This window comes from Monodon monoceros, unplaced genomic scaffold, assembly GCF_005190385.1.
Source record: "Monodon monoceros isolate NGI ecotype Baffin Bay Population unplaced genomic scaffold, NGI_Narwhal_1 Super_Scaffold_6, whole genome shotgun sequence".
NCBI classification, from domain to species: domain Eukaryota; kingdom Metazoa; phylum Chordata; class Mammalia; order Artiodactyla; family Monodontidae; genus Monodon; species Monodon monoceros.
This window is the reverse complement of record NW_021703783.1, coordinates 15,642,031-15,714,119: the sequence shown is the minus strand read 5'-3', so window position 1 is coordinate 15,714,119 and position 72,089 is coordinate 15,642,031. Positions and strand designations below refer to the sequence as shown.

At 38.5% G+C, this 72,089-nt stretch overlaps 1 non-coding gene across 1 annotated transcript; it reads left to right on the top strand.

The window, feature by feature from the left end:
- The first annotated feature begins 55,100 nt into the window (after positions 1–55,100).
- LOC114886238 lies at positions 55,101–55,203 on the top strand. The gene has a single exon (XR_003791252.1). It is a non-coding gene; the product is annotated as a U6 spliceosomal RNA (small nuclear RNA).
- Positions 55,204–72,089: the final 16,886 nt, after the last annotated feature.

Sequence of the window (72,089 nt, the reverse complement as noted above, 5' to 3'; positions counted from 1 at the left end):
AATCCTTTTTCAGGTAGATTGCCTATTTCCTCTTCATTTATTTGGTCTTGTAGGTTTTTACCTTGCTCCTTCATCTGTGACATACTTTTTTGCCATCTCATTTTTTTTTTTATGAGTGGGATTTTGTTCCTGTCTTACTGGTTGCTTGGCCTGAGGCTTCCAACACTGGAGTTTGTAGGCTATTGGGTAGAGCTGGGTCTTGGTGCTGAGATGAGGAACTGTGTGAGACCTCACTCCAATGAATATTCCCTGGGGTGTGAGGTTCTCTGTTATTCCAGTGGTTCGGACTCAGACCTCCCACTACAGGAGCTTTGCCCAACGCAAGCCACGTGGGGCAGCAAAAAAATTTAAAATAAAAAATAAAATTAGACTAGGACACTAACAGATATGTTAGAAAGAATATAAAAATAAAAATATATATGAATCAACAACCGGAAGGTACATCAGTACCAAAATAGTAAAAAAGAGGAGGAGGGAAAAGAAAAAAAAGGGGGGGGAAGACCTTGGCTGTGGAGGGCAGGGCCTAAGAAAGGGCGAGGTTTCGGCAGTGGGTGGGGCTATGCTTAGGACCCACAGGGCTGGAAAAAGCCCTGGGGTCTTTGGAAGGTGGGGCTTAGGCTCAAGAAACAGTAGGGACCCAGGTTCACCCCCATCTCTGGTCTCAGAGGGCAGGGGACCTCACCTGGGAGCCCAGCAGGCTTCCTGGGTTCAAGTGGGTGGGGCAAACACCCTCCTCTCCTCTCCCGCTCCTCCTGGACGGCCCCTCCTGCCCACCTCCCCTGATCTCCCCAGCCTCCCTCCTATGCCCCCAGGACCTATGCAGCCTGGACGGGGCTTTGGAAGGGGGGTACCTGCTTGGGAGCTCAGCAGGCTCCCTGGCCCAAGTGGGCCAGGCAATCACCCTCCGCTTCTCTCCAGCTCCTCCTGGAGAGTCCCTCCTGCCTGCCTCTCCTGATCTCTCTAGCCTCAGGGGTGCCAATCCTGTCTGGCCTCCACTTCTCCTCCCCACTCAGTCCCCCTACGTCTTACTGGTTCACTTTGGGGTTCCTCCACTCTCCTTGGGCATCAGAGTCCCCCACCAGCGGTGGCAGGCCCCCTAGTTTTGGGGAGACACTAACTCCATGTCTTCCCACACCGCCATCTTCCTGCATCTCCTAAACAAGTGGGTTTTGACAAAAAGGCAAAGGCAGTTCAATGCAGAAACGTTAGGCTTTTCAACAAATGTTGTTCAAACATTTAGAAATCCACATGCAAGAAGATGAACTTAGATCCTGTCTAGTGCCACATAAGAAAATTAATGCAAATGGATCATAGACTTAGATGTAAAACCTAACACTACAAAATTTATGGAAGAAAGCGTAAGAGAAAATATCTGTGACCTTGGGTTGTCAAAGGTTTCTTAGGACACCAAAAGGAAGATCCATTAAACTGGAGTTAAAATTAGGAACTTCTGTTCTTCAAAAGACACTTTTAGGATAAATAAAATGACAAGCCACATTGGTAGAAAATATTTTCAAAATTTTAAATAATGGGCCAAAGATTTGAACATACACTTCACTAATGAATGAATGGCACAGTAGGCTGAATAATGGCTTCCCCAAATTTATCCCTGTCCTAATCTCTGGAATCCGTGAGTGTTACCTTAGTTTGGAATAAAAGAAGACTTTGTAGATGAGCGTAAATTAACAATTTTGAGATGGGAGATTATCATGGATTATCTGGGTGGGCCCTAAATGCAATCACATGTTCCATATAAGAGGAAAGCAGATGAAGCTTTGACCATAGAAGAGAAGAAGGCCATGTGACAGAAGCAGGAGGAAGCAAAGTCAGAGAGAGAAGATGCTGTACCATGGCTTTGAAGATGGAGGAAGGGAACGTGAGCCTAGGAATTCAAGGAATGCAGCTCTAGACGCTGGAAAGGTCAAGGCAATGGATTCTCCCCTAGATTTCTGCTAACACCTTGATTTTGGCCTAGTAAGACTGATTTCAGACATCTAGCCTCCAGAACTGTGCGAGAATAACTTTGTTGTTTCAAGCCAACAAGTCTGTGATAATTTATTACAGCAGCCATAGAAATCTAATACAGATGGTGTAAAAGCCCATGAAAAGACACTCAACATCATTAGTCATGAGGGAAATAATTAATAAACCAACCATATCAAGTGTTGGTGAGAATATGAAGAGGCTAGAACTGACACACAGATGGTGGGAATATCAAGTGGTAAACCACTTTGGAAAACAGTTTAGTGGTTTTGTTAAAAGTTCGTAAATGCGCACCATATGATGCAGTCATCCAAATCCTAGGTTTTTACCCAAGATAAAATAAAGTAAACTACCATACATAGACTTGCATGTGAATGTTTATAGCAACTTTATTTGTAACATCCAAAAACCGGAAATGGCTCATAAAGAGATGAATGGATAAAAAATGGTGGTATATCCATACAGTGAATGAAACTAAGCAGTAAGTAGAAATGTATGAATTAAACATGCAAAAACATGTATGAATCTCAAAATCATTCTGAGTGAAAGAAGACCAAAAAAAAAAAGTACTTACTGCAAAATTCTATTTAAATAGAACTGTAGAAAATGAAAACTAATCAACAGTGACAGAAAGCAAAGAAGTATCTGCCTGGGAAGAAGGCATGGGAAGGACAGAAGGGATGGATTACCAAGGGGCAGGAAGGAACTTTGGGGGTGACAGATGGTTTCATAAGTATATATGTATGTCAAAACTCAACAAATTGTGCTTATATGAAGTTTACATTTATACTTCAATAAACCTGTTAAAATGAATAAATACAAGAATACTTTTGATTATCTATTTTCAATCTAGGAGGTGGATCTAAATTCCAAATCCATAGACTGTTAATGTTGAGGGCATTTGTTTTCACAGAGCATATAAGACCTCCAAAGGCTTTTAAATGCCTAAAACTTACTAATTTGATTTGTAGTCAAGTTGACAGTATTATATATTATGTCTTAGTGAACTTTTCTTCCATTATGAAACAATATCCTGTATAGAACATTTATTAATTAATATGTAATGTTTAGTTTTCCAAGTCATTATAACTACCTGAGGGAGGAATAAATGGCTCTGTTCAACAGGAAAAGAGGGTATGAGTTATATTATCTACAAGGTGCCTAGCATGTGAGTAATTGGTAGAACAATAGTAAAGGAAGAGGTAAAAGCCTAAGGAAAATTAACATAAAATACAATTCTGTAAAATATTTAAACATATAAAAACGAGTAACTTAGTTTCTATTTCACTCTAAATTCTAGTATTTCTATACCATCTTTATTTTTTAAGTTATTTATAAAAACCATTTAAATAGACTTCCAACATATGATTAAACACAGTATTTTGCTTCTAAGTCCTTAAAGATTAAAAAAAAAATTCCTAACTTAAATAAAGAAGCTGACAGATTAGGAAGTGAAATTGAAGATTTAAGAAAGAAGAAAAAGATAAACTAGACCATGGATAAATGCTATAACATCTACATGGAAGGACTTCCTGAGGATAAAGGAATCATGGAATTGGTATTAAAAATGGGAGTCATGATTAAAGCTCACTCTTTGGGTTAATTTAAACCAAACTGAATTTTCTTGCTTATTATGTTATATAATAATAATAATATGAAATATTAAAAGGATCACTTCTCAATTCCCTCCTTCTATCTTCCTTAGTGTTTTCTCCAATACGGGTAGAATCTGTCTAATCAATGTGGTCAGGGCATGGCTGCCCATTGTCATAAAAAGTTGCTGTGTTTCAAACCAAGTCCACACAGTACAAAAACATTCTTTTATAATGAATACTAAGCATGTACTTCAAACATTTAAACCATTTGTGCAGATCCACTTGTCAAACAGCAAACTCAATACCAACATTCATTACAGGGTTAAAACAAGAGAAAATAAAACCATCCTCCTTTTGCATTTCCTTTGTCAAAGTATTTCACCAAACACTACATTGTTAACTGAGAATGGAAATTTATAGAATAGCATACTATCTCTCTTTTAAAAGTATATGCATATGTACATATAATGTCTGATATCCTAAGAATTGAAAGAAGCAAGGAAAATACTTTTTCAGGCTATAAGCTGTGTGGCAAATATCCAAACGGTCTCAGTTTCTGCTCACAGTGCATGCTAACAGTTTTATTATCAACTTTTTTACTACAAAGAAAAGTGCAGCTGTTCATTCCTCTTAACTCTGATGAATTAGCTGCTGACCTCAAAGATGTTAAGCCCTGTGTTAAAATTAAGACTATAGAGAACTGGCATATTTTGTATGTGAGAATGCAAACTCTTTGTACATTATCCTATCAGCTCTGACAGGCTCTGTTAGGTCTCAGACTTAAGTCTTTCCGAGTCAGCTAAGAGCATTAAAATATGGACACAGAAATATTAGCACCTAGTCCTGAGTTTAAATATCATCACCAAGAATCATGGCTCATTTGCGGTTGCTTATTGCTGCCGTTTACTTTTTCAGATCAGGAGGAAACTGAAGGTGCCATTCTACGGACAACTGCCACACCTCCCTCTAAGGCAGCAGCTAAAATCAGCGAGGCCAGATGGCTTAAAGACTGTGGGTATAGACAATGCTCCTTATTTCTACTTTTTGCATCATCTTCCAAACTGTAAACCTCTCTGTTTAACTATCCTCTCTTCTACTCTAATACCCATCATGTTCTGACTGCATTTTTCCTGACTCAGATTTCTACTCCATTCCTTCTCCTAGACTCTTGCTTTTACCCTCTAGAACTTTGAATTTGTGAAAAAAAGAAAATCCTGTCTTCACGAGCTTCATCAAATATTCCCTTTCCTTCCTTCCTCGACAGAAACCTTTCTCTGCCCAGCACAGCTGCAGTAGAGGCAGATATGCACCATCAGAACGCTTCAAAGAAGAACTTACTGACCAGCTGTAGGCAGTGTGGTGAACAACCCCCTATAAGCTGCCAACTCTTGCCTGGTTGGCAACAGCTAAAGGGTCTCCTCATCTGAAGTCACCCCTTTCTTGAGGACAGGCTGCAGCTAGTAGCTGAGTGAGGTAGCTGAGTGCAGCTCTTTTGACCCAAATATAGGGCACTCTGATGGGCTATCTTCACCGAAGCACTACCTGCAGAGTTAATAAGATTTTATCAGCATTACCTTGCAATTTCTTCCTCTGCCAAATTCAGCCTCTTCCTTTTTCTCTTCACAGGGGTTATTCCTAATAAAAAACAAAACAAAACAAAAAACTTGCCCTTTGAAGTCCATCTCAGTGTCTACTTCCAGAGACCCCAGCCTGTGATCGTTGGTATTAGTAGTGGTCCAACAAGCAATCAATAAGATGGGATTTGGGGTCTGATCGTTCATCTGGCTGATGATGGTAAGTCTTGATGGCAGATGAAACACAGACAGCCCCTGGCACAATGTGGCCATCCAACTGTTAAAACTGTCACAGGTTGCAAAATGGGGGGCCGTGACAGTGGAAGGGGCAGTGAATCTGGGAATGAATGAATGAATGAATGAATGCTTGCTCATGGGCAATGAAGAATGTCCTGGCCAGTTGTTCACGGGCATAGAAACGAAAAGACTAGAAAATCAGGACAAGAAGGTGTGGGACTGAGGCATGAGGATGGAAATATGGGAGTCAGCATGAAGTGTAAAGATTTTTGTTAACGCCCAACAGGGAGCACCGACCAGGGAAGAAGCAATAAACAAGCAAGCAGACAAAATGACCTGGTCAGTTGACACCATGGCTGATGCCGTAAGTGCTGGCACGATGCACACACAAAGTGGGCACAGTGGCAGAGCTGAAGACTCTGTACAGGCCCAACTGTATGGATTCCGCCTTATCCAGGCTGATTTATTTGTTTATCATTTATCACGGCTGCATGTCCAATCTGCCAGATACAGAGACCAATGCTAAGTGCCTAATATGGATGCTTATTCTTCCTCAAGGAGAATAACTGGCCGCTTGGTGATGAGAACTACATTGGTTTGCTCCCATCCTAGAAGGGCCAGCTCTTTGTCCTCACAGGGATAGAGAATTATTCCAAGTATGCTTTTGCTTTTCCTCACTGTAGGGCCTCAACTTGTATTACTAGGTGTTTGATCCACTTGCATGAGATCTCTTATAACATCATTATCAGGCCAGAGAATTCACTTCATAGCAACACAGATGTGAGAGTGGGCACATGACATATCACACACTGGTAATATCATGCACTGTGTCACCCAGAAGGCATAGCCTGACAGTGCATTAAAAGCTCTACCAAAAGCACAGTTGAAGCACCAGCTCACAGATAATGCTCTGAAAAAATGGAGTACATCTACCAGGATGCAGTGTATATATATTGAATCAACGACTTTTATACAGAGCCGTGTTCTTGATAGGAAGGACACATGCATCTAAGAACCAAGGAGGTAGAAACAGAAGTGGACCTGCTGATCATCACTTCCAAAGACCCACTGAGGGACTCTGGGCTTCCTATCCCTGCAAATCTGGACTCTGCATATTCAAAGTTCCTCATTCTTAGGACCACTTTTGCCAAAAGACAAAGCAAGCATCCCACTGAATTATAAGTTTTGGCTGCTGCCTGAACACTCCAGACTCTGTTTATAGAGACTAGTAGGTAAGAAGGTGATCTCCAACTTGGCAAATGTAGTTGCTCATGATCATTAGGAGAAGAAAAGGCTGCTGCCATACAATGAAGGCAGGGAGGAATATGTGTGGTATCTAGATAATCCATGTCACGCCTCTCCATACTTCTTTGCCCAATTTTGAATGTCAATGGACAAATACAGTGAACCCAACCTGAGAAGAGCATGGTGACAAGAGGCTCAGGTTCCTGAGAGTAGGGTCTGGATCATGCCATCAGGTAAGCCAGCAAGGACAAGCTGAGGGGGGAGGAAAATGTAGAATAAGTAATGGAGGAGCGAGACAACGAGTATTAATTGCAGCCCTGAGATCAAACGTAGCAGCAGGGACTATAGTTTGTCTCACTAATCTCCCTCCTCTATATATCCCCTTGGAGGAGTTAACCATGGGAATTCTGGAGGAGCTGCTCTCTGAACTTATATAGAGAAGTAGGTTAAATTGGCACAAAGGACAGACGATGGTAGACCAGATATCTCTGTCCAGATTCTCCTTCGAAAAAGTTCTCATTGCTCTGCTGAAGGGAGCTTGAGCAGCAGTATCCAGCTTCAACTCCTTTGGTGTCAGCCTCTGCTGAAGGGCTGCCTTGCCTAGGCCAGGTCCTTCCCAGGATTTCCTACCTTTGGTGACTGAGTGAGGTTGAGTGAGACCTGCCCATTTCAGGGGATATGCCAATGGGCAATGCTCATTCCAGAATGTCTCACTGAGTTAGTTGGCAGAGGCTTTGCTGGGCCTGTATCTAAGTTCAACTTCTCTGCCCAATCCTGCTTCTTCCCCTTTCCCTTCACAGGTGTTGATCCCTAACTCCAGCTAATTGTATCTTGCACCCCAAACTCCATCTCAATGTCTGGTCCATCTCCAGACCTACAACATCATCAGTTCTACCTTTGGACATTCACGTGAAGGTTGTCTACTCTCTCTGAGTGCCACTGCACCTGTGCACAGATATCAGCATCTTGGTGGCTTCTACAAGGTAGAGAATGTCACTGGTCGTAATGCAGGAGAGTAGCCTATTAACATAATTGCACTCAGAATGAGAGAAAAACTACATTTTGCAAGGTCAGGGAGTGCTGTCAGGAGGATGATGAAACTTCAGGACAGTGGAAGCTTGAGTACATGCTGTGCTTATGCTCATGTGGAAAATGCAGAAATGAATGGGGACATCTGCCTGGTGGGTGGGGAGAAAGAGATCTTTTCCTTCTTTATTTAAGAGTGAAAATTAAAGATGGGGTGGGGTGGTATCTATAGAGAATGACTTTGTCTGGGTGATATGTTACTTACTCCCTTAAAAAAAAATCTGCCTAGAAGACTGACATTATTCTTCAAGGATTCTGGAAATAATTTGTGCTTCCTTTTAATGTGACATCTTTTGCAAACTGGACATTGAGAGTGCCTAGTTTTATTCAGGTTACCCCCTGAGGAATTATCATCCAAGATTTCAGACCTGCAGCTAAGTATTCAGCTATATCTCGGATTAAAATATTCATGCTAAACTGGATCCAGGAGTAAATTTTCAGCCTGATTATCAAACTGAATAAAAAAGGTGTAAATGACTATAGTCAGTAGATCCAAGCCATCATGGTTCCTGGAATACACAGAAAATCATTATGGAGTTCTTACCACAATCTGAGTTACAGTTTCATAATTCCTAGTTCTGAACTGGTTGGTACAGAGGAAAAGCTAGACATATAGCATTATAAGGATTGACTAAATTTAGGAAGTATTAAAAATTTCTTCCTTACATCATCATCTAGAAAGTACTTTACAGTCTAGCTGCAACAACCTCCCAAATTCATAAGAAATTATTTTTCCATCCATAAGGAGAGAAGAGATTGATGGCAGATGTGCTGAAAAATTTATCTTTCTCAATGGAGAGTCAAAATATGCTGGATTTTTTTTCTTTTTTACTGCTACTGTAGGTTTTTCAATTATGCAGGCATTGGAACATTCAAACATACTGTGTCTCTAACACTGGAGAAATAATATGGAGGGTACTGTGCCAGGATTGGTAGAACAATGACCATGATTAGAGCATACTGCTAAAATGGAATAGGGGTGCAAGTCCTCAGGCACAGCCGCCCTCTTGGTTAGTACCTACAGAGACAGCTATACAAGCTATCTTGATAACAAATCCCTGATTCTACAGAGAGGCAATGTACGAAGTCCCAGACAATGAATATTGCTCACTTAAAGCCAATCATGACAATCCCATTTACCTTTCCAAGTGCCCAATTTCCCAGCCTGCTTTGCAGCCGAGGTGGCCATGGGTCTCAGTTACCATCAATGATGTGTAAGGGGACATAAGGCAAGAGGGAAGCAGATGTAACCAGGTTTGTAGGTTTGATAGTACAAAACCGGAGTTCTTATATGATAAAGCTCCCATTTATCATACACTAAATTGTAAGTATGAATGGTGAGTACTTAGATATCTGAAAAATTGAAAAACAATTAACACATTTTCTCTGTGAAGTAGAAGGTAAAAATTTATCTGCTGCACATGATGGGGGTGAAAAGAGGGTCACGTATTTGAAGAAAGTGAAAAGCTTCAGTTTAATCCTTTAAAAATTTTCGCCCCATGTTGGTCTAAGTTCTATTCATTCCATGGAGCATTAACGCCTTTGCATTTGACACTTGTGTACCTGGTCACTCTGGGAAGACAGATCCATTAATGTGCTTCAGCTGAATTAGAAGTGGTGTGACAGACAAAGGCAGAGTCACGTGGGTCCAGTTAGATCAGATTCGGGTATCAAAGGCACTATGGCTCCCACTTTGGTGGGTATGATGGAGGCTGTGTCAAAGCCCAGAACTCATTCAGAGAGGCTGAAACAGGTGGCAGCATTAGTGGATGAGGCAAACAGGAAGGCAGCTGGAGCTCTCTCCAAGCAAGCAGCTAGGACTCAGAGGATAATGGGTCAAAGCAAATCTGAGGGGATGAAAAATCAGATCTAAAACATCCTCTTTTCATTAACCCAGGCATCAGCCAAGTCTGATATAACCATACAACTTCATCTAGATTTGTAAAGAGAAGTAGAAGGCAAGGCCATTAAAAGAAGGGAAGCTCGCCACATGATTACCCCTATTCCACAGATACCCTCATGCAGATAGCAGCTTAGAAATCATTGCAACTAGGAGCTCTGCTATTTGTTAATTTAGGACAAGACCAGGAGTAAAATTAACAGTGATCTGGTCCCCCAAGACTGGAGTGGGGTGGAGAGAACACGTAAGTCAGAGGAATAGTAGTCACGGGTGAATTTAGACAATGTCTCAACTTCTTCCCAAATGTTAAGTGAAGGAGGGGGATGATAACTGGGTTTATAATGAATAAGCAATAAGAATAACAGAATAAATAATCTCAATTATACTCATTTTCCAAAGCGACAGACAAGGTACCAATTTTTTAATCACCCTCTGGATTTCATGGGGAATCTCTCATTCATATGTCTGCACAGTTCTCCTAGTCCTAACTTATGTTTTTCTGTGAACTCTTCTGCTTCTCTGTAGCTGAGAGAGTCCTTTATAGGGGGAGAGGCAAAGTAAAAGAAAAAATCAGTTCTCCAGTTCATACTCCATTAGATAGTGTCATTTGAACATATCAGCTAAATTTATGGCACTTTTGTTCTCTCGAGTGGGCTGTCTGTCTCTAAAGATCATCCATTTCCCTGTCAGATTGGGAGCACAAGAAGCTGCTTCAGGTCAGGTAGGAACCAGCACATCAGTTAATACTCTGAATGTGGCCTCAGTATGAGATTTGATCCAGCCACTATCTTTCTTCACACAGATAGAACATCTCCATTTCCTGAATATTGTTTTGCAACTTAATCATATTTACAAGATCACTCAGCCTTATACCATCTGCAGGTCTTAGCCTAGACACAGACATTCTTTTCTAAAGGAAGATTTACAAGAAGCCTGCCTAGAGGAAGTGAGATGCTCCAGATGACCCCTGAAAGTCTCTGCCAGGCTGTGTTTTTAATTTTCCATAACACTTCATTATGTAAAACAGACCCATTAGCTGTGTTTACTCAGGCACATGGAAGAAGATTGAGACAATTACCTAAAAATCCACTGTGACTAAAGAAAAAGTGGGAAATGGGGCCTGAGTTATCCAGGGTGTTTATTTCCATTGATCAAAGTCACAAAATAATTATTTCATTTCACTCTGCCTGATTAGTCATAAGTTCATGACAGTTTTTATCTTAGGACAGACTGAAAGGGAAATATGATGAAACACTATAAAAACTGACATAGCAGAAAGCTGTCCATTAAGGGTTCCTTATTTAAAGTGAAAGAACACTTCCATAAAGTCAGAATTGTTTAAAGTGTAAGTTAGATTACTGAGGCTAAAAGAACTAATTCAGTGAATACTGATGAAGAAATGATGATCAAAAGAATACTAAATTTACACCATAAATAATAAAAAGGCTTTTGCTAGCTCTTAATCAGAATCATGGTCATAATGCTGAGCTTCACAGAAGATCACAAAATAAGAGGTAAATAATATATGAGATACTTTTTCTAGTAGCTGCTACATGATCTAAAGAAAGAGACATTTTGAAACACTGCTTAGAATTATTGAAAATTTACCCATGAATTTAAAATTCACCAAGGCAGTGGAAACACAAAAGACCCCAAATAGCCAAAGCAATCCTGAGAAAGAAAAATGGAGCTGGAGGAATCAGCCTCCCTGATTTCAGAGTATACTACAAGGCTAGAGTAATAAAAACAGTATGGTACTGGCACAAAAACAGAAATATAGATCAATGGAACAGGACAGAAAGTCCAGAAGTAAACTCACGCAACTATGGTCAACTAATCTACAACAAAGGAGGCAAGAATATACAATGGAGAAAAGACAGCCTCTTTGATAAGTGGTGCTGGGAAAACTGGACAGCTACATGTAAAAAAAAAGAAATTATAACACCCTCTAATACCATACACAAAAATAAACTCAGAATGGATCAAAGACATAAATGTAAGGCCAGAAGACTAGATACCAAAAAACTCTTAGAGGAAAACATAGGCAGAACACTCTTTGACATTAACTCCAGCAGTATCTTTTTTGATCCATCTCCTAAAGTAATGAAAATAAAAACAAAAATAAACAAATGGGACCTAATTAAACTTAAAAGCTTCTGCATAGCAAAGGAAACCATAAACAAGATGAAAAGACAACCCTCAGAATGGGAGAAAATATTTGCAAACTAAGCGACTGACAAGGGATTAGTCTCCAATACATACAAACAGCTCATGCAGCTCTATGTGAGAAAAAAAAAAACAACCCAATCAAAAAATGTGCAGAAGATTTAAAGACATTTCTCCAGAGAAGACATACAGATGGCTGAAAAGCACATGAAAAGATGTTCAACATCACTAATTATCAGAGAAATGCAAATCAAAACACACTGGTCAGAATGGCCATCATCAAAAAGTCTACAAACAATAAATACTGGAGAGGGTGTGGAGAGAAGGGAATCCTCTTACACTGCTGGTGGGAATGTAAATTGGTACAACTACTATGTAGAACAGTATGGAGATTCCTTAAAAAACTAAAAATAAAACTACCATATAATCCAGCAATCCCACTCCTGGGCATATATCCTGAGAAAACCATAATCCAAAAGGATACATGTACCCCAATGTTCACTGAAGCACTGTTTACAATAGCCAAGACATGGAAGCAACCTAAAGGTCCACAGATAGAGGAATGGGTAAAGAAGTTGTGGTACATATATGCAATGAAATATTACTCAGCCATAAAAAAGGTCATAGTAAGTGAAGTAAGTCAGACAGAGAAAGACAAATATATGATATTGCTTATATGTGGAATCTTAAAAATGGTACAAATGGACTGATTTACAAAACAGAAATAGAGTCATAGATGTAGCAAACAAACTTAGGGTTACCAGGGGGGAAGGGGAGGAGGGATAAATTGGGAGATTGGGGTTGACATATGCACACTACCATATATAAAATAGATAATTAATAAGGACCTACTATATAGCACAGGGAACTCTACTCAATACTCTGTAATGACCTATATGGGAAAAGAATCTAAAAAAGTGGATATATGTATAACTGGTCACTTTGCTGTACAGCAGAAACTAAAGCAACGTTGTAAATCAACTATACTCCACTAAAATTTTTGAAAAATAAAATAACATTCACCAAGGGAAACATAAGCTAATTCTCATAATGGGAATAATGAAAATAAATACCCCCAAATTGGACTACTGTGATTCAAGAAAGTGATTTAAAACAAAACCCAATTTTTCTTTTTCCATGGTTGATGAAACATCAAGTCACAAACCATGCTCATCATAATTTTCTATATATGGTACTGGCAAGGCTATTTACTTTCAGCCAAAGATCAGGAAACATTCCTTGGCAATGGGATCTCTTAATCTGAGAAACATTATCTGAGGGAAAATGGTAGAATCCCCTTCACTGGTCACTCACTGTTTACTTCAAAATTAGAGTGGACAAAATTTGATAAGACATATCATGGGAAGCAAACTCACTTTAAAGGGAGAAATGAGAGATAAAAAAGACAAAAAAGGGAAACAACTTCTCTTCAGTGCCCACTCTGTGAAAGAAAGGCATTTTAACACACTCATTTAATATTTGCAGCCACTCTGGGAAAGGATGTTATGAACATTTTGCAGATGAGAAAACTGAAGCCAAGAGCAGCTTGCTGAAGCCAAGAGTAGTGAATGACAGGACTGGGGACTTGACCCAGGTCTGCCATATACTGTGATGGCTAATTTTATGTGTTAACTTGACTAGGGCACGGGATGGCCACATAATTTGGTTAAACATTATTCTGGGTGGGTCTGTAAGGGTGCTTCTGGATGAGAAACACCAGAATAACACTTATTCTGGATGAATGTTATCCAGAATAACATTTTATTCGATAGGCTGAGTGAATAAGATTGCCCTCCCCAACGTGGGTAGGTCTCATCCAATCTGTTTGAGGCCTGAATAGAATAAAAGCTGGAATAAGAAAGAATTCATTCTCTGTTTTTCAGCTGGGATATTGGTTTTCTGCACTTGAACTGGAACTCACACCACCAGCTCTCCTGGGTCTTCAGCTTGCAGAAGAGGAATTTCTCAGCCTTCATAATCATATGATCCAGTTTCTCAAAAAAAATCATATATATATATATATATATATATATATATATATATATACATATTAGTTCTGTTTCCCTAGAGAACATACCCTTAGGCCCATAGCTTTTTCTGTTCTGAGAAAGAAGGTATGTTAAAGTGACTATCACAGAAAAGTCAAGTGCAGCAATATTTAAATCTCTACTTAATTAGGTAGTCACTCTTTTTCTATATTTGCCATGTGTAATTGCACACTGTGTCCAAGATACGAACCTGTAAGGGTAGGAAAAACAAGCATACAATAGCAAAATAAGACTATCTTCTCGTCACTGGGTTTGCAAATTAGGAGATTAATGAAAACTATCAAGAGTCCAGTTACAATAAAGTTATAGGAATGAAAGCCAGATTGCTGGGGACTTAATGATGGGTGACAGAAACTATTATCAACAATTCATCCAATGTGCACATTGTTGTCAGAATTCTCTTTCAGTGGCAGCAGGAAATGTAGATAACTCTTTCAAGAAGAGAAAAGAGAGAAAGTGTTATGAGGGGAAAGAAGGATTATGGAAAGAAGTAATCTTTTCAAACAAAATGATACTTCAGTATGTTCACAGGTTGAGAAGAATCAAGGAAAAAAGGAAATGAAACGGTTGAAGGTGAGATTAGATAATTAATAGTTAACAATAATAGGGACTTCCCTGGCAGTCCAGTGGTTAAGACTCTATGCTTCCATTGCAGGGGGCCTGGGTTCAATCCCTGGTTGGGGAACTAAGATCTCACATGCTGCACGGCACGGCCAAAAGAGGTTTTTTTTTAAATTTAAAAAGAATAGTTAACAATAATAATTACTATTTAATTAAAATTACTGAGACACTATTTGAAGGGATGTAAATCAGAGGAAGTAGAAGTGATACTTTCTGGAAAAAGATGGAAGAAGATGTGAGTAAACTCAGAGCCATATAAGGCATTGCTGTCACTAAGGCACTATCTCTAGGAAGTCAGGAAGACCTTGGATGTGCATAAAAGGGCCATGCTTAGGGACTTGAATAAAGTAGGAAAGACTAGAATATGTAATATGTGCATGGAAAAAGGGACAGGGATGGCAAGAAGGAATTGGATGGGATAAGAGGAAAAGGATTGTTGAGTAGCCCTAGGGCATTTGAGGTGGAACTAAGTTCCTGCTTAGGTGATGTTTGCCACCAACCATCAGCATCTTGGAAATAGAAAGGAGTTGGTTTGATTTTTCCTAGGTTGATGATTTAGAGGGTAAGAGATGTATCAAAATAGAAAGGGTACAAGTAAGAATAGAGTTGAAATGGAAAGTTAAGGATCCCAAGCTGGGAGTGAGAAAAGTGAATATAATTGGGACTATATACTTGGAAAAATATGAGAAGCCAAGGCCCTGGGAGTTGACTTGAAGAGAAGCTCAATGGAAGTAGAATAATGGCAAAGGCAGAAACATAAGAGTCCAGGAAGATTTTAAATGTTAAAACTTGTTTTAAATTACTTCTGGATGATAATGAGTTCTAAGGTGTAGCCAAATATGTGAATTACTAATATCCCCTGGAAACAATAAGCCAGTATAACAGGATGGAAGGTCAATATACAAAAGTCAATTGTTTTCTTATACACCAACAATGAAAAAATAATATTTGAAATAAAAAATACATTTACAATAGTCCTTAAAAAATGAAATGCTTAGGTATTAATCTAACAAAATATGTACAGGATCTGTATGCAGAAAACTACAAAAGTCTGATGAAAGAAATCAAATAAGCTATAAAGAAGTGAAGAGAGATTCTGTGTTGTTGGATTGGAAGACACAATATCATTAAGATGTAAATTCTTAAACTGTAGCTTCAACACAATTAAAATAAAAACCCCAGCAAACTAGTTTGTGGATATCAACAAGCTGATTCTAAAATTTATATGGAAAAGCAAAACACCTAGAATAGGCATACATTATGGAAGAACCAAGAGGGCTCACGCTACCTGATCACGATAGTCACACTCACACTACAATGATCAAGATTGCAAAGTACTGGTAAAAGAAAAGGCACGCAAATCAATAGGAGAGAACACAGGGCCTAGACATAGACTCATACAAGTACAGTCAACTGATCTTTGACAAAGGTGGAAAGATAATTCATCGGAAATAAGAAAGCCTTATCAACAGGTGTTGCTGGAACAACTGGATATCCGTAAGCAAAATAATGAACTTAGACACAGACTGTATGCCTGATATCAAAATTAACTCAAAATAATATGTAACTGTGAAATGCAAAACTATAAAACTTCTAGAAGAAAACAGAAGAAAATCTCCATTTGATCTTGGGTTAGGTGATGAGTTTTTAGATAAAACACTAAAAGCATGATTCATGGAATAAAAAATTACTAAATTGTATTTTATTAACATTAAAAACTTCCTTTCTGCAAAAGACACTGTTAAAGAATGAAAAGACAAGCTGTAAACCAGGAGAAAATATTTGTACAACACATTAGCCAGAATATACAATGCATTCTTAAAATTCAACAATAGGGAAGCAAACACCCCATTAAAATAGGCAAAAGCTCTGATCAGACACCTCACCAGGATATGCAGGTGGTAAATAAGCATATGAAAAGATGTTCAACATTTGTCATTAGAAAAATGCAAATTAAAACAACAATGAGGGCTTCCCTGGTGGTGCAGTGGTTAAGAATCCACCTGCCGATGCAGGGGACAAAGGTTTGAGCCCCGGTCTGGGAAGACCCCACATGCCGCAGAGCAACTAAGCCCATGCACCACAACTACTGAGCCTGCGCTCTAGAACCTGTGAGCCACAACTACTGAAGTCCGTGCACCTAGAACCCGTGCTCCTCAACAAAAGAAGAAACCACAATGAGAAGCCCACGCACCGCAATGAGAGTAGCCCCTGTTCGCTGCAACTAGAGAAAGCCCGTGCGCAGCAGTGAAGACCCAGTGCAGCCAAAAATAAATAAAAATAAAATAAATTTTTAAAGAGCCAATGAGATATGGCTATGTTAGACTTACATGAATGAATAAAGTAAAATTTTTAAAAACCTGACAATACCAATTGGTGGTGAGGATGTGGACCCACAGAATCTCCTACTCATTCCTGGTGGGAATGCAAGACGGTACAGGCACTTCAGAAAATAGTTTGGAAGATTCTTACAAATATAACATAGTCTTATCATACAACCAAACCCAGCTGGTTTGAAAACTTAGGTCCATAGAAAAGTCTGTGTGCAATTTTTTATAGGAGTTTTATTCATAATCATCAAAAACTAGAAGCAAACAAGATGTCTTGTAATAGGTGGACAGATAAACTGTGGTACATCCATACAGTGGAATATTATTCGGTGATAAAAATAAGTGAACTATCAAGCCATGAAAAGACATGGGAGCACCTTAAATGTATATTACTAAGTGAAAGAAACTAAACTGAATGAAAGAAGTCTGAAAACACTACATACTGTATGACTCCAACTATGTGACATTCTGGAAAAGGCAAAACTGTAGAGATGGTAAGTAGATCAGTGGGTGCTAAGGGTTCAGGGTTATGGGGAGAGATGAATAGGTGAAGTATAGGGGACTTTTTAGTATGGCGAAACTATCTCATAGTTAAGGGTACTGTAATGATGGATACAGACATTATGCATTTGTTAGAACCCATAAAAATCTGCAGCAGAAAAATTGAATGTTAATTAATGTAAGTTCAAAAAATCATTTAGGAGGTTGAAGATTCTGGATTCAATGTAGATTGTGACAAAAGAATCTAACTATATTACAAATGTATGAAGCAATCTCACTGAAGTGGATAGGAAGGAGAAGATGGTCATCTAAATAACTTTAGAAATGAATGTTGATTCTATAAGACTAAAGGCAAAAGGCACTGTACGTAAGCACTTTCTATTTAATAAAGTTATTTTCCAAAGGGGTACAGGTTAACAGTTCTGAAACCACTATACATATATACTAGAATAAACAATTATATAAATGCATGGTAGAAGATAGGGACCAAGTTTCTCACTGTTGGGGTGAGAGGTTACAGACAAGCAAGGGGGAAGAAGTTAGAACTATCCATGTGGAATTAGATGATTACTCATGTCAGCTTACTATAGATACTGATGAATATGATATATATAAATATTTATAGATAGGTGTGTACTCACTGACTAGTGCGATAGAGATTTCCTTGCTTTCCTATAAAAGTAACCAGGGCTCCCTGGAGAAATGGCTGATTCTAGGACTGGGGCAGGGAATAAACAACGTGAGCCCTGAGCATCTTATAGTGCCAGAAAGTAAAGAAGTACTAAAATAATTTTAAAAAATCAATGATGTGGGTATATCAATGGGATACAGGTGCCAACTGAAAGAGCTGCCAATGGCCAAAGCAAGAATAATTTGAGCAAAAAAAAAAAAAAAAAAAAAAACAAAAGTCAAGCAGTATTGGCTTATAAAGATATAAATAAATTATTGAATAATTAAATAAGTGGGGCAGTAGAGACAAATAGGTGTTGCAGAAGAATACCATGTAACTCATACAGATGCTCTGTCCTCAAGAGATGAAGCATAATTTCTTGGTTCATTAAGTGTGGGCTGTGCATAGTGACTTCTTTCCCAAGGAATGTAGTGTAGAAGGGGGTGGGGTGGGGTGAGAGCAGTTTTACAGGAAGAAACCTGACAAATACTACCTCCTCCGGGTGATCAAAGTTAACAGCAACAGTGCTAAGTAAGTCGTGTTAAACATGTTCTCTTGATATGATGTCATGAGAAGGGCCCTTTACCTGTGTGCTCTTTCTCAAAACTCTTCAGTCAAATCATGACAAAAAAAAACAAAAAAAGGGCTTCCCTCGTGGCGCAGTGGTTGAGAGTCCGCCTGCCGATGCAGGGGGAACGGGTTCAGGCCCCGGTCCGGGAAGATCCCACATGCCGCGGAGCGGCTGGGCCCGTGAGCCATGGCCGCTGAGCCTGTGCCTCCGGAGCCTGTGCTCCGCAACGGAAGAGGCCACAACAGTGAGAGGCCCGCATACCAAAAAAAAAAAAAAAATCATAGAAAAACCAATAAAGGGACATTCTACAAAGTATCTGACCAGTATACTTCAAAACTCTCAAGGTCATTAAAAAAAAGGCTGAGAAACTGTCACAGCCAAGATCACTGAGGGCTTTTTCCTAGGACTGTATATGTTTTTGTTGAGCTTGACATAAGAAAAAGGAAGATCCCTAGGACGCTACATATTTTCCCTGAAAATACACTTCACAGAGTACTCCTTTAAATTGTTCATGAAAAAAAAAAAAAAAAACCCAGCATGGGATGTAGAGGATCAAAATTGGAATTCTTTTTTTAAAAGGAATAAAAAGTGTAAAAGTTTTGGAGAGAAATTCTAGAAATAGAAAATAAAGAAGTTCCAATATATTCACAGTTGAGGTCTAAAGGAGGCATACAAAGGAATGGACTAGAAAAAATTAAATCTATAATTTAAAAAATTCATTAAGTAAACAAAGATGACATCCTCTCAAAGATACTTGATTTCAAAAATGAAGAAAGAAAACTTAAGGAAGCCAAAGAAAAATATCAAGTCATTTGTAGAGAGGAAAGCAGACTGATCTTTTGTTTCTCCACTGCAACTTTCAAGAGTAGAAGTCCATAGAATAATAAGCAACTTGAGTACAGGATGCTCAAGAAAAGAAAGTTTACACAAAGGGTTTAATATATAGCCAAATTATCTTTTAAACGATTCATAACAAACTCAGGAAGTATCATTTCCATGAGTAAGTACTTCTTGAGAAAACTACTTCAGTCAAACTTCAGCCAGTCAGGAGACAACTAGGGAAACCATGGCAATGAAACAGTCAGTGAGGACCAAGGCTAAAGCAGATGTAGGGAGTCGAGTGACAGGAAAAAAAAATGTAACCATTTGTATTCTGAAAATGCAGAAATGATGAAACTAAGGAAAATTTGTGGGGAAAGAGGGGGAAGATTGAAGGTAAAGAAGATGACTTCATCTGTAATCTCTGGAGTCAAAGGATATCATTTAATGCTGGCAGAGCAATTAATACATGTTTAAGCATATTTAACAATACAAAAGTAAGTGTGAAGAAAGACAGCACTGTTGACTAAAGTCAGTTGGTGAAGAGAGAGAGATAGAGAAGTGGAAATATGTGAATTTTAGCCTTGCTTATAGTAGAGAACTAATAGAAACTGGCTAAAGAAACATTAGACCCCAAATGTATATATCAAAATAGAAACAGACTCACAGATGTAGAGAAGAAACTAGTGGTTACCACTGGGGAGAAGGAATTGGGGAGAGGCAAGGTAGCAATACTGGGATTAAGAGATACAAACTACTTACATATAAAACAAATAAGCAACAAGGATATGTTGTACAGCAAAAGGAAATATAGCCATTGTTTTGTAACAACGTTAAATGGAATATAATCTATAAAACTACTGAATCACTATGTTGTACACCTGAAACTAACATAATACTGTAAATCAACTATACTTCAATTAAAAAGGAAAGAAACACTAGACCAGTGGTCCTCAGAGCATTGTCTGTGGACATAAAGGAGTCCTGGTAACACTTTGAGGTTTATGAGATAAATAATATTTGCATAATAACACTAAGATGTAATTTGCCCCTTTCACTGTGCAGACATTTGTACTGATGCTGCCAAATAATAATGATCAAATGGTTTACATTTTAGAAGAAATCAAAGCAATGACACAACTGTAATAGCTGTCAATGCATTGTTCACTGTCATGACACTTAAAAAAATACTTCCAGCTTTACATAAGAATGTCCTTGTGGAAAGGTAAAAATTCTTAATTTTATTATACCTTAACCCAGGAAGACATGTCATTGAAAAGTCCTGTGTAATAAAATGCAAGGCACACAGAACACTTGTGCTGCCCACCAAGGACTGATGATCGTCTCAAGGAAAAGCACTTGTGCAACTGTTTCAGCTGTGAGTGGAATCAGCTGCTTTTTTTTTACGAAATACCACTTTTACTTGAAAGAATAAGCGACAACCTGTGGTTAATCTGATTTTAGTATTTAGCAGACATGTCTTAGAAAATGAACAAACTAAGCTAACCAGCCCAAGAAAAACCACTGAAAAGCAAAAATCAGAATCTTGGAAAAACTGTCTCTGCTACTTCAAGCTTGACAGTTTGCTAACACTTAGCTTTTTTTCCTGATGGGAACAGTGATGATGCTAATAAATCTGTCTTTTATAATAGTTGATAAAATGTGTCAATGTTTGGAAGATCTGTATAAGTCAGTGAACCAGCATTTTCCAAATGAATAATGCATCATTTTATAAAAGGATGCATAAGCAAAACGTCCATTTGAATTGCAAAATAGATCTCAGTGCAACAGAATACCAAAACTCTATTGATATGGTTTAAGTTCCAACTTGTGGTATAATATTTTAAAAACTACTAGTTGCTGAGTTTTAGTGTAATGTCAAAGAAGGATAACGACAATATTCTGAAAAATCTACTAAAATACTCGGTACTTTCCAACTACATATCAGCGTGAAACCAGATTTTCTACATACACCTCAACCAAAACAATACACCATAACAGATTGAGTACAGAAGCATATATAAGATTTCAGCTGTGTTTTATGAAGCCGGGCATTGAAGTGATTTGTGAAACATGTTAACAATGCCAACCTTCTCATGAGTAGTTTTTGTTTTGAAAAATTATATTTATAAATATGATATTTATGTTAACATGTAATGAGTTTATTACTGTTACTTTGAAATAAGATAAATAAACATTTTAAAAATATCTCAGCTCTAATTTCTAATGCAGGAAACATGGGTTGGAATAGCTCACATAAACACAGGCCCTTTGGGATTCTGAGTACTTCTTAAGATCATAAAACAAATCCTGAGACAAAGAAGTTTGAGAATTAAACTAAGTGTGTTATATAGCTTGACAATTTAAAAGTCTGTCTTGGGAATAATCCTTTAAAATGTAGGACTAAGTGGACTCACCTCAATATAACTGAATGTTTCTTAAATAGATCTAAAACCCTGCATTATACATTAGCTAGATATAGAATTCTGGGAAAATCTTGTGCTACCTCCTGTGACTTTCATGTTTTCTAATAAGAAGTTCATCCTCAATGAAATTATTATTCCCCTATATGTAAAGTGTTATTTTGCTATTTTCAAGGTTTATATCTTTTGCTAAATTGGGGAGGTTTTCAGCTGTTACATCTTAAAGTACTTTCCGGCCCTGCCTTCTTCCTCTCATTCCAGGACTCCAATGACATGAATGTTAGATCTTTTACTATAGTCTTACAGGTTTCTGAGGCTCTGTTAAAATTTTTTTCAGTCTGTTTTCTCTCTGTTCTTCAGACTGCATAATTTCTATTGCTCTATAGTCAACTTCACATGTTCTTTCCTCCCCCCTCCTTTCTTCTATTGAGCTTATCCACTGAGTTTTTAGTTGCAGTTACTGTAATTTTCAGTTCTAAACTTTCCATTTGGTTCCTCTTTCTATCTTCAATTTCTCCTCTGAAATGTTCTATTTATTTGCTGAGACATTCTATTTTTTAATTTGTTCAAGCATGTGCATAATCACTTGGTGAAACATTTTTACAAGGGCTGCTTTAAAATGTTTGTCAGGTAATTCTAACATCGCTATCATCTTAGTGTTGGTATCTACTGATTGTTTTCTTTTCATTTGAGTTGGGATTTTCCTTGTTCTTGGTCTGACATGATTTTCTATGGAAACCTGGACATTTGGGTATTATGTTATGAGACTCTAGACCTTATTTAAAATTTCTGTTTTAGTTAGCTTCCTCTTACAGAACTCAGGCAGGGGAAGGGGAGGGGACACCTCTGCTGGTGTAAGTGAAGTCCAGGTTCTCATTCAGTTTCTGTTGACACCTGAGGGGGAGAAGGGGCTCTTTGTTAAGGGGGGTGTTAGTGGGAGTTCTGGCTCCACATTAAGCCTCTGCTGACACCCACCATGGGTGGGAGTGAGACTTCTGATTCTCTAGTGGGCCTGCTCTGACACCATGGGTCTCGGGGAAGGGGGTGGACTGAGGACCACCAGCACTTGCAGGTAGAGGTGGAGGAAGGGCCACAGTTTTTTCTGTGCTGTTTGGTTAGTGTAGAGGGGTTATTGTCTCAACATTTTTTGTTTTGCTAGGCTGGCCCTCTCCCAGTCATTTGGCTAGAAAGAGTGGGCTTTTGTTGGGGCTTTCTTTTTGTGTACGTCTATCGGTATTTCTGAGTTTCCAGCTTTTCCAGTTCCACGTCTGATTTATATGAGCCAAAAACAAAACCCAAGGAATTCACCACTGAGTTGTTCCTTAGGTCCCAAGGTCTGTAGTTGTTTTCTCTGCGCTTTTCAGAGTCTTCTCATGTTTGTCTTATATAAAATGCCCAAGATTTTTAGTTGTCCTTAGAGGGAGGGATAGGGAAAAGTACATCTATTTCATCTTCCCGGGAGTAGAAGTCTCCAAATGATGGACTTTTTAATAATACCAAGGAATAGTACAAGGTAGTCAAAGAGAAAAATGAAACTGGATAAATCTCATAATGTATACCACACTCCATAAAAATATTCTAAATGAATTAAATATTTGAATGTGGAATACAAAACCATAAAAGTAAACATGGAAGAATTAGTTTATAAGCTCAGACTGAGGAAAAAATTCTTCTAATTATAATATATTTGGCAACCGTAAAAGAACATGAATTCATTTAACTACATAAAAATTAAATCTTTTATATGATATAGCAAAAAAACCCCAAATATTATAAGCTTAGTCAAAAAAATCAAATGGCAAACTAAAAGTATATATTCCCAATTTATGTCATAAACAGTTAATCTCCTTGACACACAGATAGCTACCAATTAGTAAGAAAATCATCAATAACTCAATAAAAAATAGGCAGAGAATATGAAAAGACAGTTCACAGGAAAGCAAATACAAATGGTTCTCAAATAATTTAAAAGATACTTAACCTCATTCATAATAGAGAAACACAAATTTAAAAAACACTGGGAAAACATTGTCCTCCACCCCTTTGAGACTAGCAAAAATCCAAAAGTTCATAACACATTCAGTTAGTACAAATATGGGGAAATAGTTTCATCCATTGCTGGTAAGAGCATAAACTGGTACAGCCCTTTGGTGAGCATTTTGGTAATATCAAAATTACTTCTAGGAATTTATCCTAAGATATAATTGCATGTGTGGAAAATGATGCATGTATGTGGTTATTCATTGTAACTTTTTTTTTAATAGCAAGAGATTGAAAACAATCTGTGGTTAAATGAGAACATTGTGTAATATGCTACCACATGTATTTTTAAAAGAGGAGAGAAAATCTACAATTTTATTGGCTTGTGTTTAAATTAAAATTCTTTGTAAGAATAAACAGGAAACAAGTAAGAATGACTTCCTGGGACCTGGGAGAGGCAAGATACTTTCTGAGCCAATAGAGGACTTGTGGGAAGGCAACTTTTCATTGGATACCTTTTTGTATTTTTGATATTTGGATCATGGGAAACAAGGAAGAAAAAAGAGGAGGGAGAAAGAGAGGAGGGAAGGATGGAGGAAGGAAGATTTAGGAGACTTACAGGGGCAAAAGGACAGGAAAAAAAAAAAAAAAAAGCTAGCATGAAGAGATGGCTGCCAGAATCCAATTAGTGATTATTTAGGCATCACAAAGGGGGACAAGTTGATGATGTTGAAAAGGAGAGTAAACAACAAGGTCCTACTGTGGAGCACAGGGAACTATATTCAATATCCTGTGATAAACCATAATGGAAAAGTACATGAAAAAAATATACATGTATAACTGAGTCACTTTGCTGTACAGCAGAAATTAACACAACATTGTAAGTCAACTATACTTCAGTAAAATAAGTTTTAAAAAAAGAAAAGGAGAGTGCAGCACAAAGTTTGCTAAGAGGGTAACATATATATTTTTAATACACTGTATGTTGACCAATGCAAATTACATAATCTGTATGTTCTGTTTTGTTCTTCTACCAAGTGATAAGCACAAAGGTGACTTTCTTTTCATAGACAGGTAAAGCTTTGAAAAGCACTTGCGAAATGTAGTTGACTCGAAAAGTCGGGAATGGATTTAAGATTCCGGTCCTGAGACCTAGTCCATTATCACACTTACCCATTCCATAAAATGATACTCCATAATATCAGCATCAGACAGTCACTGTGGGCCACAGATCATGCAGGATGTATCTGGACATACGGAGAGAGGCCAGTCAGAGATCCCTGAACATTAACTTTGCACTTTACAGGGTAAGAACATGGTCTTGATGCTGGGGTTGACTTAAGAACCAGGAAGCTCCCATTACCTGCAAACACACCCTTTCCTAGGCATATTAAGTCTACATACTATCTTGAAGAACACAGTAAGTCCCAAGTGAAAAAGAACTGTGGCACCACTGTTAATTAAGCTTTTCAGAGCTAGTGAGACCCTGCCTCATGCCTGGAAGCTTCCTGGCCACCCCATTCCCCCACAGCAGAGATTCTTGTGGACCTCAAGGAGTGCCATCAAGGTGGGCTACCGTGTGCCTATTCTCTGTGGCCAACGACTGTAGGTGAAGAGCTGTATCCTTTGTCAAGTAAGTCAGAAACTTTATCAAATCTGTAAGTGAGACAGTGAGTGAGTGAGAGGGGAGGGATGTGGGAAGAAAGAAGAGATGGAGTGAGAGAAGAGAGAGGGTAGAAAAAGGGGAGTGAGAAAAAGAGAGAGAAGAGAGGATGAGGAGGAAAGAGGAGGGAGAGATGGAGGAAAGAGGGAAGAGGAGAGAAGGAGCAGGGGGAGGGGAGAGACAGACGGGAAGAGAAGAGGGAGAGGACAGAGAAAAGGGAAGGAGAGAGAATGCCTACTGGATGTTTGATGTGCTCTCCTACATTGTTTAAATTGAAGTATAGTTAATTTACCATGTGTTAGTTTCAATGTACAGCAAAGTGATTCAGTTATACATACATACATACATACATATGTATATTCTTTTTCAGAGTCTTTTCCCTTATAGGTTATTACAAGATATCAGGTATAGTTCCCTGTGCTATACAGCAGGTCCTTGTTGTTTACCTAGTTTATATATAGTAGTTTGTATATGTTAATCCCAAACACCTAATTTATCTTCCCCTCCCACCACTATCCTCTTTGGTGACCACAGTTTGTTTTCTATGTCTGTGGGTGTATTTCTGTGTTGTAAATAAGTTCATTTGTATCATTTTTTTAGATTCCACATATAAGTGATATCATATGATATTTGTTTTTCTCTGTCTGACTTACTTCTCCACTATAGTACTCTGCCCAGGATGGTCCATGGCAACTGTGGAGTTTTTTGGTTTTTTTTTCTCTCCAAGTGATGACCTGCCTCCGGGCATGACTTTTTCAAGATACCTTCTTTACTTCATCATTTCAAAGTGGTTTATTCCTAACGCCCTGATGATTGTTATTCTTCAGTAATTTCCACTGAAGACAAGTAGAACCACTATAAAAGTTTTACGTTAGCATCTGGAAGGTTAAACTTCCCTGGTATTTTTGTAATACCTCTAGAATATCATTTGTCAGTAATTTAGGGTCAAACTGTTCAGTGTAGTAATGAACACACACACACACACACACACACACACACAAACATCTAAAACAAAATATATTTCTGAGACATACCCAGCACAAACACAGGGAATGCCTATATAGGCTGGTGCTTCCCCAGTGTCCTGCTGGTGCTTCACAGTAACCCTCCAGGGCAGGTGTCTTCCCCACAGGTTACACAGGAGCCTATGAGGCTTGGCAGGGTGAATTATCCAAGTTGGTGAGCAAAGACGTCTTTCACGTTTACGCCTTTTTATTTGAGCTCATATTCTTTCATATTCATAAGCTTTCCTCGGTATTGCTTTTATTCTGTTTTTTTTTTTAACCCTTACTCCATTGTGACCTAATATCCCACACTGAGGTTTATCTCACGTGCAGACCATACAGCTAATTTGGTCTTCGAACTCTAACAGTAAGGAAATAATTTTCATAAGTAAGCAATCAACAGGTCATTGTTACGTGTTCCTGCCTGGGTTCAGAGGCAATCTGCCATGTCTTTGGCACCTCTGCTTGCAGAACTCCTGATAACAGGAGCTGTGATTTATTTCTGAGCTCCCAGAATTACACATCCTTGAACTCTGCAGATTCCTATTCTCTCCTTTCTCCGTCCTGAGCTGAAGTCTGTAACTGAAAAATACACCATACAATTTTTAAAAATTCTGCACCAGAATGGTTGAACAAGCACAGGAAAGTTCAATATCAATTTGGTTGGGAGAGGTGCAAAAAAAAATGCTATTTGCTATACACATTGGATTTGTGGTGTGCAATAGATTCCAGGAATAATCACAGGATTTGTTTAATGAAAGCTATGACAAAATGGAATATTGGTGTATGCTACCTCAGGGTAATTTTTCATTTATACATCCAGTAAGCATTTATGGAGTCTCTGCTAAGTTCCAGAATTATGCTGAATACAATCTAGATAACACAAAACAAAACCTGATAACTACTGTGTGATGCCTACTGGGGAAACACGGTGAGAGCATCAGGCAGGAAATTCAGATGCCTGAGTTATAAACCTATCTACAAATAATTGCTGTGTGATCTTGGGCAGGTCATTAATCTCTGTAGTTCTTTTTCCTCAGCTATAAAATAAGTCTCTTTCAGGGCTCAAAGTTGTATGGTCTGCAATAGGTGCTGAAAAACTAACAAAGTTGAAAACTACAGATGTTTGCCTACAGACAAAATGCTGGTGGAATTCCAAAGTTAAAGAAAAATATCATAGGACCCACTTTCAGTACTGCCTGATGAATTATTAGATCCTTTGAAATGTTTACCTTCATTTCAAGAGTCATCCCCCTGGTCGGGGAGGGGGATACGATATCTATAACATATAATTGCACTAGAGGTAGATATTAAGGAACCACAATTAAGACTTCATTAAAAACAGCAACAAGGGCTTCCCTGGTGGCGCAGTGGTTGAGAGTCCGTCTGCCGATGCAGGGGACGCGGGTGCGTGCCCCGGTCTGGGAGGATCCCACATGCCGTGGAGCGGCTGGGCCCGTGAGCCATGGCCGCTGAGCCTGTGCGTCCGGAGCCTGTGCTCCACAACGGGAGAGGCCACAACAGTGAGAGGCCCGCGTACCGCAAAACTAAAAAATAAAATAAAATAAAACCAGCAACAAACAAATACCATATGATTTCACTTATATGTGAAATCTGAAAAATAAAACAAGTGAACAAACATAACCAAACAGAAACAGAATCATAGATGCAGAGAGGTACAAACTTCCAGTTGCAAAATAGATGAGTTAAGGGTATGAAATGTACAGTGTGGAGAATAAAATCAGTAATTATGCAACATCTTTGTATGGTGACAGATGGTTACTAGACTTATCATGGTGATCATTTTGTAATGCATAGAAATATTGAACCACTATTTTGTGCACCAGGAGCTAACATAGTGTTGTAGGTCAATTATACTTCAACAAACAGACACACAAACTCACAGAAAAAGAGATCAGATTTGCGGTTACCAGAGGCGGGGAGTGAGAAAGGGGGGAACTGGATGAAAGTGGTGAAAAAGGTACAAACTTCCAGTTCTAAGATAAATACTAAGGATGTAATGTACAACATTATCAAGATAATTAACACTGCTGTATGTCATATATGAAAGTTGTTAAGAAAGTAAATCCTAAGAGTTCTCATCATGAGGAAAAAATATTTTTTCTCTTTTTCCCTTATTTTTTATCTACATGAGATGACAGACGTTCACTAAACTTGTGATAGCATTTCATGATGTCTGTAAGTCAAACCATTATGCTGTACACCTTAAATTTATACAGTGCTGTATGTCAATTATATCTCAATAAAACCGAAAGAGAAAAAACAAGCAACAAGAATGAAACTGTTAAAAACAACAAATGAATCACTACCTCTCTATTAGCAAGATAATTTTGTCTATTTTACAGTGCAAAAGTTATCTAATTTAATTTTCCTTCCATCCTCGGCAATACTGGTTTGTCAGATCATGTCCCTATTTTATGCTACTAACACCCTTTGGCACCAGAATCCACATTTGGAGTTTTCTTATCGCATTATCAAATAAGTAATTTTTTTTTTTTTTTTTTTTTGTGGTACACGGGCCTCTCACTGTTGCGGCCTCTCCCGTTGCGGAGCACAGGCTCCGGACGCGCAGGCTCAGTGGCCACGGCTCACGGGCCCAGCCGCCCCGCGGCATGTGGGATCTTCCCGGATCGGGACATGAACCCGTGTCCCCTGCATCGGCAGGCAGACTCTCAACCACTGCACCACCAGGGAAGCCCCAAATAAGTAATTTTTAATAAAAGAAAATGTTACTGGTAAGCTTGAAAAAATAGTTAGGACCTAAAGATCATCTCAAGACTCTAGCTAAGAAGTATTCTTATCACTGTTTCTCACATGGAATCCCTCTTTTTTGTGCTTTTGTTTTAAATCCTTCCAACCAATTTTCTTTTGTTATTTTTATTTGGAATTGTATGAAGTATATGAAATACTGTATCAAAGAAGCTGTTTTGAAAAATCATTTTTAAAATTTCCAAAGTGTGTTCTGCTCTACATATAGTACTAACGATGAAGTCTTGCTTGAACCATGAGCATTACCACTGTGAGCAAAAATGTGATTCCAAGTCAAAATATCCATAAAAACTTCAAAACTCAAATATACTATGATTTATCAAGATAATTGACTCAATAAAACAGAGTTCTATTCCCAGAGATCATTTGTCAGAAGGGTTCCTACTCCATGGACAGCAGAGTTTATCTCAGTAGGCCAAAACATCAGCGATGTGTATGATTCCATCTACAAGAAAGAGGGCATAAACTAGTCTTATAATTACAGTCATGAAGAACAAAACGTAAATCCTGCTGACCCTTTTTTAAGTTACTGAAGAAATCAAGGAGATGCTGGAAAGTAGACTGTAGCCAAAAGAGAGGAGGAATTTTAAGCAAATAGTATCGCAGCAAAAGCAGAAAAATTATGTTGGAAATGAGTCTGAAGATACTTAGAGGAATGCTTTAAAATACATTCTTGTGCATACACACACTCACTGGCAAACAAAGACACTGCTCTCAGAAAGTGACACGCCAGTCTTATCCTGGGCACTTCCTTCTCACTGTTATTTAACAAATCATCAGGTAGAATCCTCCTGCTTCACTTTACTGCCTTTGGTTGGGATGTGAATATATTAAGAACAAAAGCATAAAATCCAAAGTTCATATTATTTTCTTGATTCACCTTCAAGTGATTCCTTTCATACAGACTATAAAGTAAAATGATACATAGGAGAATTAAATAGGCTGATGCTAAGTCATTTTTAAAATGCAATTACTTAACTTAGATTTTCTAACAGCAGCATAAAGGAGATCTTATATTCCAACTATAAAGATATATATTTGCTTTAACATAGCCAATCCACTCTTGCTAATACTTAGCATCACTGTGGAGAAAAGTCACCCCAACCGGACTTTGTGTGACAAATATCTGGACAAATGAATTCCTATATGGCAACAAGAGAATATACTTGCTAAAAATATAAAATGAGGGCTTCCCTGGTGGCGCAGTGGTTGAGAGTCCGCCTGCCGATGCAGGGGACACGGGTTCGTGCCCCAGACCAGGAAGATCCCACATGACGCGGAGCGGCTGGGCCCGTGAGCCATGGCTGCTGAGCCTGTGCGTCCGGAGCCTGTGCTCCGCAACGGGAGAGGCCACAACAGTGAGAGGCCCGTGTACCACACACACACACACACAAAAATATATATATATATATAAAAAATGAGAACATCTTAGGCTGCATTTGTAACCTTTCAGCATTCAAATATATGGAGACAACAGTACTCTCCTGGTCACACCACATATGGAGCTCTGGTTTTCGTTCTAGAAGTGACATTTTAAGAGAGACAATAAATAATTGGGGCAAATGCAGAAAAATGTAACAGCATAATTATAGGAGCTTGAAGTTATGCTGTAGGAGGAGTGATAGTAAAAACCAAAGGTAGTTGTCCTCGAAAAGAAGGGGAAGGAAGAAGTAACTAATTATTGTGTACCCACCATTTCTGAAGCACCCTGCTAGATAATTTCAGCAGAGAAGAGAAACGCTAAACCACATCTGCTTTCTAAAGAGCCTGGTGATCACTAACAGAAGAGTTCATCAGCGGGCCATTTCATTTATGTGTAATATGTGAAATGAGCTAGGAGCTGAGTTTGGGAGTAGGGACTGGAAATAATTACATTAATTCTAATTAATTATAATATTTTGTATTAATGATGCAGAATCATTATTAAAACAGAATGACTTTTGTAAATACCAAAGACAATCATTAAGGCCAGGAGTTATGAGGAACCGAGAAAAAGGAATTGAGAGGCAGGGGAGACTTAGAGACAAAGGAGGCACAGTTGAGACAAAGTTAAAAAGTAAGGGAGGAGACCTTAAAGATGGCGGGGGAGTAAGATGTGGAGATCACCTTCCTCCCCACAAATACATCAGAAATACATCTACACGTGGAACAGCTCCTACAGAACACCTACTGAATGCTGGCAGAAGACCTCAGACCTCCCAAAAGGCAAGAAACTCCCCACGTAGCTGGGTAGGGCAAAAGAAAAAAGAATAAACAGAGACAAAAGAATAGGGACTGGACCTGCACCAGTGGAAGGGAGCTGTGAAGGAGGAAAGGTTTCCACACACTAGGAAGCCCCTTTGTGGGTGAAGATGGCGGGTGGCGGAGGGGGGAGCTTTGGAGCCACGGAGGAGAGCGCACCAACAGGAGGGCAAAGCGAAGAGATTTCCGCACAGAGGATCGGTGCCGACCAGCACTCACCAGCCCGAGAGGCTTGTCTGCTCACCCGCCGGGGCGGGCGGGGGCTGGGAGCTGAGGCCCAGGCTTCGGGTGGAGCGCCAGGAGAGGACTGGGGTTGGTGGCATGAACACAGCCTGCAGGGGGTTAGTGCGCCACGGCTAGCCGGGAGGGAGTCCGGGGAAAAGTCTGGAGCTGCCTAAGATACAAGAGACCGTTGTTTCGGGGTGCACGAGGAGAGGGGATTCAGAGCACCGCCTAAACGAGCTCCAGAGATGGGCGTGAGCTGCGGCTAACAGCACGGACCACAGAGACGGGCATGAGATGCTAAGGCTGCTGCTGCAGCCACCAAGAAGCCTGTGTGCGAGCACAGGTCACTATCCACACCTCCCCTCCCGGGAGCCTGTGCAGCCCGCCACTGCCAGGGTCCCGTGATCCAGGGACAACTTCCCAGGTAGAACACACGGCACGCCTCAGGCTGGTGCAACGTCACGCCGGCCTCTGTTGCTGCAGGCTCGCCCCGCATCCGTACCCCTCCCTCCCCCCGGACTGAGTGAGGCAGAGCCCCCAAATCAGCTGCTCCTTTAACCCCGTCCTGTCTGAGTGGGAACAGACGCCCTCAGGCAACCTACACGCAAAGGTGGGGCCAAATCAAAGCTGAACCCCAGGAGCTGTGTGGACAAAGAAGAGAAGGGGAAATCTCTCCCAGCAGACTCAGGAGCAGCGGATTAAATCTCCACAGTCAATGTGATATACCCTGCATCTGTGGAGTACCTGAATAGACAACAAATCATCCCAAAATTGAGGGGTGGACTTTGTGTGATTTTGTTTGTATAGTTTTGACTTTACCATTTGTCCTAGGGTTCTGTCTGTCCGTTCTTTTGTTTTTTTTTTTTAGTATAGCTTTTAGTGCTTGTTATCACTGGTGGATATGTTTTTTCGTTTGGTTGCTCTCTTCTTTCTTTCATTCTTTCGTTTTATTACTTTTAAATTTGTTTATTTTTAATAATTTTTTTATTTTTTAACAACTTTATTTTATTTTTTCTTTCCTTCTTTATTTTTGCCTCCCTTTTCTTCTGAGCTGTGTGGCTGACAGGGTCTTCGTGCTCCAGCCGGGTGTCAGGACTGAGCCTCTGACGTGGGAGAGCCAACTTCAGGACACTGGTCCACCACAGACCTCCCAGCTCCACGTAATATCAAACGGCGAAAGCTCTCCCAGAGATCTCCATCTCAACGCTAAGACCCAGCTCCACTCGACAACCAGCGAGTTACAGTGCTGGACACCCTATACCAAACAACTAGCAAGACAGGAACACAACCCAACCCATTAGCAGAGAGGCTGCCTAAAATCAAAATACAGTCACAGACATCTCAAAACACACCACTGGATGTGGTCCTGCCCATCAGAAAGACAGGATCCAGCCTCATCCACCAGAACACAAGCACCAGTCCCCTCCACCAGGAAGCCTACACAACACACTGAACCAACCTTAGCAACTGGGGGCAGACACCAAAAACAACGGGAACTACAAACCTGCAGCTTGTAAAAATGAGACCCCAAACACAGTAAGTTAAACAAAATGAGAAGACAGAGAAACACACAGCAGATGAAGGAGCAAGGTAAAAACCCACCAGACCAAACAAATGAAGAGGAAATAGGCAGTCTACCTGAAAAAGAACTCAGGGTAATGACAGTGAAGATGATCCAAAATCTTGTAAATACAATGAAGAACATACAAGAAACGTTTAACAAGGACCTAGAAGAACTAAAGAGCAAACAAACAATGATGAACAACACAATAAATGAAATTAAAAATTCTCTAGAAGTAATCAATAGCAGAATAACTGAGGCAGAAGAACGGATAAGTGAGCTGGAAGATAAAATAGTGGAAATAACTACCACAGAGCAGAATAAAGAAAAAAGAATGAAAAGAATTGAGGACAGTCTTAGAGACTTCTGGGACAACATTAAATGCACCAGTGTTTGAATTACAGGGGTCTCAGAAGAAGAAGATAAAAAGAAAGGGACTGGGAAAATATTTGAGGAGATTGTAGTTGAAAACTTCCCTAATATGGGAAAGGAAAGAGTCAACCAAGTCCAGGAAGTGCAGAGAGTACCATACAGTATAAATCCAAGGAGAAACACGCCAAGACACATATTAATCAAACTATCAAAAATTAAATACAAAGAAAAACTATTAAAAGCAGCAAGGGAAAACCAAAAAAGAACATACAAGGGATTCCCCAAAAGGTTAATAGCTGATCTTTCAGCAGAAACTCTGCAAGCCAGAAGGGAGTGGCGGGACATATTTAAAGTGATTAAAGGGAAAAACCTACAACCAAGATCACTCTACCCAGCAAGGATCTCATTCAGATTCCACGAAGAAATTAAAACCTTTACAGACAAGCAAAAGCTAAGAGAATTCGACACCACAAAACCAGCTTTACAACAAATGCTAAAGGAACTTCTATAGGCAGGAAACACAAGAGAAGGAAAAGACCCACAAAAGCAAACCCAAAACAATTAAAATGGTAATAGGAATAGACATATCAATAACTAACTTAAATGTAAATAGATTAAACTGCTCCAACCAAAAGACACAGACTGGCTGAATGGATACAAAAACAAGACCCATATATATGCTGTCTACAGGAGACCCACTTCAGACCTAGGGACACATACAGACTGAATGTGAGGGGATGGAAAAAGATATTCCATGCAAATGGAAATCAAAAGAAAGCTGGAGTAGCAATTCTCATAGCAGACAAAATAAACTTTAGAATAAAGACTATTACAAGAGACAAAGAAGGACACTACATAATGATCAAGGGATCAATCCAAGAAGAAGATATAACAGTTGTAAATATTTATGCACCCAACATAGGAGCACCTCAATACATAAGGCAAATGATAACAGCCATAAAAGGGGAAATCGACAGAAACACAATCATAGCAGGGGACTTTAACACCCCACTTTCACCAATGGACAGATCATCCAAAATGAAAATAAGGAAACACAAGCTTTAAATGATACATTAAACAAGATGGGCTTAATTGATATTTATAGGACATTCCATCCAAAAACAACAGAATACACTTTCTTCTCAAGTGTTCATGGAACATTCTCCAGGATAGATCATATCTTAGGTCACAAGTCAAGCCTTGGTACATTTTTTTTTCTTTTTTTTGCGGTACGCGGGCCTCTCACTGTTGTGGCCTCTCCTGTTGTGGAGCACAGGCTCCGGACGCGCAGGCTCAGTGGCCATGGCTCACAGGCCCAGCCGCTCCGCGGCATGTGGGATCTTCCTAGACCGGGGCACGAACCTGTGTCCCCTGGATTGGCAGGCGGACTCTCAACCACTGTGCCACCAGGGAAGCCCCTAAGCCTTGGTAAATTTAAGAAAATTGAAATCATACCAAGTATGATTTCTGACCACAGTGCTATGAGACTAGACATCAATTACAGGAAAAAATCTGTAAAAAATACAAACACATGGAGGCTAAACAATACACTACTAAATAACCAAGAGATCACTGAAGAAATCAAAGAGGAAATCAAAAAATACCTAGAAACAAATGACAATGAAAACACGATGACCCAAAACCTATGGGATGCAGCAAAAGCAGTTCTAAGAGGGAACTTTATAGCAATACAATCCTACCTCAAGAAACAAGAAACATCTCAAATAAACAACCTAACCTTCCACCTAAAGCAATTAGAGAAAGAAGAACAAAAATACCCCAAAGTTAGCAGAAGGAAAGAAATCATAGAGATCAGATCAGAAATAAATGAAAAAGAAATGAAGGAAACAATAGCAAAGATCAATAAAACAAAAGCTTGTTCTTTGAGAAGATAAAATTGATAAACCATTAGCCAGAGTCATCAAGAAAAAAAGGGAGAAGACTCAAATCAATAGAATTAGAAATGCAAAAGGAGAAGTAACAACTGACACTGCAGAAATACAAAGGATCATGAGAGGTTACTACAAGCGACTCCATGCCAATAAAATGGACAACCTGGAAGAAATGGAAAAATTCTTAGAAAAGCACAACTTTCCAAGACTGAACCAGGAAGAAATAGAAAATATAAACACACCAATCACAGGCACTGAAATTGAGACTGTGATTAAAAATCTTCCAACAAACAAAAGCCCAGGACCAGATGGCTTCACAGGCGAATTCTATCAAACATTTAGAGAAGAGCTAACACCTATCCTTCTCAAACTCTTCCAAAATATAGCAGAGGGAGGAACACTCCCAAACTCAGTCTATGAGGCCACCATCACCCTGATACCAAAACCAGACAAAGATGTCACAAGGAAAGAAAACTACAGGCCAATATCACTGATGAACATAGATGCAAAAATCCTCAACAAAATACTAGCAAACAGAATCCAACAGCACATTAAAAGGATCATACACCATGATCAAGTGTGGTTTATCCCAGGAACGCAAGGATTCTTCAAGGTACGTAAATCAATCAATGTGATAAACCATATTAACAAATTGAAGGAGAAAAACCATAAGATCATCTCAATAGATGCAGAAAAAGCTTTCAACAAAATTCAACACCTTTTTATGATAAAAACCCTCCTGAAAATAGGCTTAGAACACCAGTCAGAATGGCCATCATCAACAAATCTACAAACAATAAGGGAAAAGGGAACCCTCTCGCACTGTTGGTGGGAATGCAAATTGATACAGCTACTATGGAGAACAGTATGGAGGTTCCTCAAAAAGCTAAAAATAGAACTACCATATGACCCAGCAATCCCACTACTGGGCATATACCCTGAGAAACCCATCATTCAAAAAGAGTCATGTACCACAATGTTCATTGCAGCTCTATTTACAATAGCCAGGACATGGAAGCAACCTAAGTGTCCATCGACAGATGAATGGATAAAGAATATGTGGCCCATATATACAATGGAATATTACTCAGCCATAAAAGGAAACGAAATTGAGTTATTTTTAGTGAGGTGGATGGACATAGAATCTGTCATACAGAGTGAAGTCAGTCAGAAAGAGAAAAACGAATACTGTATGCTAACACATATATATGGAATCTAAAAAAAAAATGGTTATGAAGAAACTAGAGGCAGGACAGGAATAAAGACATAGACATAGAGAATGGTCTTGAGGACACGGGGAGGGGGAAGGGTAAGCTGGGACAAAGTGAGAGAGTGGCATGGACATATATACACTACCAAATGTAAAATCGATAGCTTGTGGGAAGCAGCCGCAGAGCACAGGGAGATCAGCAGGGTGCTCTGTGACCACCTAGAGGGGTGGGATAGGGAGGGTAGGAGGAATATGCAAGAGGGAGGAGATATCGGGATATATGTATATGTAGAGCTGACTCACTTCGTTATAAAGCAGAAACTAAGACACCATTGTAAAGCAATTATACTCCAAGAAAGATGTTAAAAAAAAAAGTAAGTACGATTTAAGCAGAAGAAAACTTATTGGGGTGGTGGTGAAGTTGGGAGGAATGATGAGAAATGGGACTACAAAGTTAAACAGGAGCTGTCAGATAGGGAAATTAAGTCACATGAAGGAGTCTGGATTTTATCCAAAGCCTGGTGGGAAACCACTAGCAGGGAAGTTGCAATACCAGTTTTGAATTTTAGAAGGGCCATTCTGTCCAGAAGATGGAAAATTGATTGGAGGCATGAAGAACAGGTAGGAGTGTATTGCCTTATATCAGGTAAAAGACGATGGTGACAAGAAATAAGGTAGTTGCAATGGGAGTGGGAACAAGTGAATGATTTGACAGCCCAGGGTAATTGACAGAGAAGGTAATATCAAGGTTGACATTTAGGTTTCTGGCTTCAGCAAGTAGTTAGATGGTTATGTAATTCACTAAGCCAGATGAAGAATATGATGACTTCTGTTTTGTACATGTTGAGTTTGGGTACCTGTAAACTAAGTCCAAATGTTCAATATGCAGGTGGACACATGGGTTTCTTTTTCTGAGCCAGAGAGACCCATTTGGGACTTAGCAGCAGCACAGGGGTAGTGAATGGAGACATGAGTGCAAACAATTTAACACAAGGAAAGTTTGGAGAGGAGATTGCTTAGAGTAGAAGTAAACAGCACCAGCATTTAAGTGCCATGGAAAGGCTGAAGATCCAGCACTGCAGTGTAAAGAGAGATAAGAGGGATGAGTAAACAGACAAAAGCATTCCAGAGGAGAGAGTAGTTCAAAGTGATGAGATTTCAAGTAGAATAAGAAGGTCCTTTTGGATTAATAACCAGAAAGTTTTTGATGAGAATTCTGAGTATGGTTTTAATGGAAAATGAGAATGTTATCCCTTTAAAGTCTCTGTAATCCTTATATAAGTATGATTAATAGTATTTTTTAAAGTTAACATTAAAAGAGAATTTCATTGCCTAAACCCTGCTTAACATTATTCTGAAAAGAGAGAAATAAAGCAATATTATAAATTTTGCTTAAGTCTGAGTATTTCTTCATAAACACAGTAAATGAGCAATTCACAGCAAGGCCAAGGGATTCAACGTATTTTTAAGAATCAGACAAGAGGTGTTGAAATCTGTTGCTCATGTTGGTTTGAAAGAAGTGAGAGTAATGCTGATAAATGAAGAGGGAAAGCTTGCTGCAGTGAAGTCCTTGAGCAAGAGGGCTGAGATCAGATGCACAAGTAGAAATACTGGCCTTTGATAGGCATGTGGATGATCCTTTCACACTAACAGGAGAAGGGGAGTAATGGGCACAGATATAGATAGATTGTTAAGTGTGATTCTAGGAGTGTGCAGTGGTTCTCTTCTAAGGGCTTCTATTTTCTCAATGAAATAGGAGCAAGGTCATCAACTCAAAGTAGGTAAGAGAGGAAGTGTTGGAGATTTGAGCAGAGAAAAGATATGAAATAGAAATCTAGCATAGTAGGGAATGAGTGGTACAGAGAAATGTTCTAAGATTGTGGGCAGCTAAGGATATATACATGAGGGTCTGTGGTCATAAAGTGAGAGCAGTCGGCATGATTTTGTGTTGTTTCCAGCCACATTCAGCTGGACGTGTGCTGACCAAGTGGAACATTGAGGATTATGCCTGGTAGGCACACAAAAGGATGGAAAAATACGGATATTATTTATTTTAGTGAATGACAATTGAATTTATGCTGGATAAGGAGGAAAATGAGAACTTGAGGGAAATGAGAGATAGTAAAAAGCTGGTAGATTCATCTGGAGTAGAATAATTTTTAAAAAATTTAAAAATTTATTTTTTAAATTTATTTATTTTTGGCTGTGTTGGGTCTTCATTGCTGCACACAGGTTTTCTCTAGTTGCAGAGAGTGTGGGCTACTTTTCGTTGCCGTGTGTGGGCTTCTCATTGCAGTGGCTTCTCTTGTTGTGGAACACTGGCTCTAGCCAGGCGGGCTTCAGTAGTTGCAGCATGTGGGCTCTAGAGCACAGGCTCAGTAGCTGTGGCGCAGGGGCTTAGCTGTTCTGCGGCATATGGGATCTTTCTGGACCAGGGCTCAAACCCGTGTCCCCTGCATTGGCAGGCAGATGCTTAACCACTGCGCCACCAGGGAAGCCCTTGAATAATTTTTAGAATTGGCATAATCATAGAAGTAAACTAGAAAGATGAGAGGCTGTGGTCAGAAAACAGTGTTTGAAATTGAGATTATGGAGCAGTTTGGTTTATTGGTGATGACAAGATTTAAGTTATGATCAAGAAGGAGTACAGGAGATGTTTAAGGTAGAGTGCAGGACCAGAACATTAGAGGAAGGGAGACTGAGGAATTGAGAGGCCAGCATATTTGAAGGATTGTCTATGTAGATACTGAAATTGCTACAAAGAATGAGAGGAACAGTGCTGTGCACAGTACCCTTGAGCGTGAAATTTAGACCTTCAGGAAATGAGGAAGAGGGACTTAGGGGTCCTAAAGTTGTCTCCAACAAGGTGAGTTAGGATGTGGTTTAGTTTGATGGCTTTAAAGGTAGTGACTTTTAGGGTAAGAGGGAGACACAGAAAAGTAGCGATAGAAAACAAAGTGAATCGATGCTGTTTCAGTGCCATGGTTGAGGGTTTGAGGAGGGCTCCTCTTGAGAGAGCTGCAAGAGAATCCTCAAGTAGAAACATATGGTGGGTATTTTCCCTGCTCTAGACCATATTTCTCTCTCTCTCCTTCCTCTCACTTTCTTTTCTCTCTCTCCCTCGTTTCTCTCTTCCCCCACCTACACACACACACACACACACACACACACACACACACACACTCCCACACATACACAGCTGCTTATAAACACACATATCAGGTAATGCCATCCCTTACCTTCTTTTTCAGGTAACCTATCATCATAAATATTAAAGGTATTAGCACCAAACCCCTGTTTTCTTTTCCCTCCTTCATCTGATTCTTGCTGATTTCAATATCTATTTAAAATGTCCATTTTAGACTCTGGTTTTTCAGTTCCTTGACTTCCTCGATTTCAGTGATCTTATCTGCCATCCCACCTGATTCATCCACTTTCATTGTTAAAACCTAGATGTTGTCATTGCCGATCACTGCTGCGGCAGATACTAATGGTTGGCTAAGAGCCTTTCCAACTCCGCCTAGCCAGCAGTACACATCTACAGTGGACAGTACAAAAGGTAAGAGCTTTTCCCAGGCTTTCACTGAATGGGGTTCCACATGGTGACCTCACGAAATATAAATGCAAGTCCACAGGTACTGCCTCTTTCATTTGTTCCTTCTTCTTGCCTAGAACACAGACGTGACCTGGAGATGCAGCAGCCTACCGGCCGCCACAAAGTGAAGAGTGTAAGGATCTAAGGCTCAAAGCCAGTATACTGAGAGTGGTGGAGGAAATCAGAAAATGCCCAAGCCTTCTACTTCTGGTTGTGGTTTAGCTTGCATCAGTCTAATCATCCATCTGAGAACGAGTAGAAAAGCAAACTAAGTTGCTGGGGGGAAAAGGCAGAGAAGAAAAGACTTGAGAAGTCAAGGTCCCTGGAAAAAGAGAAGCCACCAGTCAAGAAATACAACAATCTCAGGTATGATAAATATAAAGAAAACCACAATGAGACACATTAGAGTAAACTTACTTAAGACCAAGTGCAAAGATAAAGACCTTAAAACCAGTTAGAGAAACCAAACACACTACCTTCAAAGAAGCAACAATAAGAATGATAGCTGACTCTGCTAAATAAATAGAAGCCAAAAGAGAATATATGATGTATTTTAAATCACTGAAAGATGATTGTCTAACTTGCAATCTATACCCAACAAAACTATCTTTAAAAACTGATATTTTAAATCTTTAAAATGTTCAGATAAAAAAATTGATAGAATCTGTCCACAGTAAATTTGGGAAGATACTCAAGGAAGCTCTTCTGGGAGGCAGAGATTTTAATAGAGAGAGATAGAGAGAAAGATAGAGATAGAGAGAGAGAGAGACAGAGAGACAGAGAGATAGAGAGAGATGATAGATAGCAGTATAAAGCGTTAATATATACAGCATATTTATATAAATACTGTATAAAACAATAATAATATTGCCATGTAGAATTTAAAATGTTTGTAGAATTAAATAAATGATTATAATAGTACAAAAATTGGGAAGGAGGAAATGGAGTTATAGTATTTTAAGTCCTTGAATTTTCTGAAGTTGCTTAAGTATCAATATAAGAAAGTTTCTATTAAGTCAAGAATTCATGCTGCAATAGGTTAACCACTGAAAGTAGAGTTTTTAAAAAATGCAAAACTAATAAGCTCATAGACAAGAAGAAATTGAATTAGGAAAAAAACAAGTAATCCAAAATAGACAAGAAGCAGGAGAGAAAGGAAAGTAGGGCAGGTGAAATTAATAAGAAACATATAGTCAATTCTTGAGCATGAAAATAAATGCTTCAATTAAAAGACAAAATTTTCAAACCTGACAAAACCCAAAACCTAATACATGCTGCTTTCAAGAGACACACGTTAATTATAATGACACATAAAGTTTTAAAGAAAAAAATTTGAAAGTTAAGCTATGCTAATGCTAACTTAAAGAAAACTGTTATGGCTACATTAATATCAGATGAAGCAGAGCTAAGACAAATGCATTCTTAGAGATAAAGAGGGTCATTTCAATGATAAAACTGTCAATCAGCTAAGAAGATAAAATAATTCTACGTTTTTATTCATTGAATAATATAGCCTTAAAATAGGAGAATTTTTGAGAGAACTAAACTCAGAAAGACAAGTCCACAATCATAATGAGAGATTTTAACATAACTATCTCAAAATGATACAAAATAAGCAAAATAAGCACATATAAGATTTGAACATGTAACAAACTGGACATAATTAACATATAGAACACTGTACACAACCAACTGCAGAATATACATTCTTTTCTAGTTTACGTAAAACCTCTACCAAAATCAAATATGTACTGGGCCATAGTTAAGATGAATTTCAAAAGACTAACATCATACAAAATATATTTTTTGACCACAGTGAAACTGAGTTAGAAGTCAAAACAAAAAGATTAAACAAATATTTTAAAATTACTCAGGCATTAAAAAAAGAATGAAATAATGCCATTTGCAGCAACATGGATGGACCTAGAGATTGTAATATTGAGTGAAGTAGTCTCACAGAGAAAGGCAAGTATCATATGATATCGCTTATATGTGGAGTCTAAAAAACTGGTACAAATGAACCTGTTTACAAAACAGAAATGGAGTCACAGATGTAGAAAGCAAACATATAGTTACCAAGGGGGAAAGGAGAGAGGAGGGATAAACTGGAAGATTGGGATTGACATATTAACAATTAAAAAAATGTTTTAAAATAAAATTAAGCAAAACTCTTAAATAACTCTTATGGCAAAGAAGAATTCACAGTGAAATATTAAAATAAATGGACTAAAATTAGAATAATGGAAAGACTACATCCCAAAGTTGTGGGATGCCACTAAAGCTTAACTAAGAGCGGTAGCTTGCAAACCTTAGCCCACATCTGGATCACCTTGAGGGCTTCTTCAAACACAGGTTGCTGGACCCCAGCTCTAAAACCTCTGATTCATTAAGTCTGGGATAAGATGAGAATTTGCATTTCTAACAAATTCCCAGGTGATACTGATGCTGCTGGTCCAGGAACCACAACTTACACTAAGAGACTACAAACAACTTCCTGACATAAATAAATACAGTTTTAGCAAAACACAACTTACCAAAATTAACACAAGAATACATTTAAAAGGTGAATAGCTTCACACTTAAAATTTTGAATACTTAATTTACAAACCTTTACACAAAGAAAATTCCAGGTCCAAATGGCTTCACTAGGGAATTCTTCCAGCCACTTAAGGAAAATATTATACCAATCTTACACAAATCCTTTCAGAGAATAGAGGGAAAAAAACCTACTCAAATTCCTTTATGCGCTCAGCATATTATTAAATGAAAACCTTAGAAGGATACTACAAAAAAGGAGGAAAATGTAGTTTAATCATTCTCAGAAGCATAGATGCCAAATCTTAAAAGTAGAAAAAGAAATATGTAAACAAACTGTATCTATCACTATGTAAAAGAGAGAGAGAAAGAGAGAAGGAAAGGGAACAAGAGAGAGAGAGAGAAAGGAGAGATCTAAGCTGATGGCCAACAATGAGTTACTATACCAGCCTTGGATTGTCTATTGGATTTTCTACCTGGGGACTTCTTGGTAAGTGACAAAAGTAAATTTAACATTTACCCATCTAGCCAGTCTTAGGTTTGCTATTATATGCCACTAAATGATTTATTGATACTACTCTATCACCTACAAAAACCTCAATCTAAGCATCCAACCACTACCTCCTGTATTTCTAATACCCCAATTCCAAAAATTGTGCATCCCAACTTTGAATGAGGTCCATTAACTTGGACAATCACTTACCCTGGTCCATCACCATTGTCATTTCCTTGTGTATAATCTCAACCCTTTGACATCCAACCTCTCATTCACAGAACCCCAACTCTAGTTAGATTAAATCTCTGCATACTTCATGATTATACATGAGTGATTCATATGGTTGACTAAGAACCAGCCAGATTGCTAACCCATCTCACTTTAAACTTCTAACCATGAGCCTTCACAGTTGCCCGGAAAACTTACATTTGCTCATCAGTTAATTCTCCCCTTCTCCACAGTTTCACAGCTATTTCTCCTTTTTTAAACATCCAATACTTATCCCTGCCTTCCTCACTCTCAAATGATTCCATACTTTACTATGATAATAGAAGCACTCAGAAAATAATGCCCTCATCTTCCCCCACCCAATTTACCAACATATCTGCAACTGCAACTGCAACTGTGCAAACCCTGTCTTGCTGTTGGTTACACCTGCACTATCACACAAGAACTTCACAGCGTCCCAGGTCAAAATCAAAATCAGGAAGAGGCTTAGAAAACGTGCACTAGAGCAGTGTTTCTCAAGAGTGGTATGCAAAGCATCACCGTGCACTAGAGCAGTGTTTCTCAAGCGTGGTATGCAAAGCATCACCTGGGAACTTGCTATAACTGCAACTACCCAGACCTATTGAATTAGAAACTCTGGAGGGTGGGACCCAGTGCTCAGGGTCTGTCAAGCCCTACAGGTGGTTCTGATGTGCACTGAGGTTTGAGAACCACTGTTCTAGAAGGGACAGATCAATTATGTTGTTTTAATGCCTGCTCAAAACAGAGTAGTGTACAATAACTGCTTTAATTTTAAGGGGGGAGGGGCACATTTAAGCACACACTTTTTTGACTTCAAGAAGTTTAAGAAAAATTTAAATTGCTTCTAGGTTCTAACACATTATTTTTCTAGATGAAACTGAAGCCCAGTAATGTGCCCAAGTTCATATAGCTAGCCTTGATTCTGCCCTGTATTAAGGATGCGTAATGGGCAAACCAATTAACTTCCTCCTAAAATAGAGTTGATTTCTACACTTCTATATTAATATCCTAGGGCTGCCATAACAAATTACCACAAAGTAAGCGACTTAAAACAACAGAAATTTATTCTCTCATAGCTGTGGAGGCCAGAATCCAAAATCTAGGAGTGTCAGGAGAGTTGGCTACCACTGGAAGTTCTAAGAGAGAATCCGTTCCATACCTCTCTCCTAGCTTCTGGGAGTTACTGGCAACCCTTGATGTTCCTTGGCTTGTAGATGCATCTGTCCAATCTCTTCATCTGTGTTCTGTGGCATTTTCCCTCATATGTCTATCTCTGTGTCCAAATTTTCCTCTTCTTGAAATCTTGCCGTTTGAGACAACATGGATGGACCTTGAGGGCATTACGCTAAGTGAAACAAGTCAAACAGAGAAAGACAAATACTGTATGATATCACTTACATGTGAAATCTAAAAATGCTTAACTAATGAAAACAGAGAGTAGAGTGGTGGTTACCAGGAGCTGGGGGTATGGGAAGTGGGGAGATGTTGGTCAAAGGGTACAAACTTTCAGTTATAAGATGAATAAGTTCTGAGGATCTAACTCACAGCATGGTAATCATAGTTAATAAGAGTTCTGTATTGTATATTTGAAAGTTGCCAAGAGAGTAGACCTTAAATATTCTCACCATAAAAAAAGGTAATTAGGTAAAGTGATGAAAGTATTAGCTAATGCTATAATGGAAATCATTTTGAAACACATATGTATCAAATCAATACTTTGTACACCTTACAGTTAAACAATGTTATATGTCAATTATATCCCAATAAAGCTGAAAAAACTCCAGAAAGCCCCAATTTTCCTCTTCTTATAAGGTCACCAGTCATTTGATTAGGGCCCACCCTAATCCAGTATGACCTCATCTTAATCTGTTTACTTCCCCGAAGACCCTATTTCCCAATAAGGTCACATTCACAGATACTGGGGGTCAGAATTTGAACATATCCTTAAGATAAAGGAAGAATACAATTCAACCAAGTAAATCTTCCTTTTACATTTCAAAGACTATGGAAGGGGGAAAATGAAGTAAAGAATTTGCCCCAATAGAAATCCAGATTTGTACAATCCTCTGTGGACTCTGTGAAGCACCAACTCACAGCATCTATGGCGCTTAGGAACACTGCCTGTCACCTCAGCACACCCCATATAAGAAACATTGTGTTTCCTGCTGGACCAAGGATGCTGATTCCTGGAATCTGCCTCCAACACTTCCACTACCCATGGGACCATCCCAAAGTGAGATGCTTCCTCCCATCCCACACTGTCAGACCTACCCTAAGGCCACAGTTTAATTCCAAACCTAAAGAGAAAATAAAATGGCCTAAATTTATATTATTTCATTTTATAGTGTACAAAAATTTTAATGATCTCAGTAAGAGGAATGTGGTATGAACATGTTGGTATGATTAATGATCCTTATTTTACTTTATAAGAAGGCTGACCAAGCACTTTACAGCTACGAGTAGAAATGAGAGCAGCTCTGCCCAGTGTCTTCTTTGCTTGTTTTTGCATTATTAATTTTTCTCAATCTATTGTTTCTTAGTAGGAATCTTTTAGAAACACTTGTCAGTTTGGGGAAGGGTTAGTATAATTACGACCGGATATTATAAACCATAAATCCGCTTCACTAGGTACAGGTATCAATAAATTGTGACACATCCCAATACAACTCCTATGTTGTGAAATGTCTGCTGTTTTTTCAGGATGTATTGGGAAATGTACATCATGTATGATTGTCTCTTGTACATCCAAGTGAAGAAGCCAGGACCAATTTGTATATTTAACATCAAATAAAATATCATTTTTTGATAATATTATATAACTATTTGATTAAAATTATGTAAGTGATTAAAATTCTTACAATTTCTCCCTATTTCAATGGCTCCCCTTACACACCCATTTTGAGAACACCAATACAGGAAACATCAACATCCATCTAAAAGAAGCATCCAATAAATCCTCTTGTAGTTCTTCAATGCTCCAACCTCATCTCAGTTACCCTCTCTTTTCTTTTGCCATCACCAGCACGTCCATCTGACCTCAAGCTTCTGTACTTCTAGATTGCTTGACGAACTATTATTTAAAACCTAATGTTATATTTCATAGAGAAAATCAGTCTCATTATCCTTGTATCACACCTCTTTCACCTCTTCACTTCCTTCTCAGTCCAGTATAAAAGAGGCAGCAAACTGTGTGGGTTAAAATCTAGGATTCGAGAGTCAGACAGACCTGGGTGTGTGACACAGAGAGAGTTGCTTGACTTCTCTGAGCCTCAGTCTCTTCGACATGGAAAGTGGGGATAAAAACAGGAAACGCTAGTCTTCTTTGGAATATTAAATAAAATAATGTATGCAAACTGTCATCCAGAAGGCTTGTGGTTCTAAAAATAGAGTCGACTGTAAGAAATGTTTCTGCATAGTCAAGGTGAATGAAGTCAGGAAGTATCCAGTGCATTTAGCAGCATAAGATAAATGTGCTGTAGTAGTAGCATTATTATGCCTGTTGATTTCTTTGTTGTTTGTTCATCCCTCTCTAGACTCTGTACCATTCTATCACATCTGAATGTGGAAACATCATTCAAATGCTGACACTTTGTTACCGTCTGCCCTCCTTAAAATCTTATCCTTCCCTTATTGACCCCTGATACTTCTCTAGCTTTTGATGATGGTCTTCTGGCTCCTATTTGTTAACTCTCCCAGCTTCAAAACTGAGATCTCAATTTGGACACTATCAATGGTCCAGTATTAAAGATACTGAGGCACAGAAAAGAAAAAGGAAATACAGGGGAGTAGGCTGGAGTAATCTATATGCCGGAGTCTATCCCCAGGGCTGCCACTATGTGTACTATATTGTTTTTAGGATTGGAATTTAGCAACATTAAAGAATTTGGTTCAGAAAATAATAAATGTGTAGTGGAAAACCAAGTTGAGGGCTCTGTTTCTACCTGAATCAGGCGATCATGAACTCGACAACAAAACACGCTCTGTAGTCATCTCTCATGCAGTGCCCGTGGTATCTTAGGTCCAAGTCATCTGTAGCTGGCCAAACTAGTTTTAAGGACAAAACTTCATTTTTGAATATTTGGTTAATTTGTGCATTCAAGGCTTGATTTTGAATGCATGGCTCTGCTGGAAATTTAGGGACATGTGGCTTAAACTGTCACTTTGAGTGACACTTTCTCATATATATGCTCCTGAAGTCTCTATAGATGTAAACCGCAGAAATGGAACAATTAGAGCAGTAGTTGCTGAAGCATACAGGAAAGTTTCTCCACCAGCTATTCTCATTTCTCTGGTTTCCATGCAGTCCCCCAGCACCCTTTCATCTTACATAAGGTTGTTTTCCTCAACTGGTCAAACTTTGTAAGGCAAGCAGCATTTCTGTGAAGCCAGCCATTCTTTCCAAGGTTCTAGAGATGAGATAAAACTAATAAAAGCAAAACCTCTGCATAAAAGACACCTCCGGTACACAAAATAGCAGTCTTTGAAGTTTATTGGAAACATTATATTTTATATTACTAGAACCCAGAATAGAAGTTTGAGCATTTAAATTGAGCTTCTAAGATTCTATTAGAGGATGATTTACATTTGAAGCATCTAGGACATTTAATTTTACAAACTTTGAAGCCAAGAAAATGTTCTTAGGATTTATAGCTTGGGGAAAAATACATAAAAGTGGTAATAAAAGGAAATATTCCGTTTATACTTTCTTTGGGATTACGTATAGAGTTACATTTTGATGGTCTGCCCAGAATTTCAAAACCTTGGATGTATATATCAAAGGTACTCCGTACATGCCTTCTTCTTTGCCTCTATTACTTCAGACCCTCAATTTCCCTTGACCTCAAGCAGAGACTGAATGCCATTGATTTCTTGTCTGCAACATGCATACCAGGTTATCATGATCAGACCTGAATCAGAAATCTTCATGTTTTCTCAAATGCCAAATAGACACAGCCATTTTAGAAGACAATTCCACTTGAGAAGGCAATGGCTAATTATGAACCCAGTGGCTAATTATGAACCCAAATTCCTTGTGAAATACGGCATCTGATGTAGAGGAAAACTGAAAGGGGTCATTTCTCACAATGTGGGCAGACATTTATTTGTATTCATTTGCTTGCAATTCCTTTCAAGTTCTCACCTCCTTCTTACATTTTAGGCTCCAATGCCGTGGAGCACACACTTTTAAGAGTCTAGCTACTGCTAACAAACCAGGAACACTGTGCTTTGTGAACTGTTTATATTATGCATGTTTACACATTCCAGCATTATGCTGGCTTTCAAAACATGTAACATATTCAACACATCCTAAACTTGTTCTCTTTAATGAGTTAAAATACCTTTAAATCCTCCAGTGACATGAGTCATAGCAAGAAACACTGAAAAAAGAGGAGAAATGAGCATAAATTTCACTCAAGCAGCCCTTGTATCATATGCAAGAAAGGCCAACATGTTATTATTTGGGTATTGCAAAGGATAAAACAAATTCTTTTAAAAATTTTACTAGTAAATGTAAAATGCAAAACCATAAAACTCCTAGCAGATGACCTAGATGACCTTGAATACAGCAGTAACTTTTTAGATACAACACCAAAGATACAATCCATGGAAGAAATAATTGATAAGTTGGGCTTCATTAAAATTAAAAATCTCTGCTCTCTAAAAGACAATGTCAAGGGAATGAGAAGACAAACCACAGACTGGGAGAAAACATTTGCAAAAGACACATCTGAAAGAAACGTTACTCGAAATAAACAAAGAACTCTTAAAAGTCAACAATAAGAAAGTCAACAACCCAATTAAAAAATGGGCCAAAGACCTTAATAGACATTTCACCAAAGAAGATATATGGCTGGCAAATAAGCACATGAAAAGATGTTCCACATCATATGTCATCAGGGATATGCAAATTAAAACAACAATGGGGTATCACTATATACCTATTAGAATGGCCAAAATCCAGACACTAACAGCACCAATTCCTGGTAACAAATGAAGCAATGAGAACAGTCATTCACTGCTGGCAGGACTGCAAAATGGTACAGCCACGCTGGAAGACAGTTTGGCAGTTTCTTACAAAATTAAACATGCTCTTAACATATGATCCAGCAATTACGCTCCTTGGCATTTACCCAAAGGAATTTAAAACATGTCCACACAAAAACCTGCACATGCATGTTTATAGCAGCTTTATTCATAACCGCCAAAACTTGGAAGCAACCAAGATATCCCTCAGTAGGTGAATGGATAAATTGTGGTACATTCAGACAATGAAAATAATATATACAATACATATATTCAGCACTAAAATGAGCTATCGAGCAATGAAAAGGCATAAACTTAAATACGTATTACTAAGTGAAAGAAGCCAATGAAAAGACTACATGCTGTATGAATCCAAGTGTATGTTATTCTGGTAAAGGCAAAACTAAGGAGACAGTGAAAGAATTGGTGGTTGCCAGGGCTGGGGAAACAGGGGAGGGATGAATAGGCAGAGCACAGAGGATTTTTAAGGCAATGAAAATACTCTGTACCATCTTATAATGACAGATACTTGTCATTACACATTTGTCCAAACCCATAGAATGTACAACATGAAGAGTGAACCCTAATGTAAACTATGGACTTTGGGTGATTATGATGTGTCAGGGGAGGTTCAGCAATTGTAACAAATGTACCACTCTGATGGAGGGTGCTGACAACAGAGGAGGCTTAGCATGCATGGGGGTAAGGAAGGGGTAATACAGGAAATCTCTGTACCTTCCTTTCAGTTTTGCTGTGGATCTAAAACTGCCCCCCAAAATAAAGCTATTAAAAATAATAATTAAATAAATTTTTTAGAAACAGAAAGGAAAAAGAGCAGGGAGGAAATGAGTGCTCTAACACAATTCCTAACAAAATTCACTTGTGAAAGCATTTCTAAGTTAATGTTCTGTACAGATGAATTAAAACTCTGCCCTTGACAATCTGAAATTCAACGAGCTTAAAATATATAATATTTTTTCATTATAGTTTCCCTCTAAAACTGTCACTGTATTCCCTGACATTTAAATTCAATATCTAGGCTCAATCAGTAGATACGGATGCATTTGAGATCCCTGAATCACCTAATACCTAAGTGCTCTAAACAGGTGTCTGCTAAGAAACACATAATCCATTTAGTGGAGGCCTATAATATTTGTTTTGTTTTCACAGATGGTGTTGGATTATTGAAGCGGAAATATGCCAAGAAGTTTTTAGATTACCGTTCCATTTAAAAAAGTTGGACTTTGCATTATTTAAAGCTATGATAATTTAACTCAGCTCTAATCCTCCAGTCTGACCAAATCTATTATTTTCTATATCTCCTAAATTTCAGGTTTCCTGTTACTAACCCCTGCATCATACAAAAAGTTTCAGGGAGGAAAACATATCATTCACTTTCAAAGTGTTTAGTCTGTCTCCTTATCTTTTTCTTTTCAGAAGGCAGGCAATAGACACTAGTGTGTTGAAACGGAGTTAGGAAAAACAAATAACGGTAAACCTACTACTGACTGTTTGACCATGGGGAAGTCATTTAATTTCTCTTTATTTCAGTTTAGTCATCTGCAAAATAAGGTAATAAACTTGTTCAAACGACTAAGAGTTTAAAGGGCAAACATGCTAAAGTAGTTCAGGATTTGCTAGTCTGTTTGTTGAGAAATAATATAAATTCAAAATATTATCATTATTTACCTAATCATATACAATATCTACCATGGGCCTTTTAGTTTTAGTTACCAAGGGTGACAGTGTTTGTTGTAGAGTAGGAGTTGCACAGTGAATTCAGCTCTTTCATTTTGTGATCTTGAGCAAATTACACTTGTGTTTCTTCGGCTGCCTAGAACCTGAACTACTTTTTTATACCTGGAGAATGCCTCATCGTATACATTGTTGTTGAACTCTCTCCCACTATAGAACCTGAAAAAAACAAAAACCCACTCCTCTGCCTTTCATTACTAGCACCTAGGGTATTGGCACAGAACCTAGGCTTCTCCAAATAGATTCTTCCACCTGAGACTCTGAACTCGGATTAAATGAAATAGGCATTGAGAATAGAATTCATTTTGTCAATGGGAATGGCAGTGGTGGGGATGGGAGCTCTGGGAGTTTCCACAGGGCTGTTCCTACTAAATGGTGCTACTTTATTAGGCGAGGGGCTGACATGGGGATTCAGCTGGTTGTTCATGGTATCTATCTCAACTTTATACTGAGGAACTGGGAGAATCCAGAGGACGAACTTAGGGTGTGATATTTCATATCAGAATTCCATTTATCACGTGACCCTTCCAAAACCCTCATTCAAACAAGCGGACTCAGCGGTGTTCCAAGTTCCCAGCGATTAGATTTAGCTCAGAGCTGGTACAATTAAGTCCAAAGAGATCTGTGTATTTCTCAAGCTGTCCTAGTACACTAGGGAGGCTGGAGGACATGTTTGAGGTAGGCTGAATGGCCCCTGACAATATACTCCACATCCCAATTCCCAGAACCTGTGAAAACAATGGCCCTCTGTATCCTCTGTAACCATGGGTTCTATATCCATGGGTTCTGCGTTCACGGATTCAACCAACTGCAACTGAAACTATATTTTTTTAAATCCTGAAAGTTCCAAAAAGCAAAACTTGAATTTACTGCTCACTGGCAGCTACTTATGTAGCACTTACATTATATTTACAACTATATACATAGCATTTATATTGTATTAGCTATTTTAAGTAATCTTAAGATGATTTAAAAGATGTACATAGGTTATATCCAAATATGACACCGTTTTACATAAGGGTCTTGAGCATCCTCAGATTTTGGTATCTGCAGGGTTGGTGGGGATGGAATTAATCCATCACAGATACCAAAGGACAAATGTATCATCTTATACGGCAAAAGATGCAATTAAGTTAAGGCTCTTGAGAGGAAGAGTTTATCCTTATTTTTCTCATGGACCCTAAATGGAATCATAGGTATCCTTTTAATAGAGAGGCAGAGGGAATTCTGAAATAAACATACATAGGAGAGAAAACAATGTGAAGATACAGCAAAGAGAGATTTTCTTTTAACATCTTTATTGGAGTATAATTGCTTTACAATGATGTGTTAGTTTCTGCTTTATAACAAAGTGAATCAGCTATATATATACATATATCCCAATATCTCCTCCCTCTTGTGTCTCCCTCCCACCCTCCCTATCCCACCCCTCTAGGTGGTCACGAAGCACCAAGCTGATCTCCCTGTGATATGTGGCCGCTTCCCACTAGCTATTGATTTTACATTTGGTGGTGTACATATGTCCATGCCACTCTCTCACTTCGTCCCAGCTTACCCTTCCCCCTCCCCGTGTGCTCAAGTCCATTCTCTATGTCTGCGTCTTTATTCCTGTCCTGCCCCTAGGTTCTTCAAAACCATTTTTATTTTTAGATTCCATATATATGTGTTAGCATACAGTATTTGTTTTTCTCTTTCTGACTTACTTCACTCTGTATGACAAACTCTAGGTCCACCCACCTCACTACAAATAACTCAATTTCGTTTCTTTTTATGGCTGAGTAATTTTCCATTGTATATATGTGCCACATCTTCTTTATCCACTCATCTGTCGATGGACACTTAGGTTGCTTCCATGTCCTGGCTATTGAAAATAGAGCTGCAATGAACATTGTGGCACATGACTCTTTTTGAATTATGGTTTTCTCAGGGTATATGCCCAGTAGTGGGATTGCTGGGTCATATGGTAGTTCTATTTTTAGTTTTTTGAGGAACCTCATACTGTTCTCCATAGTGGCTGTAGCAATTTACATTCCCTGCAAGAGGGTTCCCTTTTCTCCATACCCTCTCCAGCATTTATTGTTTGTAGATTTTTTGATGATGGCCATTCTGACTGGTGTGAGGTGATACCTCATTGTAGTTTTGATTTGCATTTCTCTAATGATTAGTGATGTTGAGCATTCTTTCATGTGTTTGTTGGCAATCTGTATATCTTCTTTGGAGAAATGTCTATTTAGGTCTTCTGCCCACTTTTGGATTGGGCTATTTGAATTTTTGATATTGAGCTGCATGGGTTGTTTGTAAATTTTGGAGATTAATCCTTTGTCAGTTGCTTCATCTGCAAATATTTTATCCCATTCTGAGGGTTGTCTTTTTGTCTTGTTTATGGTTTCCTTTGCTGTGCAAAAGCTTTTAAGTTTCATTAGGTCCCATTTGTTTATTTTTGTTTTTATTTCCATTTCTCTAGGTGGTGGGTCAAAAAGGATCTTGCTGTGATTTATGTCATAGAGTGTTCTGCCTATGTTTTCCTCTAAGAGTTTGATAGTGTCTGGCCTTACATTTAGGTCTTTAATCCATTTTGAGTTTATATCGGTGTATGGTGTTAGGGAGTGTTCTAATTTCATTTTTTACATGTAGCTGTCCAGTTTTCCCAGCACCACTTATTGAAGAGGATGTCTTTACTCCATTGTATATTCTTGCCTCCTTTATCAAAAATAAGGTGACCATATGTGCATGGGTTTATCTCTGGGCTTTCTAACCTGTTCCATTGATCTATATTTCTGTTTTTGTGCCAGTACCATACTGTCTTGATTACTGTAGCTTTGTAGTATAGTCTGAAGTCAGGGAGCCTGATTCCTCCAGCTCTGTTTTTCTTTCTCAAGATTGCTTTGGGTATTTGGAGCCTTTTGTGTTTCCGTACATATTGTGAAATTTTTTGTTCTAGTTCTGTGAAAAATGCCATTGGTAGTTTGATAGGGATTGCAATGAAACTCTAGATCGCTTTGGGTAGTATAGTCATTTTCACAATGTTGATTCTTCCAACCCAAGGACATGGAGTATATCTCCATCTGTTTGTATCATCTTTAATTTCGTTCATCAGTGCCTTATAATTTTCTGCATACAGGTCTTTTGTCTCCTTAGGTAGGTTTATTCCTAGGTGTTTTATTCTTTTTGTTGCAATGGTAAATGAGAGTGTTTTCTTAATTTCTCTTTCAGATTTTTCATCATTAGTGTATAGAAATGCAAGAGATTTCTCTGCATTAATTTTGTATTCTTCTACTTCACAAAATTCATTGAGTAGCTCTAGTAGTTTTCTGGTAGCATCTATAGGATTCTCTATGTATAGTATCATGTCATCTGCAAATAGTGACAGCTTTACTTCTTCTTTTCCAATTTGGATTCTTTTTTTTTCTTTTTCTTCTCTGATCAGCAAAGAGAGATTTGAAGATGCTGGCTATGTGGCCAAAAGCAAAGAAATGCTAGCCACAGAAGCTGAAACAGGCAAGGAACAGATTTTTCCTGTCAAGCCTCTGGAGTGAGCACAACCCTGGCAGCACCTTGACTTAGGCCCTAGTGAAACTAATTTTGGACTTCTGGCCTCCAGAACTGTGAGAGGATAAATTTCTGCTGTTTTAAGCCACCATATTTGTGGTAATTTGTTACAGCAACCACAGGAAACTAATATACAATCCGTTATTACATCCATAAATACAGCAAATGTATTTTCTAAAATATTGGCTGAGTGATTGCTTCAGCAGCACATATACTAGAATTGGAACAATACAGAAATTAGCATGGCCCCTGCCAAGGATGACATGGAAATACATGAAGCTTTCCATATTTTTAATGCATATTCAGATGTTAACAATAAATTCAAAAGAATAAAGAAAATTATTAGCTGAAATGGAAAATGAAAATAAAAAGCCTAAATGTCAAATATATAGGTTTTGTAGAATAATTTATATTAACATGAAAGGATATAAGGCAAAAATGAAAAGAACAAATCTAAAGAAATAGGGGGAAAATCTTCCTTAATTAAGACATCGCTGCATTAAGGCCAATGTCCTTTTCTGAGACCTTCATCATTACTGCCTGATGATCCATAGGATTACAATAAAATATGAGGCATCCTAACTATACTTAGATATAAAATGAGGTGGAATGATCATGGAATGGTGATAAGAACACTAGTTTTTCAGGATGTAAATGAATGAGAACAGGAAAATGGTTGTTGAGACATAGATAGGAAGAACCACCAATTTGAGAAACATAGGAATGACTAGGGTTACAGATAGCTTCCAGAGGGAATTCTGATTTAATTTGCATTCAGCAAGCAGCTCATGACAGCCTCATGTACTTTTCCACTATAACACATCCAAGACAGTGGTTCTCAGACTTTGGTTGGAATCAGAATCATCTAAGAACTTGGTATAAACCCAAAGGCTCAGGCCTACCCTCTTCAACAAGCCTGCTCTACTGTGTTCGTCATGAGTTCTCCAGGTGTTCTGATACACGCCAGCATTTGAGAACCAGGGATCAGGAAAAATACACAAAAGGCAAACTTTAATGTCATTGGCAGCTATGATTAGTCCCCCAAGAATGTAACAGAAAACTTAATTCTTTTCCCTCACTACCCATTCAAATCTGTCCTCTGAGGCTAATTCTAAGCAGAAATCTAAGCAGATCCCATGACTTTTCTGATCACTCTCAGAAAATAAAAAGTTCTCTGGCCACCTTTAGTCACAAAACATTTAATTTTGATATTTAAATGATCACTCCCAAGTGATACTCCAGACTCCATACTTCATTTAAAACTCCTCCCTTCCCCGCTCAGGCTAAGGAGTAGGTAGGAAACCTAGCGTGGGGAGGTTTCTAGTTCCCTCCTTCTCATTCACTGCCCTTTATCCCATCAGCAGGCTGGCTCTAGAGCTTCCAGATTTCGAGGAGACATATTAGAGAGAGGTAAGGTCCAAGAAAGTTCTCTCTTTTTTTTCTTTTTGCGGTACGTGGGCCTCTCACTGTTGTGGCCTCTCCCGTTGCGGAGCACAGGCTCCGGACGTGCAGGCTCAGCGGCCATGGCTCACGGGCCCAGCCACTCCGCAGCATGTGGGATCTTCCTGGACTGGGGCACGAACCCGTGTCCCCTGCAGCGGCAGGCGGACTCTCAACCACTGTGCCACCAGGGAAGCCCGAAAGTTCTCATTTAATAGTCACCAGTATAATCTGGCACTGGTTTTCCCTGGCTTGGCTGGAATCTAAGGCTGATTCTTTCTCCTGGAGTGTGCTTGTACTTTCTATGGAGCCCTGTCACTGGCAATGGATTCCCCCACTGTTGCTCTCTTAACACAGGTGAGGTCTCCTCTGCCTGGACATTTATGACTTCACCCTGAATTTCTGAGGCCAATTCCATTCTCTCAAGGGCCTAACGCCCTCCAAGATAGCTCCACTTATATCTCTCTTTTCCATGCGGCCCTCAAGAGTCCCCAGAAAGCCCAAATGAATTCTTCCTTCCAAAGACTTCTGGCAATGGCAAGCTGTTCCTAAAGCAGCCAGACTTCAGGCTTTTCTAGCAAGAAGATCAGTGCCCCAGACCCCCACACACCAGGCGATCTCTTTAAAGGGCCCCCTTGAATCCCCTCTCATTCGGCTTGAGGGGAGATGGAAGAGACATTTCATAGCACTCCAAATCAAATGATCTCTACTTAAAAGACATACAACTGAAACAAAACAGCATGGAAAAGTAAAACAGAAAAAAATGGGTGACAGTGCATTAGGAAGCATCGAGAAAAATGAGACAAACAGCTATATTAATTTGAACAAAGTAGAACAGAAAGTAGATTTAAGCACGGACAAAAGAGGATCATGAAAATAATAAGAGGTAAAACTCATAAAATGTATCAAAATACATGAAGAAAAATTCTTGGCATTTAGTGATAATTTGACATAGGCATAATTTAACACACATTTCTCAGCCCTTAACCAATTATATAGAATACATATGATGATATAAAAAATTAGAATAATAGAATTCAGAATTTTATATATAACAAATTTTGTAAACCTTTCAATAGAAAGTTAACCAGTGCACATGACCCTTCAAAAACAATATATACCCTGTGAAAAAAAAAATTCCAAAGTGTCAAAAATATGCTACCTGTAGTCTCTCTCTACAAAAGAATAAAACTAGATATTTACAGAAGAAATAGTAAAGAAGGATCCTAACTATTTAAAAATTCAAAACCATCCTCTTAAATACTGGACCAAAAAAAAATCTACAATTATAAACTATTTAAGAACTAATGATAATGAATGATCTATACCCAAAATGCACAGGAGATGGTCAAGGCAATGCTCAAAGGTAATTTTATATTTTAAAATAGAAATTTAAAATAGTTTTAAATGAGTTATTTGTCCTTTATCATATAATCTTAAATTCATGTATTTGGGAAAAATCCATAGAAGTCTAGGGAAAGAAAATATTAATAATTTTGAGCCTTTGGACTATGATGCTGAAAAAGAAAAAATACCTACCTTTTAATTTATTAAAAAATACTGGCTGCTTAATTTATGCTTGGCATTTTTCTATACATAAAATAGTGAACAAGTCACAGGTCTTGTCCTCAAGAAATTTAGTCAGTAGAGAATGAAGTCATTAGATAACTAGAATACAGGAAGGACCAGGAGTTCTTTGATAGTAGTAAGTCCAATACAAGGGGCCAGGGAGTAGGTAGCTGCACCATCTACAAGCCATAAGGTGACAGTGAAGGTCTTATGAGGGACCGGATACACAAACGAAGCCCTGAGAGTAAAAGGCATTATCCATCAGGGATAGGAGTGTGGTCAGCACGGAGAGAAGCATGTGGAAGGAGAGAGATCAGAGTGCATTAGGAGAACTGAAAGTATTCAACATTGATAGACAGCAAATGATGAAATGTGCTCTTGGAGAGGTGAGCCTGGACCGTATCCTGGAAAACCTCATAGGAAATGTTAGGGAATTTCAACTTCATCCTGAGAAGGGATGAAAGTAGGGGTGTGACATAAGAAGAGGTACATTTTAGAAATATGGCAGGATGGGGGTATGGCATGCTATCCTCTCCTTTCTAGGGTGAAAGCCATGCCACACTAGGAGCAGAGGGGCTGAGGAATCTTAGTAGAGCCAGGCATAGATGGGAGATGAAGTCAAGCAAGGAAATGAACACTGAAAACCCAAAATGATGCACAGGGAGCCAGAAACTGAATACTAACAAATACTGACTTCTTAAAAAACAGGAGATCCAAAGTGAAGGGCAAAGTAAAAGCAGCCAGAGAGAAGGGCACAAAGGAAGGATACCAAACAAAAGGAGAGTGGAGGTGCAAAACTAGAAGATTAACAGAGACATTATAAACTATCAGAACTGAGGAAAATTGGCAAAGCCTCCACTGGTAATATTAGGGAGAATAATTTCAGTAGAGAGTTGCACCACACTTCTACTGGGTTTCCTTTATGGTCAACTGGCAAGCTACCGTTTAGAAACTGGCCATTCAGTCCTACTATGTAACTTTAATTCTCCAGTCAGTTAAAAACGCGTATTATACTCCCATTCCCAAGATGCCTAGGTAGGCTGAATGCAAATGCTTAGAATCCAGGTTGTGATTCCTTGGAATCACAGAGCAGTGGTTACTCTACATAAGGACTTTCAACAAAACAAAACAAAAGCTTTATGGGAAGCTTCAGAGTAATCTCGCTAGTGGATCGTTAATTTTAATAATACTGGAAGCTTTTAATAAAATAATGTTAATTTCCTTAATGTCATTTCTTGCAATGATGGTGACATCATATCAAATTATAACCAAAGCAGTATATGTTAGAAGTGAGAGGCTTGAATCCAAAATGTGAATTATGGGAATGTATGAAATTGCATCATAAAGTTCTTAGGGGGTGTGATTAGTGAAACATCACTTTCTCTCCACAGATTAGGAAATCTCTTCCCAGCGCCACTGAGCCCTTCTGATTCCATCAATTTCGTTACGGATTATTTCCCAACATCCATCGATGGCAACCACTAATATGTTTCTCCATGGTATTTTAAAAGTAATCTTAAGGATAAAGTGGAATGGAAATGAGTCATCTGCGCTTGCTGTAACAATCGGCCAATTCAAAATGTTAAGCGCCAGCTCTGTTATTACGAATATCACATAAAGTAAATCAACTGCCAAAACTGATTATGTTGATACACTCATAGATGAAGTTAGGATTTGCAGAATTTCAGTAAATTGAAGTTCTAGGATTACATATGCATCTAATTAGCTTTTCAGTCATTTATTCAATCAATCATACACCAAATATTTATTGAGCATCTACTATGTGCCAGGTCCTGTTCCAGGCGCAGGGAGTAGAGTGAACAAAACAGACAAAATCATATTCTCAGTGATCATCGTCGTGTTGCTTTCTCTAAGTATTCATTTCTGAAATAAGAAAAATTCATTACGCGTGAAATTTTGAAGAGGTGTATGTTCTTTGAAAGCTTTGGAAATGCATCTGTGATATATTTTTTCCCTTTTTCCCAAATCCATTTAAAATATTTATCATCTCTTGAGAAAAAAATGAAATAATGTTTCTCTTTTGAAGGCAAAGGGTCTTTAATAAAATTTGCTTATTGCTTATGAGAAAGAATTCTAAAAACAGCACAGAATTTTTAAAAAATTTTTTTTAAAATTATAATTTTAAATTTGGACTCTGTCAGCCAAATACTTGATTCACCAGCCACCTGAATATTGGAAAACTCAATAATCTCCAGATGTGTCTCAATTACACCAAGAATAAGACAAAGTACACGTCAACTTTTGCAACTTTCATAGCTCCCTCCTAATGCTTTTGTTCTGCTTACATATTTTGGAGAATTATTCATCCTTTTGCATATTCATGAGTGGTGTCATATAAAGATATGGCAGAATTGAGAGCTTTTCATAACGTTTTCATTTACTCACAAGACATTATCACTTACAAATTCAAACAGCATACATAATAATAAACACATAAACTTCTGTGATTTTCTTCTTTAAATTCCACAGCTACTTCATTACATTTCCTGCAATTTCATGACTCTGTTACAGGCCAGGTCATATATTTTATTGTGATTTGCTGCAGAAAATTTTTACATTCTATGTAAGTTGATCCCTGTCATTTTTTCTACTTTGATGAAATTTAGGAGCTTTTAAATTAGGATATATTTTGACACTTTCAGCAGGTCTCATATAGACTTAAATTGTTCTTTCCTTACAGCTTTCTCATAATATATTATTAAATAAGTTGAGGAAGTGATCTCATTTACCGTGTTGATTTTTTTTCATTCAGTATCGACTATATTCCCCTTGGTAGGAATCTACTTGTAATTTATATAATGAAATATTTCTTGTCTTTCATTCTAATGTAATCAATCATCTGATAACTCAACAAACATGTATTTAACCCTTACTTTGTTGGAGGCACTCTTCTAGGTGCCAAGAGTATAACAGTGAACAAAATAATTCCTGCCCTCATACAGCTATTATGCCCTCCTAAGAGTAAACTTTTTTTATGAAATGTATTCTTTTAAAGATAAAATTTAGTTGCACTCTTTATTCAACCTCTTCTGAGTAAAGGTTCAGTCCTTTATGAGCACAGTTTTCCCACAAAATATACTTTAAAATCACAATAATTTAAAGTATATTTCATATCGTTCTTGTATTTTATTTTTCCAGGCTCTCTTTCCAACACCTTGTGTTATAAATGTCTCTTCTTATAACTAAATTGTTTGGTAAAATCTTTGGCACAAACAGCAGAATGCTCTATAGTTTTACCATTGAAAATATGAATAGCAATTTTTTTTTTTTTTTTTGTGGTACGCAGGCCTCTCACTGTTGCGGCCTCTGCCGTTGCGGAGCACAAGCTCCGGACGCGCAGGCTCAGCGGCCATGGCTCACGGGGCCAGCCGCTCCGCGGCACGTGGGATCTTCCCGGACCGGGGCACGAACCCGTGTCCCCTGCATCGGCAGGCGGACTCTCAACCACTGCGCCACCAGGGAAGCCCCACCCTGATTATTTACTGAAGATGATGAAAATTTCAGCTATGTCACTGACAACAGCATGATTCCCCAGTTCAACACCTGGAGATTTTTGTGAAAAACGAAAGCACAACCATTTTTGACATCATTTTCACATAATCATAGATACCTAGAAGAAAAAAACAACAACCAAATGAACCATGTGCAAAATAGCAAATGACTGGTGATAATAAAAATATTTGTATGAATAAAGGCAAAATTAGGAAAGTGAAACCACAGACAAACACGTTGGTACAGGCAGCTATCACCAAGCAGGCAGGGAAAAGACGCAACTAGAGTGTTTGGTTAGTTAAGTCACATTAAGTTGCCCACAACCTTTACTTACTTTTATCAAATAGGATGTTGAGAAAATGTTCACTTTGTAAAATCACAGTAAAAATTGTGACTTGTGTTTCACAATTTGTGTAACTGAGTTAATGTAATTGTTGCCATTTTATCACTTTTCTCAGAGTTAAATTTTGCCTCCCCTCACTTTTCCGGGAAATCAGGATTCACATATTCCCCACTCTTCCTTTTTTCGCCCCTCTGCTTGGTGCTGTCTTAGGCATGAAGTTGTACAAGGGGTTCACCTTCATTTTCTAACCAAGCGCTTGTACGTTAAATACTAGATCCATCATGTGTCATGCAACTATCACGTGATGCTGATTATTTTTCCAAATTCCAGGGATTTACAACCACTGCTTAATTGCTTGAGAGCATTTTTAATCCAGGGTGGTTAACATTACTTCAACGGGGACATCATTTAACTGGCAACACTGTAGGATTACAAGCAAAAGCAAGCCTTGCACCAGAGACATCAAGTCTACCAAAAAAATAAATAAAAGAGAACGAAACCATCAAGTTTTAAAAGCTGATGTGAAAAGTGCCTTATTTAATTCAAATAAACTACTATAAAATAATACTTTAAAACATGTAAATTAAGAGCCAAGCACCTAAAAGTGAAGATAACATCTAGCTGAGAGAGATAGTTTATATTCTGTTGGATGGTGGGATTAAATAACACGAAGACTCAAAATATGCCTATGTATAAAGAGTTTGGTTCCCAAAACAATTTTGAAATATTTACACCATCTCTAAGGGAATGGCTGGAATATGAACAAAGTACCCTATTTAAAAGAGCTTGAAAGAGCATATCTATTGTCGCAATTAATTTATCACCTGACGTGTTGAAGAAATTACAAATGTAGAAGTCTATGGTACTAGATAAGTCTAGACCAGAAATTATATTACAATTTTTGATTATCAATAAACAAAACTGTTTAAGAGACTCACATGAGGAAAAAAAAAAGCTTTTAGTTTGGATGCAACTGAGCAAAAGTACAGCCCAAACTTTTTTTTTAGCAAGACAAAATAGAAGTTCAAGTTACATATTAAATCTTGATTTTGACTCAAAATTTTAGGAGGTTTTAATAGACTGCTAAAGCAGCATAGCAAATGTCATACCCTGATACCACGTTAACTAACAATATGGTCAGAAACCCATTTATTCCATAAATGCAAAGTATTAAAGTTTTACTGACTTTATTTTAGCTTTCACTACTTTCATTAACTTTATTTTTTTTAACTGTGCACAATTCAGTACACAGAGGTGTGTATGGAATTGTTTATTGGTAGTATGGTATTGTGAAAAGTGGTTAGTCAGACTGTCCTGGGTTCAAATCAAGGTCTTTGCCATCTGTATGATTTCGAACAAATTGTTCATCTCCACTTAATTTTGTTCATCTCGCCTTAATTTTTTTAAATAATAAGAAGAATATTTCCTTCATAAAGTCATGCGAGGAAGAGCTTATAAGGCTCAGAGTCTCAAATAAGAAGTGGGCACAAAAGTCAACTCTAGCCTCACTTACTCTCACTTGCTTACTTTCTTTTATGTCTTTGAGCAGCAGCCCAAGGAAGAAAAAATAAGAAGACACATTTCTGGATGAATTGCTAACTTCGTCCCTCTCTTTATCCACCAGTGTTCTTGATACACTGCAAGGAAACTTAAGGAATTCGAAAAATCTTATTTTCCATGTCAGAAGCTATTACATCATCCTACTTGCAACAACATTTGCTAATCTTCTCCAGGTGTGATGAATTCTTGGGCCAACTAGAAGAAACGTCATAGGCTTGGAAAGCTAGAAAAGAAGGCACATTTCAGTTTTTCAAAGTATGACCTCCATCACAACAATAAAGAAGGAAATGCAGAGTGATTGAGTTGGAAGGACAGGAGGTAATATGGCTATGCTTTTGAAAGGATACCCAGTCAAACAATGGGGAGGAAATGGTATTATCTGGATCCAAAGCGTTTGCCAAGCAGACCTTGGCAGACACGGTGAATCAGTCCCTTATTAGATCTGTCCGTCTCAGCTGCACCCCGTGCTTTAGAGTTTAGATGCATCTACTCCTCCCACAGTCACAATGAAAAAAATCTATAAAAAGAGGCTACTTAACAATTAGTGAGATTCCCTGGGATGTGCCCATGAAGAATCTCCTTCAATTCTTCACAGTTTCCTCCCAATACGTTGGAAGAGTTACAGTTTTTTAATTTTAAAAATGAATTACATATTAGGTTCTGCATTACTATGAGCTTCACTACTCTTTATGGAGAATTAGCATCCAGTTCAAAACAGCAGCCTCACTGATTTAACCTCACACAGCCCTATATGATTGATAGGAGACTCGTTTACACCAATACTTTCTTATTCTGTTTGAGGAATATCAGAGATTTATGAATTCAATTGAGAAAAGTTTGATCTCTAACCATAATTTTTTTTTTTTTTTTGTGGTACGCGGGCCTCTCACTGTTGTGGCCTCTCCCGTTGCGGAGCACAGGCTCCGGACGTGCAGGCCCAGCTGCCACGGCTCACGGGCCCAGCCGCTCCGCGGCATGTGGGATCTCCCCAGTCCGGGGCACGAACCCGCGTCCCCTGCATCAGCAGGCCGACTCTCAACCACTGCGCCACCAGGGAAGCCCTCTAACCATACTTTTTAAACACCTTCCCAAAATCAATTGGCTCATTTTCAATTAATTAAACCCATGAAACCATGAAAAGCATTAATCTTGATCATATCTCAAGAAGCTGATACACTTCAAGAAGCTGATTTTTGGCTTCCACGTGTCTCCTCTTATAACATTAATCTCTACTCTGCTGTTCTAAATATTAATGTTCATATTTAAAGGTAGAGGCACATACATCTTAAAATGTGTTTTAAAATTTAACCTGTGAAATCAATGTTTTAAAGATTACATTGTGTCACAGTAAAATGTTTATTTTGCCCATGGAGCAGTTCCAATCTGACACTAAGAACATTTAGCATTTGAGCAAACCAAGTCTTGTAAAGAATGCTCATATTATCTTCAAGCTTCCTGGAAAGCATAGCCTTCTGGCTCCCTTTTCAGACGCAAGTGATAGCTTCTTAAGCATTATTCTTAGAGAAATGACTTTTCTTGACTCCCTTTTTGATCCCAGCTCTGGAGAGATAAAGATGCATCTTACCCTAGTATACCCGGGTCATACCTTTACCAGATCGCAAAGCCCAGGTAAGACCCATATGTGTCCCAGTGTGTTACCTTCCACCTAAAAAACCAGCTATCACCCCCTCCACCCTCAATGTGCTTCTTCTGAGGGAATAAAAAGAAGGTGAGATGGTAAGGGTGGCCACTGCTGGATGCTTTAAGTGGGCAAGTGACCTTCAATGGGTTGCAGTAGCATAAAAGAACACTGGATTCGCGCTGAAAGGAGAAGAAAACCTAAATTCTCCCAACAACATTTATTCCCTAGCTATGGGACTCTTCTAGTCTCAGTTTGTTCTTATGCAAGGACAGAAAGCCATATCATCACTGGTGACATCCTAAAAGCTAGCAGAGGGTACAATGAGAACATCTAGAAGGGCAATGATTCAGACCGGGGAAGGGGAATGGACTTTAAGAAGTCTTTACTCCAGAGACACAGGACTCAGTTGAGTGATGAAGATGTTGGAACAGACAGAAGAGATGGTATATGTGCAGAGTTATTGTGAGGATTAACAAGGTGATAGCCAAAACGATTATCCTCAGTGCTTGGTGCTCAACATCAATTCTTTCTCTCCTTAATCCAACAAGACAGAGTTTGCTTTTGATAAACGTGCTACCAACCTCATTCTTAGTGCACAAAAGAGCACCTTAGAATTATGGAAAAGCGTGGTCAGGGCCAGCTTTATGGGCATATAATCTGTGCTGTTGAACAGAACCCCACACTCACAAGGGTCCTGAGCTTGGCTTAATGTTCTGCTGTCGCCGTCTTGAAATTCTTAATAATTTTGAACGTACCCCACATTTTCACTTTGCACTGGGTCCCACACGTTATGTAGTCAGTCCTGGGTATGGTATCAGACAATCCGGATTTGTGTTAATCAGACTGATTTACATCCTGGTTTTCTTACTTCCTAACTTCATGAACTTCTTGAGTTTCTTTTTCTACAGCTTTAAAATGGAAATATCAATTAAACCAATGCATTTGTGGGGATCAAATGAATTAGGACTGGAAAACTAATTTTTATTCTGTAAAGTATTGCAGAAATCAGTAGGCAATCGGTTAGCTACTGAGACCCTTGTGTATAAAGTTACTATTTTGAATGACTTTAAATATCTGGAAATTAGTACATGACTACTGCGCTTGCCTCTCTTTTCTTTTTCTTCCTTCTCCTTGTTTCCTTTTCAGTTGATCTCACACTATATGCCAAATACTTCACATAGTGCTGAAAATGTAGGTCCAGGAAGACAAAGGTCCTTCCCTCAGCGAGTTTGTACTGATATAGAGGAAAAAGAAATATAAACTAACAATGATAGTGAATTGTAATAGGTATGTCATAGAGATACAATGAGAATAGTGATTCAGATAAGGGAAGTGATGTGGGTGGAGATGGCTCAGGGAAGTCTTTCCCAAAAGAGTTGACACTAAGAGAGGGGAAAGAGTCAGATGCAGGAAGGAGGCATTGGGAGAAAGAGAAAATGCATGTGCAGTCATAAAAGCTTGAAACACATGTTGCTTATGGAGAAGCAAAAGTAGTTCTATAAATCTGTGCAAAAGATGTACATGGAGAAGTGGAGGATGCTAAACAAGACAGACAAAGGCTGGAGGCAAAGATATTAAGGGATAAACCAGAATTTTAACTTCATCCTGAACTTTCCTTGAAAATTATAGGAAGGTAATGAAAGTAGAGATATGGTCAGATATATGCTTTAGGAAGATGTGTAAAGATGAATGATAATGGAACCTGAAGGGAAAACCTTTCCCAGAATAGCTCATGTCTTGGGCAAAGGTAAGAATTATATGCGGAAGCACAGCTGACTCTGCTGATGCTCTACAGTGGAAATTCAGAGCAAGCTTCAGGCCCTCAAGGAAGATTTTATTGAACAACTGTTCCAGCACAGGTACTCTGTTATATCCAGAGAATATAGAGATAACTAAGAGGCTCCCTCTTCTCAAGAAAGGTAGAAAGCAATGTAGGGAGTACAGTGATGGTGCTATACGCATGATATTGAGAACAGATGAGGTGCCCCTAACCTTCCTAGGGACATAGGTAGTCTTTCTCGAAGACCTGACACGAAGTTTCAGAGGAATCTCCTGAACTGAGATTTACAGGATCAAAGGGGTTAATCAGACATGGCATAAGGTTAAATTAGAGAAAGAAAATGTTCTAAGCAAAGGAGGTAACGTATGAGAAGTGAGAATTTATACTGACCGTGTACAGCCTTGTCTAGGGGAGAGGTGATAAGGTACTGAACCAGGACAGTGACTATAGGGACAGAAAATAAAAAGAGAAGCCCGATTTATGAAACGTTTAGGAAGTATTGGCAGGACTCGGTTATTATTTGGATGTGGGCAGTGGCGGGAGGAGGGATGCAGTTCTACTCACAACACTTCTGACACCAAAAGTGTGCTCTTTTTTTTCCCCACACCAATCAATTCTTCAACTCTCTGAACACCAGCTGGGGGTCCTATAAGTTACTTGTGACACCTGGAGATAGTGCAGACCCCTCAGGTTAAAGGCTCAGTCCCACGAGGCTGTCCCCCACTTTAGACACCAGTCACATGTCCAAGCTTCTGACCCTTCTGACCAACAAGCTATAAATCAAGGGTTCCCACGACCCCCTCCCAACATTTGATGATTTGCTCATAGAACTCGGGAGAAGTTGACTTACTATTACGTGTTGATTATTACAACTCAGCAACAGGCAAATAAAAGAGATGCATGGGCAAGGGATGGGGGCAAGGACACAGAGCCTTCAGGCTCTCTGGGAACACTCCACCCTCTCAGCACCACAAGAGGTTCACCAAACTGAAAGCTCTCTGAATCCTGTGGTCGAGGGGCATGACGGAGGTTCCATTACGTAGGCATAATCAGTTACATCACTGGCGGTAGGTGATTAACTCTATCTCTAAGCCCTCTCCCCTCTCAGAGGCTGGAGAGGAAGTGGGGATGCTGAAAGTTCCAGTCTTCTAATCATGCGGTTGGTTCCTCCGGCAACCAGCCCCCATCCTGACGCTATCCAGCGGTCCACCAAGAGTCACTGCACTAGCATAAACTCAGGTGTGGCTGAAAGGAGCTGGTCATGAATAACAAAGATGCTCCTCTCACTGCTCTCAGGAAATTCCAAGAGTTTCAAGAGCCCCATCTGTACCAGGAGCCAGAGAAAAAGACCAAATATGTCCTTATTATATCGCAGTATCACAGGGCAGGGTGGAGAGGAGATTTCTTTTCCATCTTGCCTTTTTCACTCCCTAACGCCAACAACCACAAATAATTTCCCAACCTATTAGTTTAGGTAAGTTCTTTTCCTCCCCAGGTGGTACTTTAGGAAGAGGAACTATGATTTAAATCTATAATCACTACAAATTTATATACCTCTAGTCACATTTATCTTGAAATCCCAGCATAACCTTGGTTGTTCAAGGGTAGCTCTAGGGAGTTCCCCAGTGGTCCAGTGGTTAAGACTCCACCTTCCAATACAGAGGGCACGGGTTCCATCCCTGGCTGGGGAACTAAGACCCCACATGCCACGTGGTGAGACCAAAAAAAAAAAAGGTAGCTCTAGACATAATCGTGGACAAACACACCTTTTGTCAAACAACTCCTTGCTATTAACTTGATACATCATATGTAAGGCATGAAGGCATCTCCTTTCTCAGAACAATTTCAAGGGGTTCCACTGTGGAATTGCAGAATTTCAGGGCTGGAAAGCATCTTGTTACAAAACCCAAATATTTGGGACACTCTGCAATTTAAGCTGTATCCACATTTTCACGAGACCAAGAGGCTAAAGAGCAAGGGTCACTTGCTTTGACAAGTTTATCTTCAATTTCTGGTTCTGAGAAATAAGATTTTGAGAAGCTGGGAATAAAAATATGTGACTACTGATTTCACAGCTCCCTGCACTTTCAAATTCACTTTCCTACTTTGTCAAACAACTGTCAAATCAAGGTTGATTTCTTTTTCCTCCTCATTTAAATGTCTCTCATGCTTTCTGATATGAGAATTATGCTAAAATGAAATTAGTCACTGTTTGCTCTCATTTTGCCTAGCTTTTTTGACAGGAAAGAATAATATAGCCTAAAAGGAATACACATTCAAATGGGTGAAGTGGGAATATATGAGTCATGGGGAATGTTCTATCAGAAACAATAAGAATGACTGCTATATAGTATATTAACTAGAAACTTACAGATTATCTTATGAAATTTCATTTTTAATATTGAGAGCATTCAATGTAGGGATGACATAATATTTAAAAGCCCTAACTCCAGAGGTAGAATCGGTGTGGTTTAAAAAAGCTATTCAACAAAACATAATTTATCAACTGTATATGGGACAAGCCAAAACCTCCTTTTGTCTTCTAGAAAATGAGTTACCTTACTGGAAAATGATTGCTTAGAACATTCCTTCTCTTAGAATCCAAAGGAATCTGTAAGTATAGAAAGTCACATGGACTTATTCAACCTAGAAAACATGTACACACACAAACAAACACACATACACACACACACACACACACACACACACTCCACTCATATAGACACCCATGTCATACCAAATTTAAAGCCTTTACCTTTTGGAGCAAGGAAAAAGAAGGAAAAGGCTTTACATGTTGAAACAAAAGGAAAATGACAAGTCATTTTTGGTATTTGACAAGCTAATCATAGATTTCTGACATAAACTCATGATTATAAATGCAAGGTATCTTTCTAATGCATCATACCAGATATGCCGTAAATTCTGAAATATGAGATCAACCAATGACTACGGTCTGAATAAAAACCATGGCTGAATACATGGGATGACAGCCAAAGAACAGACTCCTGTGAATAAATAATAGTTAAATGCCACGTGTTTAGTTAATGTTGTCGTTTACTTACTTTCCAAAATTACATTCATTCAATGAATATGTGAAGACCCTACTACATGCTAGAATTATTATTCTGTTTGTAGCAAGTTCAGGGTCATAAATAGGTGCTGAGAAATAATCTCTTCCCTAAGAGATTTGGTTTCACTCACTACTGATTTTGTGCTATTATCTGTTGTTTTTAAAATTGATAAATGTTTACCACATTCAGTAACATTTTCCAGACTTCCAGACAGATGAATTCATAGCATACACATTCACTTCCTCTGGAAAACACAATTCGAGCTTTTATTTCCAGAGAATATAGAGTAAGTTTATTTTTAAGGAGAATTAATGAAATAAGAAAACGATTGCTTCACCTAGGAGTCTAGACTCAAAGCCACGATAATCTAGAGAACTTCAGGTATGTATGCCTTTTTCCACAGGGACCTGTTCCAATTAAAATGAATCTACTCTCCTGGAAAGCTCTCTTTATCCAGATATCACCAACTTAATGAGAAATCCACTACCTGCTCTGGCCTCATCAAACAGGCTTTCAGGACAAATTCCTCTATGTTCGCTGTTTTATATGTTGACTTTGTAAGGAATTTTTGTACAGATATTTTTAAATAATAGTCTTATTTCTTTTTACCTCTTCTACCATAGTTTACTGGAAAAGAGGAAAATTATGTTAAGAATGTAGTTTCCTTGTCTTGTTCTTTGTGGGTATCTATGTTTTGTTCATCTGCCTTGTCCTCACTTGAGGGCAAGGAACGTATTTATAGTTTTATGTTGCACTATAACTAAAATATCTTTTAAAACCATAATTCATTTGTTTACTACTCCTCTGGGATTATATAGATTTATTTAGATATGTTTATATTACACTCATCTACTAATATTAACATAGACATTAGTGATTTTATAGTGTGCCAAATAGCTACCTAATTAAGGCTTCCAAAGATTGACAATACGGAATTGGAATTCTCTAAATTTGCGTCGACAGAGATTGCTGGTGAAATTAGATTGTGACATATACTAAGTAGCGTTAAAGACTCAACAAAAGAATGTTGTTAATGTTGATTCTTTCTCAATTATTCAATGTTTTATTAAGTAACTTGATTACTGTACCTATTCCTAAAGAGGCTATTTGATCCCTCTCCCAATTTGACTTGATTTCCTCAACAACTTGTCCAAAGTCACACAGCCAAGGACAGCCTAGAAATGGACTTGAATCTGTAATATCTAAAAAGCTTGCACTTTCACACTGGGCAGAATTACATCAATGCTTTGTTCTCCCATCTCCAGTCATGACCTGCTTCTTTTTCTATATTTTAAACATAAGTGAATAGCAATCTAATCTACCAAGTCATCCAAGTCAGAAATCAGGAAGCCATCTGGGGATGCTCCCTCTTCCTCAGAGACCATTTATAATTAGTCCCAAAGATCAGTGGAGTTTACCTCTTTAACATTCCTGGTACCTGACCCTTTCTTCTACCTCTACTGCCTTAGATAAATTCCTTATCTAAATTAAAGTTCTCCTCTCTCTCTCACCTACTCCTCACCACCAAACCTCCTTATCATAAACAAATGATCTGTAAGGCAAAACTAACTTCCCAGACAACACACACACACACATACATCGCACCATAAAATTCAAGGTAAAGTTTAATTTCATTGGTATGCCATACATTGTTCGCTATGACCCAATCCCTACCTATCTCCCCCTGGCTTTTTCCAACATATTATACCCTATACTTTATTCTCCAATCATATTAAATCACTCCTTTTTTCCCTGAGTATGTCAAGGGTTTTTATGTTTCTGAAACTGTGTTCAGCTACTCCAATTATCTGAATGTGCTTTGCTTCCCCAGATCTTTTCAGGTAAAACAGTGCTTCCTGTGTGAAGCCTTCTGTGAGTCTCCCCTTCGGGGACATTGTGATTGACTGCACAACATTAATCTCACCCCAAATTATTGACTTAAATTAATATCATCTCATTGCTGTATTCTATACGGCTTCAGGATAATGTATGACACAACTCCAGTCAAATTTAGTTTCCTTGTTATTTTACAAGATTAACATCTTTTACAAAGCTTTAATTTCTTGAATGGCAATAAATCTATAACATTCATTTTTGTAGTGGCCATATATGTAACTCTTATATGGTAGGTACAAGACCATATATGTAATTATTTATAATAGGCACTGTCATTTAGTAAGCAGAATCATATTTGTATTTGACATATGATAGACTGTCATGTAGAAGACTCAATCATAGTGGCAACTGTCATATAGTAGGCA